Source organism: Aotus nancymaae, unplaced genomic scaffold (assembly GCF_030222135.1).
Source record: "Aotus nancymaae isolate 86718 unplaced genomic scaffold, 86718_ANA_hifiasm-v0.15.2.pri h1tg000062l, whole genome shotgun sequence".
NCBI lineage: Eukaryota > Metazoa > Chordata > Mammalia > Primates > Aotidae > Aotus > Aotus nancymaae.
This window is the reverse complement of record NW_026988476.1, coordinates 35,594,554-35,666,642: the sequence shown is the minus strand read 5'-3', so window position 1 is coordinate 35,666,642 and position 72,089 is coordinate 35,594,554. Positions and strand designations below refer to the sequence as shown.

At 39.0% G+C, this 72,089-nt stretch overlaps 1 long non-coding RNA gene across 1 annotated transcript; it reads left to right on the top strand.

Annotated features, from left to right (window-relative positions):
• Positions 1-25,232: 25,232 nt before the first annotated feature.
• On the top strand, positions 25,233-37,563 carry LOC105710111 (uncharacterized). The gene is made up of 3 exons (XR_001105682.2): positions 25,233-25,316; positions 29,159-29,298; positions 37,488-37,563. It is a non-coding gene; the product is annotated as an uncharacterized LOC105710111 (long non-coding RNA).
• Positions 37,564-72,089: the final 34,526 nt, after the last annotated feature.

The window sequence follows — 72,089 nt, the reverse complement described above, 5'->3', positions numbered from 1 at the left end:
AGCGATCCACCTGCCTCATCCTCTCGGGCTGGTTCTCACTGGAGTCTCCCTGGGTTCAGAGGCCAGGCCCGAGCTGGTGCCAGTTAGGGAAGCCATCCCCACAGTTCTAGAAGGGATACTGAACTGAAGTTGGAGACAGGGGCCTCACTAACTCTCTGCTCATAGCCTGAGCTCTTTCTCCAGCATGATTTGATCAGCCCATCACTCTGTTCTTTTCTCTCTCATCTCATGTTTTCTTTCATTCTTTCTTTAATGTGGTTAAATATGCATAATATAAACTGACTGTTTTTGTTTTCTTTTGTTTGAGACGGGGTCTCACTCGGTTGCCCAGGCTCGGGTGCAATGGTACAATCACAGCTGATCACAGCTCACTCAGCCTCGACCTCCTCAGGCTCACATGATCCTCCTGCCTCAGCCTCCTGAGCAGCTGGGACTACAAGAGTGTGCTACTATGCCTGGCTAATTTTTCTATTTTTTTTTTTTTTTTTGAGACTGAGTCTTGCTCTGTTGCACTCCTCTGTTGCCCAGGCTGGAGTGCAGTGGCACGATCTCGGCGTACTGCAACCTCCACCTCCTGGGTTCAAGCAGTTCTCCTGCCTCAGCCTCCTAGGTAGCTGGGATTACAGGCACACACCACCATGCCTGGCTAATTTTGGTAATTTTAGTAGAGACGGAGTTTCACCATATTGATCAGATTGGTCTTCAACTCCGCCTCGGCCTCCCAAAGTGCTGGGATTACAGGCGTGAGCCACCGTGCCAAGTCAATTTTTCTATATTTTGTAGAGACTGAGTCTCACTGTGTTACCCAGCTGGCCACAACCTCTGGGTTCAAGCAATCCGCCCACCTTGGCCTCCCAAAATGCTGGGATTACAAGACTGAGACATTGTGCCTGGCCAAAATTAACTTTTTTTTTTTTTTTTTTCAACAGAATCTCACTCTGTCACCCAGGCTGGAGTGCAATGGCACCATCTAGGCTCACCGCAGCCTCCGCTTCCCAGGTTCAAGTGATTCTCCTGCTTCAGCCTCCTGAGTAGCTGGGAATACAGGCACCCCAGGCACCCATCACTACGCCCAGCTAATTTTTTGTGTTTTTTAGTAGACACAGGGTTTCACCATGTTGGCCAGGCTGGTCTTGACTGCCTGACCTCAGGATCCGCCCACCTCAGCCTGCCAAAGTGCTGGGATTACAGGCAGGAGCCACTGTGCCCAGCCCCAAATTGGTCAACATTTGGCTATTTTAAACCTAGCTTTCTCTGATACCAAATGCCTAAAGCATTCTACAAAAACGTTTAACATATTTTAAATGCAGTAACCTTACAAATACTTGATAATTTAACCAAACTATAAACTTCAGATGCCCTTCATAACTCCACAGAAACAGCTTTATTCCTCAAACAAATCCTTCACAGCTCTGAATTCCATGTTGTTTCTGGTTTTGTTTTAGATATCATCTGAATTTTTAAAGACACTTTCATGTTTGAAGTAAAATAATTAATGAAATGCACACAAATAATATTCTCTGAGGCATTTCTAACCAGTCATCAAGGATGGCATACAACATGTTTCTTAAAAGTGGTATGACAGCATATTATTCTAAATTTGGTTACTCCCAGAAAGTCTAAAGGAACATTATCAAAGGATATAGCTCAATAATTATGCAGCCTCAAGTAACTGAATAATTTAGTTATGATTTAAACCCAATAAAATCACTGTACTAAATTACCATAAGTTGTGTGGCTTTTCTAAGAATTTCTGAAGGTGCATAGGACAAGTGTGAAGAAGCAGTCTTCTGTACAGCATATTATCCCAGACCTCTAAGCCCAATGCCCCCCAAATTCAGTATTTACTCTGATGAAGTATACTGAAACCAACATATGGACATCCTCATTTTTAAAATCCCCTTAACTTAGTATCAGTAAGCACCTATGATGAGTTATGAGATAGCAATATAGTAATTCCAAGGCCAAATTCTTATAGCAACCTATGCATATTTCTAATACTGATACTCACTCCTGTGTTCTGCATGCTTGACCTCGTGCAGTAACTTTTTTGCACAAGGTCAAGCACCTCACTATGTTGCATCAAAAGAAGATTCCATGAGACAAACTGGGGAAAAATCTGATGGAGGAAACAAATGAAGCAGAGTCTGAGAATACGGTCTGAATGGAGGAGTTATGGTTGGAGTCAGAGAGCAGTGAGAAAACCCAGAGATCATGTAAAGGGCTGTGCCTACCCTGAGCTAAATAAAAAGAGGTTCCTTGACTTTTAAGAACATCTGCATTTTTACCACCATTATTTTATCCATGTAATACATTCTAGATTCTTAAGGGGTAATGAACAATACCTCTTTCCCAATTTTCCTATCTGTATAACTCACCAACCTGACCTTATTACATTATAATCATCAAGGTTTTATTTTTTCAAATAGTAAATTATTGATCCAGTGACCAAAAGAAGTTCCTAAAAGAGTTTAACATTCACCCAAGGAGTAACTTGTTATACTGGAGAATGGTGGAAGAACTTTCTAAATCAGTGTGACTTACAAACATAAATATTTTGCATTTACATTATATGAGCTAAAACTACCATAGTGGCAATTCACAGAAGCTGTCTTTATAAACAAAGTGAAGTATCTCCAATCAATTCCTGCTAATGCACAGTAATGAGAAGCAAATCACTCAGTCACCAGCACAGAAAAACAGAGTACAATGGTCCATATTCAATAGCCCCAAAACCAATTATAAAGAACTAAGTAGGGTGGAGTGAAGCCCAGTATTGGGAGGTTTGTTTTTCATCAACAGATGGTTTCATCATTATTTGGGATACCAACTAAAATCTGTGTGCCAGGAGGCAGAGATCATTTCCTGTCCACCCACTATTCTATTCTGCAATTCCATCCATTTCAGGAACCTCTCCTAGCAATCCATGAACCTTTCTTCTCCTGGCTATGATGCATCCTAGAGTTGATAACAAATTGCAGCTCTTTAGTAACCCATAATGTCTTTTCAATGACCAAAGCAAATCCATACTCATGTTAAGTATGCCTCTTCTTAGGTGGAAGCTGAAGTTATACACAGTTAATTATACTATAGTCTCACCTATACAGTTAGAAACTGTCATTAATTATCTCCACAGACTGCTCCAAACTAAACAACCTTATTAAGTTCTATTTTCCAGTCAACCCTCTAATTGCTTTTGCTGTTGTTGTTTTATCTCATTTCCTCTGGATCCCATCCAAATTCTCTATTTCTTAGATTAATAATAAGGTTAAAATGAATCTCACTACAATAACAGTCAAGACTAACACAAAATGAACTATGCTGGAGGATCACTTCATATTTCCAAAGCCTCCCTTTTAGAGCTTGGATTGAAATGGCAGGCATATGTTATTGACTGTTACCTCATAATCTAGGACATATACAACCATGTTTATATAACTTGACTGAAAGAATCAAATCAGCCTGCATTCAAGTTCCATTTGCCTACCCTAAAATGTTTTTTTAATTCTTTCTGAGATTTGCTGGCAAGACGGCAAAATAGGAACAGCTTCAGTGCACAGCTCCCAGCGAGATCAACGCAGAAGGTGAGTGATCTCTGCACTTCCAATGGAGGTACCTGGTTCATCTCATTGGGACTGGTTAGACAGTGGGTGTAGCCCAAGGAGGGTCAGCTGAAGCAGGGTGGGACATTGCCTCACCTGGGAAGTGAAAGGGGCCAGGGAATTCCCTCTCCTAGCTAAGGGAAACCATTAGGGACTGTCCCCTGCACTCCGGCCCATATAATGTGATTTCCCATGGTCTTCACAAGCTGCAGACCAGAAGATTCTCTCCGATGCCTACAACACTAGGGCCCTAGGTTTCCAGCAAAACTGGGCAGTTGTTTGGAAGACACTGAGCTAGATACAGCAATTTTTTTTTTCATACTCCAGTGGAACCTGGAACACCAGCAAGACAGAACCATTTACTCCCCTGGAAAGGGTGCTGAAGCTAGGGAGCCAAGTGATCTGGCTCAGAGGGTCCCATGAAAACCAGCAAGCTAAGATCCACTGGCTTGAAATTCTTGCAGCCAGCACAGCAGTCTGAGCTCAACCTAGGATGTTTGAGCTAGGCTGGGGGAGGGGCATCTGCCATTGCTGAGACTCAAGTAGGCAGTTTTAACATCACAGTGTAAACAAAGTCGCCAGGAAGTTCAAACTGGGCAGTGCCCACAGCAGCTCTGCAAGGCCTCTGTAGGCAGACTATGTCACTAGACTCCCTCCTTGCTGGGCAGGGCATCTCTGAAAAAATGCAGCAGCCTGTCTGGGACTTATAAATAAAGACCCCACCTTCCTAGGACAGTGCACCCAGGAAAAGGAGCTGTTGTGCATACAGCTTCAGCAAACTTAAATGTTCCTGCCTCACATCTCTGAAGAGAGCAGTAGATCTCCCAGCACAGTGTTCCAGCTCTGATAAGGGACAGACTGCCACCTCAAGTGGCTCCCTGACCACCAAGTATCCTGACTGGGAAACACCTCCCAGTAGGGGCTGGCAGACACTCATACAGATCTGGCAGGTAACCTTCAGGGATGAAGCTACCAGAGGAAGAAAAAGGCAGCAATCTTTGCTGTTCTGCAGCTCCCACTGGTAATTCCCAGGCAAGCAGGTTCTGGAGTGGACCTCCAGCAAACTTTAGCAGCCTTGCTGCAGAGGGGCCTGTTAGAAGGAAAGCTAACAAACAGAAAGAAATAGTTTCAAAATCAACAGAAAGGACATCCACTCAGAGACCGCATCCAAAGGTCCCCAACTTCAAAGACCAAAGGTAGATATATCTACGAAGATAGGAAGAAACCAGTGCAAAAAGGCTGAAAATTCTAAAAAACAGAAACCTCTTCTCCTCCAAGGGATCACAACTCCTTGCCAGCAAGGGAACAAAACTGGACAGAGAATGAGTCTGAGAAATTGTCAGAAACAGGCTCAGAAGGTAAGTAGTAACAAACTTCTCCAAGCTTAAAGGAGCATGTTCTAACCCAATGCAAAAAAGCTAAGAACCTTGAAAAAATGTTAGACAAAATGCTAAAACTACAATAACCAATTTTGAGCAGAACATAAATGATCTGCTGGAGCTGAAAAACAGCATGAGAACATCATGAAGCATACACAAATTTCAATAGCCAAATCAATGAAGTGGAAGAAAGGATATCAGATATTGAAGATCAACTCAATGAAATAAAGTGACAGTACAAAATTAGAGAAAAGAGAGTGAAAAGAAATGAGAAAAGCCTCCAAGAAATATGGGATTATGTGAAAAGACCAAATCCACATTTCATCAGCGTTCCTGAAAGTGACAGGTAGAATGAAACCAAGTTGGAAAACACACTTCAGGATATTATCCAGGAGAACTTCCCCAACCTAGCAAGGAAGGCCAACATTCAAATTCAGGAAATACAGAGAACACCACAAAGATACTCCATGAGAAGAGCAACCACAAGACACAAAATCATCAGATTCACCAAGCATTGAAATGAAGAAAAAATGTTAAAGGCAGCCAGAGAAAAAGGTCAGGTTACTCACAAAGTGAAGCCCCTCAGACTCACAGCAGATCTCTTGGCAGAAATCCTACAAGCCAAAAGAGAGCGGGGGCCAATATTCAACATTCTTAAAGAAAACAATTTTCAACCCAGAATTTCATATCCAGCCAAACTAGGCTTCATAAATGAATGAGAAATAAAATCCTTTACAGACAAGCAACTGCTGACAGATTTTATCACCACCAGGACTGCCTTACAAGAGCTCCTGAAGGAAGCTCTAAAGATGGAAAAGAACAACCAGTACCAGCCACAGCAAAAACATGCCAAATTGTAAAGACCATTGATGCTATGAAGAAACTGCATCAACTAACAAGCAAAACAAGCAGCTAGGATCAAAATGGCAGGATCAATTTCACACATAACAATACTAACCTTAAATGTAAATGGGCTAAATATCCCAATTAAAAGACACAGACTGGCAAATTGTATAAAGAGTCAAGACCCATTGGTGTGCTGTGTTCAGGAGACCATCTCACATGCGAGGACACACATAGGCTCAAAATGAAGGGATGGAGGAAGATTTATGAAGCAAATGGAAACCAAAAAAAGACCAGGGATTCCAATCCCAGTCTGTGATAAAACAGGCTGAAACCTGTTGAGAAATGGTAAGTTGTTGAGAAACAATAAGTGTATGAATACTCAGTAATGCTGAGTGTATGACAGAATATACTTTTTGCTAAGAAGAATGATGGCAAGGAAAACCTAGCCACCCTTACTTGGGGCATTCTAAAGTGGCAGGAAAACATATAAATATCATACACCAGTTAAAACAATTCTTTAAGATATCTGACCATGCCACAGTGGCTCCCTTGTGAAGAATACTTTTTAGTTTGTCTGTAATCAGTGGTAAGTGAACACCAGCTGCCTACTTGGCATATTTTGTGTTACGAGAATAATCACCTGTTCAGAGAAAATAAATGCATGGGTCAGAGTCTGCTCGAGGCCTTCAGCCTGGAATGCTGTCAGCCCCTGAGGCTCTCAGCTCGGAGGGCTGTTGGCCCCTTAGATAGTCCCACTTTATTGTTCTATCTGTGTGTCTGCCTCTCAATTCCTTTAGTGCCACCTGGGTGGGGGTCTCTATGGCTGAGCTGTTCTCAGTACAAACCAACAAAGAACAAAAGAGACAAAGAAGGGCATTACATAATGATAAAAGGATCAATGCAACAAGAAGAGCTAACTATCCTAAATACATTTGCACCCAATACAAGAGCACCAAGATTCATGAAGCAAGTTCTTAGAGACCTACAAAGAGACTTACACTCCCACACAATCATAGTGGGAGACTTTAACACCCCATTATCAATATTAGACATATCAAAGAGACATAAAATTAACAAGGATATCCAGGACTTAGAACTCAGATTTGGACCAAATGGACCTAACAGACATCTATAGAACTCTCCACCCGAAATCAACAGAATATATATTCTTTTCAGCACCACATCACACTTATTCTAAAATTGACCACATAATTGTAAGTAAAACACTTGTTAGCAAAGGCAAAAGAACTGAAACCATAACAAACAGTGTCTCAGACCACAGTGCAATCAAATTAGAACTCAGGATTAAGAAACTCACCCAAAACCTCACAACTACATGGAAACTGACCAACCTGCTCCTGAATGACTACTGGATGAATAATGAAATGAAGGCAGAAAAAAAGATGTTCTTTGAAACCAATGAGAACAAAGACACAATGTACCACAATCTCTGGGACACATTTAAAGCAGTGTCTAAAGCGAAATTTATAGCACTAACTGCCCAGAAGAGAAAGGAGGAAAAGTCTAAAGTTGACACCCTAACATCACAATTAAAAGAACTAGAGAAGCAAGAACAAATAAATTCAAAAGCTAGCAGAATACAAGAAAGAACTAAGATCAGAGCAGAACTGAAGGAGACAGAGATACAAAAAAAAAAAATCAGTGAATCCAGAAGGTGGTTTTTTGGAAAGATCAACAAAACAGATAGACCACTAGTCAGACTAATAAAGAAGAAAAAAGAGAAGAATCAAATAGATGCAATAAAAAAATGATAAAAGGGATAACATCACCAATCCCACAGAAATACAAACTGTCACCAGAGAATACTATAAACATCTCTATGCAAATAAATCAGAAAATCTAGAAGAAATGGATAAATACCTGGACACTTACACCTTCCAAAGACTAAACCAGGAGGAAATTGAAACCCTAAGTAGACCAAGAACAAAGTCTGAAGTTGAGGCAGCAATTAATAGCCTCCCAGCCAGAAATGTCCAGGACCAGATGTGTTCACAGCTGAATTCTACCAGAGGTATAAAGAGGAGCTGGTACCATTCCTTCTGAAACTATTCCAAACAATACAAAAAGAGAGAATCCTCCCTAACTCATTTTATGAGGCCAACATCATCCTGATACCAAAACCCGATAGGGACACAATTAAGAAAGAAAATTTAAGACCAATATCTCTGATGAACATTGATGCAGAAGTCCTCAATAAAATACTGGCAAACTGAATCCAACAGCACATCAAAAACTTATCCATCACAATCAAGTCAGCTTCATCCCTGGGATGCAAGGCTGGCTCAACATAAGCAAATCATCACATATATATTATAATCCATCACATAAACAGAACTGAAGAAAGAATCACATGATTATCTCAATAGATGTAGAGAAGGCCTTTGACAAACTTTAACACCCCTTAATGCTAAAAACTCTCAATAAACTAAGTATTGATGGAACATATCTCAAAACAGTAAGAGCTATGTATGACAAACCCACAGCCAATGTCATACTGAATGGGAAATAACTGGAAGCATTCCCTTTGAAAACTGGCACAGGACAGGATGCCTTCTCTCATCACTCCTATTCAACATAATATTGGAAGTTCTGTCCAGTGTAGTCAAGAAAAAGAAATAAAGCGTATTCAGTTAGGAAAAGAGAAAGTCAAATTGTCTCTATTTGCAGATGACATGATTGTATATTTAGAAGACCCCATCATCTCGGCCCAAAATCTCCTTAAGCTGATAAGCAACATCAGCAAAGTCTCAGGATACAAATTCAATGTGAAAGAGTCACAAGCATTCCTACACACCAATAACAGACAAACAGAGAGTCAAATCATGAGTGAACTCCCATTCATAATTGCTACAAGGAGAATAAAATATCTAGGAATACAACTAACAATGAATGTGAAGGATCTCTTCAAGGAGAACTACAAGCCACTGCTCAAAGAAATAAGAGAGGACACAGACAAATGGAGACACATGCTCATGGTTAGGAAAAACCAATATCATGAATATGGCCATACTGTCCAAAGTAATTACAGATTCAATGCTATTCCCATCAAGCTACAATTTACTTTTTTCCCAAAATTGGAAATATCTACCTTAAATTTCATATGGATCCAAAAAAGAGCCCACAAAGCCAAGACAATCCTAAGCAAAACAAAGCTGGAGGCAACATGCTACCAGATTTCAAACTATACTACAAGACTACAATAATCAAAACAGCATGGTACTGGTACCAAAACAGAGATATAGACCAATGGAACAGAACAGAGACCTCAGAAAAAACACCACACATCTACAACCATCTGATCTTTGACAAACCTGACAAAAACAAGTAATAGGGAAATGATTCCCTATTTAATAAATGGTGGTGGGAAAACTGACTAGCCATATGCAGAAAGCTGAAATGGAATCTCTTCCTTACACCTTATACAAAAATTAACTCAAGATCCATTAAAGATTTAAGCATAAGACCTAAAACCATAAAAACCCTAGAAGAAAACCTAGGCAATACCATTGAGGACATAGGCATGGGCAAGGACCTCATGACAAAAACACCAAAAGCAATGGCAACAAAAGCCAAAATAGACAAATGGGATCCAATTAAACTAAAAAGCTTCTGCACAGCAAAAGAAACCATCATTAGAGTGAACTGGCAACCTACAGAATGGGAGAAAAATTTTGCAATCTTCTCATCTGACAAAGGACTGACATCCAGAATGTACTAAGAATTTAAGCAAATTTACAAGAAAAACAACCCCATCAAAAAGTACACAAAGAATATGAACAGACCCTTCTGAAAAAGGAGACATTTATGCAGTTTACAAATGTATGAAAAAAAGCTCATCATCACTGGTCATTAGAAAAATGCAAATCAAAAACACAATGAAATCAATCTCATGCCAGTTAGAATGGTGATCATTAAAAAATCAGGAGACAGTTGCTGGAGAGAATGTGGAGAAATAGGAATGCTTTTACACTGTTGGTGGGAGTGTAAATTAGTTCATCCATTGTGGAATACAGTGTGGTGATTCCTCAAGGATCTAGAACTAGAAATATCATTTGACCCAGCAATCCCATTACTGGGTATATTCCCAAAGGATTATAAATTATTCTAGTTAAAGAAACATGCACATGTATATTTATTGTGGCACTGTTCACAATAATAAAAACTTGGAACCAATCCAAATGCCCATCAATGATAGACTGGATAAAGAAAATGTGGCACATATACACCATGGAATACTATGCAGCCATAAAAAAGAATGAGTTCTTATCCTTTGCAGGGACAAGGATAAAGTTGAAAACCATCATTCTCAGCAAACTAACACAAGAACAGAAAACTAAACACCACATGTTCTTGCTCATAAGTAGGAGTTGAACAATGAGAACATATGGACAAAGGGAGGGGCCTGTTTGGGGGTGGGGGGCTAGGGGAGGTATAGCATTAAGAGAAATACCTAATGTAGATGATGGGGTGATAGATGCAACAAACCAGCATGGCACATGTATACCTATGTAACAAACCTGCACATTCTGCACATGTACCCCAGAACTTAAAGTATAGTAAATATATATATATATTTCTGAATGAATTATACTGAACATGTCATCAATTGCAATATTGAGCTTAATAATTTATCCAGTTTCTAAGGATATTTAAATTTTAATTAATTTGTATAGGTTCCTAGCCTACATTGGTATTATCAACAATAAGGGATATATATGTCTTACACATATACATATTATAATCCATTTTTTATAAACTAAAAGTAGCCAAAAATCAAAATCGTGGAATCTTAGATGTGGAAGGACAGTACGTAATATTCTATTCTTTCAGAGACTTCAGTCTAGTTGCCTTAGTTTTCAAACAGGGATAACAGGAAGAAAGTAAACTATGATTTTAGAGCATATAATCCAGCCCATCTTGACACATATATTATAAGCTTGACAGATACTACAATAAGAAAATAATTAAAAATGCTGTCAAAGATTACTCAAATTGTGCATTAAATGTATTCAATACATAATTACAAAGGGAAAGATTATAAATCCCCTTACTGAAATTTCCAACTGGAGTCAGCCACTTTTTAAAACTTAACAGAGGGAAATCTTCCAATGTAAATATTCATTGGATTGAATATTGTCTATCACATGGATTACAGTGGAAAAATCTGCAAAGTACGAACTCAGATGATGAAGGTTGACATCAATGGTCAGAGGTCACGTTGATAGCATGTATTCTTGATGTGATGAACATGGCACTTTACCTATTTAGTCTTCTTCCCCAAAACCCTAACTTCAGTCTACTCATGAGAAAAACATTATACAAATCACACTTAGGAGACATCCTTCAAAATATCTGACCACTAATTCTCAAAACTGTCAAGGTCATCAAAAACAAGAAAAGTTTAAGAAACTGTCACAGCCAAGAAGATCCTAAAAAGATATGATCACTAAATGTAATGTGGTGTTTTAGATGAGTCCTAGAACAGAGAAAAAAAAATCAAGAAAAAAAAATTAGAAAATTTGAACATAGTATAGACTTCAGTTAACAAGGGTGTATCAATATTGGGTTCATCAGTTTTAATATGTACCATGATAATGCAATATGTTAATAATAGGGGAAAAGCTGTGTATATTGAAAGTCTCAGTACTATCTCACAACTATTCTATAAATCTATTCTAAAATGAAAAGTTTAAAAATTAAACATGCACACACACACACACACACACACACACAGACCCTGCACACACAGTGCATTTCACCACTGCTACAGATTGACATCAACACCTCTTCTCGACAACAAACTCTTGAAAGAAGAATGCTGTTTTATTCATCTTTGTATCGCCTACTAATATTTAGGCCATGCCTAATGCTTAATAGTTACAGAATAAATGTCCATAGAATTGAAAGAGAAGAGGATCTAATGTCCAGGGTCCAGCTGACTGCACAGTAAGGAAACAAAAGTTTCTACTGAGATGCACTTTTCCCACTCCTAACAATTATTGCAGAATTTATTCTTACCTTGAGAGAAAGACATAATGGTGGATTGAAAATGGGAGGAAAAAAGAAGGAAGAGTGAATGTAGGGTAGCAGCCATGGCATTAACGAATACAACATATAAGAATCTGTATCCTAACTTACAAAATTACCTTCAACTCCATCACTTAGTGCTTCAAAGTCAAAAGAAGGAGAACATATTAAAGAAGATAACACATATACTTACATTTGAAGGTTGTTCTGAGGATTAGGTGAGAAAAATATATGTGAACGCCCTTTGAAAATCACCACACAATGAAATAGCAATTCATAAATTTCCCCAGAGGTGGAGCACCTCAAAGTCATAGTGGTCCTTGGAGACCAAAATGAATACTGATGTATTGAATTGCATTAGAGGAACCATTTTAATGGTAGAAAATGTAACAATGTGATGCAGAATGAGATTACAACCATTAATATAACAACACACACACACACACACACACACACACACACTTACTAAATTCAGTTCAATTGTCTCCTAGTAATTTTTTGCCATTATTATGCATTTGCTATTTTGTTATCCTGTTTTCCTGTATCTTGTTAATTGTGTGTCTTACCCATTAAACTATTACCAAGCACCCATGTCTTATTAATTCTTATATTTTGAGAATAGATTTTGGCACATAATAGACATTCATTTGTTCAACAAATATTTCTGGAGCACTTACTGAAGATGATGAGACACGGTGAACAAAAGATTAAGATTTCTGTTCTTAAAGTACTTACATTCTCATTCTAACAGGCTAAAAGGCAGAAGGTGATAGATGCAATGGAGAAGAGCAGGGCAGGATAAAGGAGGAATGGGAGTTAGAAACAGGTTGTAGAATTAAGCAGAGAGGTTGCACTGTGAAGGTGAGGTTTGAGCAAAAACTCAAAAAAATTAATAATTTCAACCAAGCACATATCTGGGTGCAAAACATTCCAGGCAGAAAAACAGGACATTAGCCCTGGGTGCAACGTTGCTTGTCATGGTCAAAGAGCTGTCAGGAAGCCAAAGTGCCTGGTGCAATGTGAATACAAGGAAGAGGAGGCGGCAAGGCCAAGGATGGCCAGGCAGGTAGGGCTTTGTAAGCCAGATAAAGACTGGTGCTTCCCTCCACAGTGAAATGGGGAGCCACTGCACAGTTTTGAGCAAGAGCCACTTCATCTGAGCTACATTCGTACAGGCTCACTCTGGCTGCCATGTGGCCACAATGTAGTGGCAAACGCAGAAGCAGTAAAGAGACCTGTTTGGGGTGGTTGCCATAATCTGGTGGCTCAGACCAAGGTAGTAGGTGTGGCCATGATGAAAATTAGTAGGATGATAAATATATCAAAGCAGAGCCAAAAGGTTTCATGATGGATTCAACAAATACTTTAAATGGATAAATATTGGCCAATATTCATTAGTAGGCAAGCATTATCAAGTACCAAAGGCTTAATAACAATTTATGGGCAAAGAAAAACTTTAAACAAAAACTATATTTGTTAAATTATCATGATATGTATTACATTTATATTATGTTGACAATGACTAATTATTTTATTTCAGCCTCAGAACATTGACATGCAGCTTACTGACACCCAGGGTTTTGGGGAGAGAGAGTTTGATAACCACTAAGATACCTACATGTGTGAATGTAGGTACCGATACTGAAACTGATTTATGACAGGTTCTGTGAGGGGGTATCTCACCTGTTCAAAGAAACATCATTGTCTGATCTACATCACAGCCAGGCAGGTGGAAAGGCTTGCCATGCTAAGCCCTGGAGCTGGCTCTGCTTAGTAATTTATACCATTTTCTGGCACTAGTTATTTTTATAAAAATATTAGCAAAGTAACAGTAAAAATTAAAGTGCTTCATAATACTCAGCACTCACCCTCAACTTCTGAAATATGGTTGCATGTTAGCTTTTACTGTTTCCGTACAAAAGCACTTACTCAAAGGTAGGGAAGACAAACTCGGTTGACAGTAGTAAAGGGCAGAACTACTGCCTCGACTATGGCATCCCTTTTCCCAAAGCAACGGGAGTGACAGAGATCTCCTGAATCTCCTTTTTACTGAACTTATCAGGAAACTGGTAGGTATCTTCCAGGGCATGTGAGCAAAATAGGTTCCTAGAAAGGTTAACAAATGTGTGAGAGGTGACTCCTGTATTCCTTCCTCATTCTTCTCCTTTTACATCTTTTTTCCCCCTGCTTCCAGTGGCCTCCCAGGGATCCAAGCCTGCTTATAGGAAATTAAATGAGGTTAGTTATTAACATTTCAAGGTGATTTTAAGTCACCACGTGCCCTCTGTCTGGGGAATGCACATTACAAGCTTAATTTGTGGAATATCAGACATTGTATCCCTCTTTGCCATCAGGTAAGGGTGCTATTTTATTTGCTCAAGGGATCTGGGGAGTACAGCATGTTTCCTCAGGGGGGAGGAGGACGATTTTGACAGTTGAGGCATGTCCAAGCTCCCCAAATTAGCTACCCTAGCAGCAGCAGCCTTCCCTGTTTCATTCCAGCTCATCCTGAGAATATGAGGACATCAGTCCCATTACATAGCTAAATCAGAAATCAAGAGACTAGCAGTGCTTGCTGGGCCCCGAGTTTTCTCTTTATAAAATAGTATCACTCTGTAGATAGCCTACCTCACAAGGCCTTTTTGAAGACAAATGAAATAATGTGATCTCTTCAATGCAAGCCTGTCCTCCAACAACTCAATGAAAGGTGCTATGTATAATGACCAAGTTCTCTTTTCAGCTGAATTTAGAAACTGCAGATTACAGTGCTTCCTATGTTTATTCACAGTGGCATCTAATTTCGCATAGGAAAGTAAGGCCTAGGCATTTGCATTTTTCCTCTTGGTTCCACTCTCCTGGCCAAGAAACACATGAAGAAAGGTCTTCACTGGCCCAGAGCCCCTGATAGGATTCCATTCATGCCCGCCACTCACTCACAGAGAAAGCCCCCCACAAGTAGTCTGCGCTCTCATAAAGAGCTCGGCCTGATTCAGGAAGACGTGGCTTTTTGTTTAGTACCATAGGACCTTGTGTGACACTCCACGGCCTGGGCTAGGGGCTGTCACAGCAGTCTTTCACAATTCAAAGAGAAAAAGAGAATAGCCTGCCTTTGAGTGTCAGAGATGTGGGAGAGGCAGGAATCAAATCATGAATAAATAAATATAAACACCAACAGCTGTGATATTTAAAACAGACAATCACTATAACCGCAAATGACAACCCTGCAGCCTACAGAATCTGCTAATAAACTGCTGTGAATGTTATTAAAGATAAACTTATGAGCCATGATTATTCAACCATTAAACCTAAGTGGAAATCAAAGGAAGATGTGTGTCAGATGATGTTTTTGGTGCCACGTAGCCTAGGAAAATTACTCATCAAATCTGAATCCTGATCTCTCTGTCCTCCAAGGACTGGTGCCTTGAATTGTTGGCACTGTTTGTGCAAAAGCATTTTCTTTTTTTCTTTAATTATAATTTTAGTTTTGAATGTGTGGCTTTTTTATTTCCAATAAGTTGTTGTGATAAGCACATCTCATTATCCATGGAATAAAGGGAGTGGCATTCAATTCAGCAGGGTCATGTCTACAAAAATGAAAGAAAATAAGACTTTCCCCACAGTCAACCTGCTGACCAGATAACCTTCAGCCCTGAGGGGCTGATGCTGAACAATCTATCAAAAAGTCTAGTTTATGGGGAGCTTTGCCAATATATTAGCTAATTTAACTGAACCACAATTTGATTTCAATTCAGTAGTCCTCATATTCACACTTCACTTTAATCTCAAGCTCTGTTGTTAATATTACAGTCAGCAATACAGTTAATAGGAAGAGTGGGTCTGATACAGTAGTTCCTGGCTATAATCCTAGCACTTTGGAAAGCCAAAGTGGGAGAATATCTTGAGTCCAGGAGTTCAAGACCAGGCTGGGCAACATAGCAAGACCCTCATCTCTATAAAAAAGTAAAAAATAATAATAATAATTAGTAGCTATAGTCCCAGCTACTCTGGAGGCTGAGGCAGGAAGACTGCTTGAGCCCAGGACTGAATTTAAGGCTGCAGTGAACTATAATTGCAATACTGCAGTCCAGCCTGGGTGACAAGAACCCTGTCTCAAAGAAGAAAAATTAGGAAGAGTGGTGTATTATGGCAGAAACAAAATTATGCAGTAAGATTCTTGTATGAGCATTCTACTTTGAAGACATAAAAGGATAACTTAAATTGAAAATACTTTTCAGTTAATGTCCTGAAGAATGTAATTATTATATGCAGGATGCAGAACACAGTGAAGTCAGAGCTACTCGATCTGGTAGTTTTGAAGGAATGATCTTCAAATTTCTGCTTGATATTAATATTTCCCAGGCATTTTGAATTGGGAATTTGTAATGACCTTCAATAATGAAGGTGACAGTCTTTTTTTAAGAGATAAGAAATAAAACACTAACTGGTGAAGATATACAACTTATACTGGTAAGAGGTTAAGGGGACAAAGAATGTTTGTAAGAGGTTAAGGGGATAAAGAATGAATAAAATACCTTTCTTACATCCTGTATTTATTGTTTCGGCATCTGGTTTTTTAGTTGATTTTTTCCCCTTTCTACCTTGCCCACTTTAACATCTCCATGTATTGTGGGAGAGATTTGCTGAGGTTGGGTGTCTCCTCCTCTGCATTCTCATGTATGTAATAAATGTACCTGCTGGGATACATATTATGTACTTGACACACTTTGAAAGAACAAATTAATAAGTGGACTAAGCACTTGCATGCTGGCCTAAATCTCCAATTATTCCAGGTTAGGGCATAATTTAGAAAAATAAATAAATATGGTATTTATACCACAAATAAAAAGGAAATAAAGAGACCAAGCAACAGCTGTGTACAAGTACCAAGTACCACGGTACTTTGTACAAGTACCATGTCTAGGTAGGAAAGAAGCCCACATAAAGTCCAGACTGGCCATTTGGAACACTGATGTTGGAACTGCAGGGTGACAAAGAAACCACACAGAGTGACACTGACCCTGGATCTAGGAGACCTTCAAGAAACTAAGACAGTAATTCTCAAACGTGGCTTGACAACAGAATGACCTGAAAAGATTTTTTTGATATTGTTTAGTATTAGAGCACAGATTGCTGTAAATAAGGCAGTAATAGCTCCTAGACATAATGTACAAGTTTGTATTGATCAGTTATTTTCAATTAAAAAGTGGAAGTGGATGAGCAGGAAAACTCCTGCTACAACTCTAGTGCTGGCGTGGAGCAGGGCTGAGACTGGGGTTGGGTCTTCTACGGCAGATGGAAGTCAGGGATGGAGGCTGAATTGAGCTGACTTTCCTGCTGCTGTTAAGGCTAATTAATGGCAGGGAGTTGGGGCTTTTTTTCTTTAAATTCAAACTCCCAGATCACCTACCCAAACAGTTAAATAATATGGCAATAAATCTGTTTTTATATTTGAGAATGACTGCTGAACAAGCAACTTAGCCTCCACCTGACTGTCATCTACTCTATGAGCTGATCTGCAAGAGGAATGAAGTCCCTTGAAGTAGCCTTGCTACCATTATTTCTGCAAAAACAAGTTTAGCCTAAACACCCACCTAGTAACATATCTAAAAGCATATGCAGAACGAAAGAACTCGGTGATATGCTCAATCCTCTGAATACCATAAAATGAAAGTGGAGCCAAAATAAGCCTCTTTAGTTTCAATGCATAAATGGTACAATATGGTCGAGAAAATAACCAAGAGCTTTTCTTTTATACACTGGGTATCTTTATAATGAAAGTTGACTTGAAAGAAATAGAGCTATATACTGCATCTAAAGAGACTCTCCTTCTCTGAAGGATCCAGCAAGCAATCTGAAATGTTTTCATTTCGTGACTTGAGAGCAGAGTGCGCCCTGGTCGTGTGACAGATGTGTTTCTTAAAATGTGTGCAAAGTTGGAATCTTTTCAGTAGTTGAAATGATGGGCTTGCTATCTAAAGGAGACATAAAATAGCTTATTTTTTGAATTAAAAAATGTTGAGAGATCCTAAAACCACCTCCAAATGTGTCTGTTTTAATGGGTTTTTACACTGTAGAACTGTATAATGGCTAGCATGTTATTATGTGGGCTTGGGTATTATGCTGTTCTCAAACACAAAATCAAACATAACAAAAGTCTGCTGCAACCTAGCAATTATTTAAAAGTGATCTGCACTGAAATTTTGGAAATAAGAATACATCTGTTTTATGAGACAGCCAAGTTGCTAAAAATGTAATTTAACAATTGCTATTATGTGCTAAAATCAGTAATTTTTAATGTGGACACATTAACATTTTGAAAATGTAAAAGAGTGATTTGTTATATTTTGTAACAAAGTTTCAGAAATATGACGTTTCTCATAAAAGCCTGCATTTATATGAAATTTTTATTTCCAAATTTTATTCGTATGAGCAACTTGTGTCCTCATTAGTGAAAAAATTAAATAATAATAATAATATATAGTAAACTGTGCAATGAAGCAAATATCTACAATATCATTGTCCCCATTTTACAGGTAGAGGAAGTAACTTCAGGACACTTAAGAGTTCTTGCTAAGATTGCACACGAAGTCAGTAATAGAGGTAGAAATTCATTTCATATTTTCTGGCTCCCAAGTCATTTCCATTAGACCGTGGATGCAAAGAAACCTTGCAAATGTTAATGAAGTACTTATTTTTGCTTCATATAAAGCCAAAAATGTCATTTTGTAGGTCCCAGAAGTGAATTCTCAGCTAAAAATAAAATTGCCATCAATTTCCAACCAAAATTTAGAGTATATTTAGTTCAAAAAGTCAGCAATAATGTCCTCTTTGCATACAGTGGTTTAAATAAAAAGTAAGTTTTCTAACAAAGTTCTCCTTTGCTTTAAGCACATCATGACGTGCTTGGTCACTGGGTGAATGGACAGAACAGATTCATCACTGTGGTGACTGTTTACACAAAAAGCATTACAATGACGAAGCAAATATAGCATGTGTATTAATCTATTTTTACACTACAATAAAGAACTGCCTGAGGCTGGATGCAGTGGCTCACACCTGTAATGCCAGCACTTTGGGAGGCTGAGGTGGACAACTCATTAGAAATCTGGAGTTCGAAACCAGCCTGGCCAACATGGTGAAACCCCATCTCTATTTAAAATACCAAAATTAGCTGGGTGTGATGGCACACACCTGTAATCCCAGCTACTCAGGAGGCTGAGGCAAGAGAGTTGCTTGAACCCAGGAGGAGGAGGTTGCAGTGAGCAAAGATCATGCCATTGCACTCCAGCCTGTGTGACAGAGAGATATTCCATCTCAACAAAAATTGCCTGACACTTGGTAATTATTGACCACAGTTCAACCTGTGTTGGGAGGCCTCAGGAAACTTCTAATTATGGCAGAAGGCAAAAGAGAAGCAAGGCACCTTCTTCACGAAGTGGCAGGAAAGAGAATGAATGCCACAGGAACTACCAAACACTTATAAAACCATCACATCTCATAAGAACTCACTTACTATCATGAGACGAGCAAGGGGTAAACCACCGCCATGATTCAATTATCTCCACCTGGTCTCTCCCTTGACACATGGGGATTATGGGGATTATAATTCAAGATGTGATATGAGTGGGGACACAAAGCCTAATTATATCAGCATGTTTGTGAGAATCCCTCATCTAAATATCAGGTAAACAAGATGGGTGTCAAATTCTTCTGACTGAATAACTGGTTGGGTGGAGTGGAGAGGTGGGCAGGGAAAAATTATGACATGCACCAGAGCTGCCACCTTCCCTGAGGTATTTGGTACATAGTTTAGGGAATGTGCTTATTCTCCACCTCTTATATTTCCTTTTATACAAGAGACTATGTGTATCATTACAATCCTGGTCTCCCTCCAATCTTCCATTCACTCTACCCTTGGTGAGTTTGGAAGGAAAAACAGGACAGGCATAGCTGGAGCCTTCCTGTCCTCTTATCTTCTGAGTGTGCCTGCTACAGAGATGATGGGCTCCTAATTATGCTTGATCATGTATAAACCCGTCCACTGAGAGGTCCTGTCCCATCACTGGAGATGTCTCAGGTTGATTCTCTGAGAAGCAAATGCTAAAACCAAGATTAACCTTTGGGATTTTAATAAGGGTCTTCTTTCCTAATTGGAGACAAGGCCAAATTTCTTATGTCAATTTCTAAGGCCACCTAAGTTACATGCAAGAAATTAATCCATCCATGTTTCCCATAAACTTTCACTTGGAAAATAGTATACTTAATGTAAAATTTATGAAAGAATTTGGTAAAGAGTAAGTATCTGCTCAAACAGATATGGTGACCATTAAATATATGATCACATCTGTAGAGCCACAACAATTCATCAATGGTGCTGGAACAACTAGATAAAAATATATAAAAGAGTGAAGTTGGTCCTGATCTCACAAGAAAACTTGAGTGGAAATGGATCATAGACCTAAATGTAAGATTTATAACTTATAAAACTCTCATAAGAAAACGTAAGAGTAAATCTTTGTAGCCTTAGGTTAGGCAATGAGTTCTTAGATATGACACCAAAAGCACAAGTGACGAAGAGGAAAGAGATAAATAAATGTTCTCAGCAGCACCATTTATAATAGACAAAGAGTGAAACCCAAATGTCTATCAACCAATGAATGATAAATAAAATGTGGTATATTGATTCAGTGAAATATTATTTAACCATAAAAGGGAATGTAATATAAAAACATTATGCTGGGCCGGGCGCGGTGGCTCACGCCTGTAATCCCAGCACTTTGGGAGGCCGAGGCGGGTGGATCACGAGGTCAAGAGATCAAGACCATCCTGGTCAACATGGTGCAACCCCGTCTCTACTAAAAATACAAAAAATTAGCTGGGCACAGTGGTGTGTGCCTGTAATCCCAGCTACTCAGGAGGCTGAGGCAGGAGAATTGCCTGAACCCAGGAGGCGGAGGTTGCGGTGAGCCGAGATCGCACCATTGCACTCCAGCCTGGGTAACAAGAGCGAAACTCCGTCTCAAAAAAAAAAAATTATGCTAAGAAAGAAGCCAGACACAAATGGCCATATATCATCTAAATCTACATAATTCTAATCATATAAATATATTCTATATTTAATATAATACCATCATGTATTCTATTACATGAAACTTCCAGAATAGGCAAAGTCATAGAGACAATACAGATTAGTGGTTTCCATATATTGAGAATACTAAGAATGGATATGTGATAGCCAATAGATATGAAATTTCTTTTGGGTGTGATAAAAATGTTCTAAAATCAGATAATGGTGAGGGTAGCAAATCTCTAAATGTACTAAAAACAAGTGAATTATATAACTTAACAGTGTAAATGTTATAGTACTTGAATCATATAATATTTCAATGAACCTTTTATAAAAACTGCATTCCTAAGTATTTGTAAAGGGTGTCACTGAAACAACACGTGCAGATTTGTTGCAGGGATACATTGCATGATGCCAAAATGACAGCATGTATTGAGCCCGTCGTCCAAATAGTAAAGAAGGTACTCAATAGGCAGTTTTTCAGCCCTTCTCCTCTCACTTTCTCCTCCCTTTTAGAGTCCCCACTGTCTATTGTCTCCACCTTTATGTCTGTGTGTACCCAATTTCTAGCACCCATAAGTGAGAACATGTGGTGTTTGGTTTTCTATTTCTGTGTTAATTCACATAGAATAATTGCCTCACGTTGCTGCAAAGGATATGATTACATTCCTTTTTATGGTTGCATAGTATTCCATGATGTATGTGTAGCAAATTTTCTTTATCCAATCCACTGTTGATGGATCTTGCTATTGTGAATAAGAAACATGCTGTGATAAACATGCAAGTGCAGGTGTCTTTTTGATAGAATATTTTTCTTTGGGTATATACCCAGTAATGCAATTGCTGGGTCAAATGGTAATTCTATTTTTATTTCTTTAAGGAATCTCCAAACTGCTTTCCACAGGGGCTGAACTATTATACAATCTAACCAACAGTATATAAGTGTTCCCTTTTCTCTGCAATATCACCAAAAAAGAACAGCTTTAAAAAATTTTTACTAATAACCATTCTGACTGGCATAAGATGGTATCTCACTGTGGTTTTAATTTACATTTCTCTGATGATTAGTGATAGTGATGTTGAGCATTTTTAAATATGTCTCTCAGCTTTGTGTATGTCTTCTTTTGAGAAGTGTTTGTCTTTTTTTTTTTTTAATAGAGAGTCTTGCTGTGTTGCCCAGGCTGGTCTTAAATTTCTCAGCTCAAGTGATCCTCCTGCCTTGGCCTCCCAAAGTTAATGGTGTTATTTGTATTTTGTTTGTTCAATTGTTTAAGGTCCTTATAGATTCTGGATATTAGACCTTTGTCATATACATAGTTTGTAAATATTTTCCCCCATTCTGTAAGTGGTCTGTTTACTCTGTTGATAATTTATTTTGCTGTGCAGAAGCTCTTTAGTTTAATTAGGTTCTAATTGTCAATTTTTGGTTGTGTTGCATTTGTTTTTGAGGACTTAATCAGAATTATTTGCCTAGGCCAATGTCCAGAGATCATTCCCTAGGTTTTCTTCCAGGATTCTTAGTGTTAGATCTTATGTTTAAGTCTTTAATTCATCTTGAGTTAATTTTTTTACGTGGTGACAGGTAGGGGTTGAATTTCATTCTTCTGCATATGGCTAGCCAGCTTTCCTAGCACCATTTGTTGAACAGAGTGTTCTTTCCTCATTGTTTATTTTTGTAGACTTTGTCAAATACCAGTTGGTTGTAGGTGTGAAGCTTTATTTTGGGGTTCTCTGTTCTGTTCCAAAATCAGCATATAAAAAGCAGTAGTAATTCAATATACAAGTAAAATTCAACCTGAGAACCAAATCAAGAATGTAATTTCCTTTTTTTTAAGTTCTGGAGTACATGTGCAGATCTTGCAAGATTGTTACATAGGTATACACATGCCATGGTGGCTTGCTGCCTCCATCCCCCCCATCACCTACATTAGGTATTTCTCCTAATGTTATCCCTCCCCAATGTCCCCACCCCCTGCTAGCCTTCCCCTAGCCCCTCTCCCCGCAACAGACCCCAGTGTGTGATGCTCCCCTCCCTGTGTCCATGTGTTCTCATTGTTCAGTACCCACTTATGAGTCAGAACATGTGGTATTTGGTTATCTGTTCTTGTGTCAGTTTGCTGAGAATGATAGTTTCCAGATTCATCCATGTCCCTGCAAAGGATGAACTCATCCTTTTTTATGGCTGCATAGTATTCCATGGTATATATGTGTCACATTTTCTTTATCCAGTCTATCTTTGATGGGCATTTTGGTTGGTTCCAAGTCTTTGCTATTGTAAACAATGCCACAATGAACACAGGTGTGCATGTGTCTTTATAAAAGATTGATTTATAATCCTTTGAGTATATACCCAGTAATCAGATTGCTGGGTCAAATGATATTTCTATTTCTAGATTCTTGAGGAATTGCCACACTGTCTTCCACAATGGTTCAACTAATTTACACTCCCACCAACAGTGTAACTCCAGATGGATTAAAGATTTAAACATCAGACCTAACACCATAAAAACCCAAGAAGAAAACCTAGGCAATACCATTCAGGACAAAGGCATAGGCAAGAACTTCATGACTAAAGCACCAAAAGCAATGGCAACAAAAGCCAAAATAGACAATTGGGATCTAATTAAACTTACGAGCTTCTGCACGGCAAAAGAAACGATCACTAGAATGAACTGGCGACCAACAGAATTGGAAAAAATTTTTGCAATCTACCATCTGTCAAAGGGCTAATATCCAGAATCTGCAAAGAACTAAAACAAATTTACAAGAAGAAATCCCATCAAAAAATGGGTGAAAGATATGAACAGACACTTTTCAAAAGAAGACATTTATGTGGCCAACAAACATATGAAAAAATGCTCATCATCACTGGTCATTAGAGAAATGCAAATCAAAACGACATTGAGATACCATCTCATGCCAGTAAGAATGGCAATCATCAAAAAGTCTGGAGACAATAGATGCTGGAGAGGATGTGGAGAAAAATTTCATTTATAATAGCTGACTTAGCAATACATCTAACCAAGGAGGTAAAAGGTCTCTATAAGGGGAACTACAAAACACTGCTGAAAGAAATCATAGATGACACAAACAAATGGGAACACATTCCATGATCATGAATTGGAAGAATAGACATTGTTAAAATGTCCATATTGCCCAAAGCAATCTACAGATTCAATGTAATTTATATCAAATTACCAATGTCATTTTTCACAGAATTAGAAAAAAACTATTACAAAATTCATGTGGAACAAAAATGGAGCACAAATAGCCAAAATATTCCTAAACAAAAAGAACAAAGCCAAAGACATCACGTTCCCAACTTCAAACTATACTGTAAGACTACAGTAATCAAAATAGCATGGTACTGGTACAAAAATAGACATAGGCCAGGGAAAGAAATAATTCACCTGAATGCATTTAAGAAGACTAATAACTCATGGAAACCTGGTTATACATTATCTCCTAGCTTTTTAGTAAAATCTCTGACACCTGAACCATTTTTACTCAAAAGTGACTTTGAGAGTCTATGGTTTAGGCCAAATTGCATGACAAAAGAAGTATGTTTTACATGATAGGCATACAAAAGCCTTAGTCTGTCATTCAGTGTCTTACCCTGCTAAGCCAATCTACCCAAGCTTATCTACCCATTTCCCTATTTAATATTTTTTGTTTAGAACTGTATGCCTCAGTATTTCCTATCCATCTCATTGTTTACCATCTTTTTTATTTTCTTGTGCTGTTACAGTTTTTCAAACACCCCATCTTATGGGTAATTTCTACTTATCTTTCAAAGCCCTTCTTTTTTTTTTTTTTTTTTTTTTTTTTTTTTTTTTTTTTTTTTTTTTTTAAGACAGAATCTTGCTCTGTTGCCAGGCTGGAGTGCAGTGGCTTGATCTCTGCTCAATGCAACCTCCGCCTCCCGGGTTCAAGCAATTCTCCTGCCTCAGCCTCAGAAGTAGCTGGGACTACTTCTGAGGTGAGGCGTGCGCCACCACGTCCAGCTAATTTTTGTATTTTTTAATAGAGACAGGGTTTCACCATGTTGGCCAGGATGGTTTCGATCTCTTGACCTCATGATCCGCCTGCCTTGGCCTCCCAAAGTGCTGGGATTATAGGTGTGAGCCACCACTCCTGGCCTCAAAGCCCTTCTTAAATGCCATCATCTCTATGGAGCCATTGCTCATTTCCTTCAATTAAATGTGTTTCTCCTCTACTTTGCTTCATAGTTTACTGTTTCATAATAATTATTTGTAAGTTTATAATATTTTCTTTTTTTTCTAGAAATAGATCAGTGGTTGTCCAATGAGTGAGGCAGTGAGGATGAAGATTGCCCTTCACTGTATGGCATTTGGAGCATTCAAACTTGCTAAGGTAGGCATATAAATGTTCACTGATTACATTGGACTATCTGCAGATTTACACAGTTTTTCATCTTCATTTACATGTACAAAGATGAAACATTATGTTTAATTGTTTGACATTTTAAAAAATCAGTACTTTAACCTATTAAATTGTCCCTTAATAATGAATGTACTACCTGGTCAACATGGTGAAACCCCGTCTCTACTAAAAATACAAAAAATTAGCTGGGCATGGTAGCACATGTCTGTAATCCCGGCTACTCAGGAGGCTGAGGCAGGAGAATTGCCTGAACCCAGGAGGCGGAGGTTGCGGTGAGCTGAGATCGCACCATTGCACTCCAGCCTGGGTAACAAGAGCGAAACTCTGTCTCAAAAAATAATAATAATAATAATAATGAATGTACTAAATAGGAACATCATGTATATTTATAGTATACATGTTATTTATCTATAAATATATTAAATTTATATTTATGAAAAGCAAGGTGAAAGATAAAACATGTTTCCTACTATAGCAACATTCGATTTATTCAGCATTGTGCTGAAAGAGAATCTTTCAGAGAATCTTCCAGGTAAGCTTACTTCTTTGAATTCCAGAATTTAAAATTATTTTTATACATTTAGAAATGAAAATTTTATGAAATTGCACTGCATATATTAGTATATGGCAAGATAACTATTTAACTGAAACAGTTTAACCTTAAGCTACCCATTTATTGAGGAGTTATCCTCAAAACTCATCGTACCATATTAAGCATAGAACCTCAATGATCACTTATCATCTAAGTTGACTGGCAAACCTTTGAATTCAAAGGTAAGTCCACTGAGCTGCCTGCTCATGACTTACATGTCTTTCTATCCCATTTGCCACATATTTCTTCATAGGATGTCAGGTCTCTGAGATCACTGTGCCACTTTTATTATGCCTCCATGTGTGCAGAACACCAGTTTTTGCTGACTTTTATTTTATAAAAAGAAACAAATTACCCATTAAAAGGAAAATCCTGTTTTTAAAAGATTGAATAATAGATTTTTTTAATTTTTAAATAAAAATCCAGCTGGTTAAACTACAGCCATTGAAAAGAAGCTTAATTGAGGAGTATTTTTTTGGCTGTGAGCCCATCATCTTTTCATTTGATTGTAAATTGGATATAATTTTATTCACTTCAAGCTCTTGTCTTTCAGTATTTTATTCCACTGAGACCAGTAAATAAGTGTTAATAGTCATGTTGAGCTCAGTTAGACTACTTCCTTCACTTAAATTACCCATTTTGGTTGTATTACTACCAGCCAGCATTTTGCTTGTTGACATTTTTATTAAATGATTATGAAAGAAATGTTGATACCTTCATATATTGTTTTGACCCTTCGCTAATTCTTTTTATCTGTCATTTTTTTCACCTAAAATATTCTCTTCTTACCCCATGCTTTTATCATCCATCCATGAAATTATGCCCTTTTATTCTTCTATAAAATTATGTCAACTTATGTCCTTTAAGAATATTTCTAGATGTAACCTCTTATCTTCAAGGTAATATAAGCCAAGCAGATGCTGTGATTCCTTGACGGAAGAGAGTTTTATCTTCTTTCTTTGTCATAACACAGTTTTGGTCTTCAAAGGGAGTGGAAGACAAAATTGTTGAAGTGTGGAAATGTTCAAAAGCAAGAAGTAATTGCTTGTAGAAAAACCTGCATTTTCAAACTTTATGCTTTGTTAATTTAAAGCATTTGCTAAGGAAAGCAGCTCTTAAGTAATATCAACAACTGAGACTGTTTTTCATGCCACTACTTCTTTTCCCTCAAATTTCCAACTGCCTTTCTACCTAAGTTTAGGACCTTGGAGTCATGCTCAAAATTCAACTCCTTTATCGCCCTCAAAGAGTCTCTATTCATATGAAATGTTCAGATATTCATATATTTTGTCATATGCTATATGTACACAAACCATGTGGAGAAACAATGAGGGACATATTGGAGATACTTTCAGTAGGCTGAATAAATAGGGAATACGGCACAAGAGTGGGTCTGGGTAAAGAGAGGATGAGTCTATCTAGTTGAACTCGGGGTTTCTCTTGGGTATCAAAATGAAGAGAGCTGAAATGCAGATAGACGTACAAATTTTTCTCTTAAAAAAAACAGATCTTGGTAGACATATAATAACAACAAACATGTATTGATTATTTAGCATATACCAGGTACTGTTATCAATATTTTATGTCTGTTAATTCACTTAATCTGTACAATATCATTGGTAGTTTAGAAGATATAATTATCTTTGTTTTTAAATTACGAAACTAATCTGAAACTCAGAAAAGTTTTACAATTTGCTTAATGTCACAGATAGCTAGTGCTCTAGTGCATTCCAAGTTAGGCAGTCTCCAGGTGCACACTAGGTTGTGCACTTTCTGTTTCACGTAAGAATTATTATATAAGCATACAGAGGATAGTTGATGTTATTGCCATGAACGTGATCATTGGAATGGTGAAAAGAGTGTATGTCAGACAGAAACTAAGGCACGCCCAATCTATTGATTGTTCCCTATCGTCTTTAGGATTTACATTCCTTTCTGGCAGCTCCTGGCCATCGATGTCTGTTCTCCAGCACCATTCATCTTGGCAGCTTTTCCTTGTACAACGTACCTTACAAACGAATCCAGGAACCATCTCCAAGCCTGCTTTTGAGAACCTGAATGGACTTGAATTTGCACTCTAAACCACATAAAATAACCCTTGTGATAAACTTTGACTATTAATGGAACTTTATTCCCCTTCCTACTTTCCCATCATATAGCCCTTTCCAGACATGCAAAAACAATGAATGTGATCAAGGTCACACATCTGTTTCTAAACCATCTCATTTCTTTTCTTGAGATGCTTTACCCCACATTCATCTTCCCATACACCAAAACACCTCTCACCTCTCCTGCAAAACATACTCTTCAGATAGCCTTTTTACATAAACCCCTACTTAATCTACTTCCATTTTACTCTCATTTTAAATCACTATGATTGCTCAATACACATAAGCAATTCTGTGCAGATGTTGCTGGAAGCAAATGTTTATCTGTTTCTCTAATTTTGTTTACAAATGATCAGAAAATGGTGTACTCTAGTTCATCATTGGTTCAAGTTACTAGAAATAAGAAGTATATCCCATGCATGAATGGCCAATTGCCTAGTATTAAAATTCAATAATATTCTCAAACCTAACCTAGACTGAAAATAATTTAATTTCCTTTAATGATTCTGAAAACACTTTAGGGTTTTACAGAGTTCCGAGGTTATCATTATCATTGTCTTATATATATATATGTAAGTTATAAAGATTTCCAGTCCGTAAGTTATCAGATTAATCAGCTTTTACTGCATTACTTTAGGTTTGCCTCACCTCCTTCATTATAAGATCTTTAAGGTCAGAAGTATGCCTATTTACACTGCACTGCACATAGAACTTTTCCCAAATAGGTGAACAGTTCATACTTTTATTGTATGGATTGGAGCTTAAACTGCACAGCAAGATTCTCATATTAATTTTTATCTTCCTCTTTACTATATATGTCAGGACTTAACCTACTTTTCCAATCCATAACTATTAAGAAAAAAACAAGCAGCGGCCATTGTTACTGACTAGTGAGTAATACTTCTTTGAGCATACCTCTATTATACAGCATTCAGTAGAAACTAGCACTTTTCACTAACATGAATTTCTCTATTTATAGTCACATAGGGTGGTTGTATAGTCCTGAGGCAAAATTAAGCATGGCTATACAACTTGCTTGGGCAATGAAATATGGCTAGAACTGACAAATGTCACTTCCTGATGGAATATTTAATTGATGCCCTATTCTTCAGCATTCTATTCCCTAGCCATGAAGATCCTGAAACCACCTGTTGATGTGGGATTGTTACAAAATGGAAGCAGCTGGAACAAGAAACTAACATATGGAGAATACCCGCCTTGTAGAGACACTCAGACAGAAAGCAGGCAATAAGTAAGTAAATACAAATAAGCAAAATACAAATGTGTTATGTAAAGCCACTTGGATTTTGGGGTTACTGTTTTACCACTGCATAACTTAGCATAACCTGATATAGTACTTGATAAATGTCTTATTATGTATCTTTTCCATGAACAGTACCTTCCTTCAGATTAGGGACCATGTCTAAAGCATTTCTTTATTCTCAATACTATGCAAAGATAGTTTTTACTAGGCTGTCAAATAGTATTTGTGGAATGAATAAATGAAAGGTAAATATTCTCTATTTCCATAGAAAATAAGATAATATTATCAATTTGACCATTTGTTTCATTTTATCCTGCAGAATTAGAGTTTAGCCTTAAGAATTGGCAGGCCTACTACAGTTTCATCAGTGTGGTTTTTCTTAAAGCTGCTTATTAAATTTATTCCCAAGTATTTCTTATTTTTTATGTTTTATATATTTGTATGTTTTTTAAATGCCATTTAAAAATTTTAATTATTAGACTAAATATTGTAATCAAAATGCATATATTGTTAGACTAGCTCAAAAAGCAAGACCAGCTATATTCTGTCTAGAAGAAATATACTTTAAAAAGAAAGATACAAAAGTTGAAAATAAAAGGAAGAAAATAAGTGTGTACAATCAAAATAAGAATACTGGATTGGTTATATTAATATTGGACAAAATAAGAAAAGAAAAATGTGTTTGTTCCATAAATGGTGCTAGAGAAAACTAAATATCTTTATGGAAAAAAATGAACTTTAATAGTTATCTTATACCATAAACAAAAATTTTCTAAAAATACAGCTAATGTGAAACTAAAATTCTAATACTACTAGAAGAAAATATAGGAGAAAATCTTTGTGAGATTACAATAGTCAGATTATTCAGACAAAAGTTAAAAAATCATGAAGCCCAAAGTGAACTTGAAAACTTCTTTTTAATTCCCTGGTTAAGTAACTGAAAAGTCAAGCAAAATGATGAAAAAATAAATAATCTCTCTATATAAAAATAAGCTGGCATCCAAAATATATAAATTATTCTTTCAACTCAGTAATAAGAAAGTAGCAAATTAAAAAATGAGTAAAATATTTGACCATACACATCACAAAAGAAGACACTCAAATGATCAATAAACACAGAAAATACATTCAACATCATTAGGGATGGGGAAATGAAAATTAAAATCACAGTGAATGAACACTGACAAACTGATAATGATGAAACTAAAAAGACTGAAAATAGCAAGTGTCAGTGAAGATAGATATGGAAAAACTGAAACTCTCATAAAATTTTGGTAGGAATGTAAAATAATAAGCTGCTTTTGAAGAAAGTTTGGTAGCTTCTTATAAAGTTAAATGTATGCCTTATATGTGATCTAGAAATTCTATTCCTAGGTATTTACTGAAACATATGAGCAGAAATGAACCCTATATCTATACAAGACTTGTACAAAAATGTTCATAGCAACATTTTGTAATAGCCAAAAACTGGAAACTACATAAATGTTAATAAACTGAGAAATGAATAAATTATGACATATTTGTAAAATAGAATACTCGAAAGTATTCTATTTCTGAATAAATCTTTTTAAAAAATCTTCCTGAGTGAAAAAGGTCAGATACCAATGAGTAAATGGTTTACGATTCATTTTTATGAAATTACAGAAAATACAAAGATAATCTATATTGACATAAAATAGATCAATGGCTGCCTGGGGTCAGGGTTTAAGGGAATTAGCAGAAAGGGGACATAGGAGAACTTTTGAGGAAAGAAAACGTGATGAAAAGGGTTCTATATTTTGATGTTAGGAGTTGTTACACAGTGTTTAAATTTGTAAAAACATGAAAATATGTATTTATAATCTATATACATCCATATAGTTAAATAAATAAAAATACCTCTCAGAATTAAAATATTTAGGAACATATACTGTTAATATTTCTGGAAATTGAGGATAAAATGGAGTTTCTCCTCTCATTCCTAGTGATGAGCTAGGAACATATTTTCACCCCAAACCCACAAGTTTGGGTCTGCTAGTCCAAAGAACTTATTTCCCAAGGGAAGAATCCCACAGCAATGGTTTCATTCAAACTGAAAGTTGATATTGCCACCAGGCGACTTTGAGATTCTTATGCCAATGAATCAATAAGCAAAGAAGGGGGTTACTTTGCCAGCTAGATTGATGGATCCTGACTTTCAAAAGAGAAGTTAAATTGCCCCTACAGGTGATACACTGAGGAACATCTTAATAATTCCATGTCTTATGGTGAAAATTAATGTAGAACCACGCAATGCAATAAATGTTAGACTGTCAAAGGTCTATACTTTTCTGGAATGAAGTCTTCGGTTACCACAACAGGCAATAAACCATTAACATCTGAGGCCCTTGCTGAGAACAAAGGGAACATGAAATGGATAGTGAAAGAAGATAGTTTTAAATACCAGCTATGACCACGTGACCCGTAATAGAAATGAGAACTGCAATAGTTGTTGTCTTCTATTTTTGATATAAACAAATTGTGAATATATTAATCATTTGTCTTCTCCTTTTCCATTTTCCATAAGATATGTTAATAGTAGTTAACCTTATATCTCAGTAATTAAATGCAAATATGTTCATATAGAAGATTAATGACTGATAAAATTAATGACTGTTAAAAGGACTTTTTTTGTATCTTATTTTAGAAGAGGGTTAGTGAAGAGATTAATAATAAACAACATAGTTGTTTTTAGATGCTACGTTAAGAAAGAATGGAATATGATGGCTTTCCCTGTGTTAATTTACCTAAACTGCAACCAAGTGTCCCAAACTTTTCTTACCTGTGTAACATTGGTTTAGAATTGGCCATTTACCTTGTCTACAGGATTTGGAAAGCAGAAGTGAAGAAACAATGAATTTTATTCTCTGAAGGCTAGTGCAGGACAGTAGGCACTGTGGCTGCTTACGTAGACTTTTACTGATCTACTAGCTCACTTTATTGACGTGACAGAACCCAAACCCACAACTACTGTAGCTACCTCCAAATTATTTTCCCTCAGCTTCTCCAAGTTCTGATCCAGAAACACATGGAAAACTGTGTAAAAAGACATTAGCTAATTCCACAGGTCACCAGCATTATTGAGGCTGAAGGTGATAAGAGTCAGATGTGGACTCCAGATTGTCTTTCTATGTTCCTGCTTGTTTTGCTCCCCTACTTCACAACCAGCTTTCCTTCTGAGCTACTAACCCAGTTTACCTAATGCCTCTCTCTACCATGAATGTATTTCTGATTTTCTAGAAATCTACTATTCATAGTGTAAAAGCTATATGAATTTAATAATAGTGTATAGCAAAAGCAACGATTTGTAGCCAGGAAGAGATTTCACAACTCTCTGATGTCATTTTATCATTCAAAAATTTAGCATGTATTTCATGTGTTGCAATATAACCATTGGATAAAGACCCCGTTTTTCAGGAAGGGCTAGAAAAGGAGAGAGGGCATATGCAAACGACCTCGATACCTTGCTCTGAAGATGGTAAACAGAGGACAAATGAAAGTGTCACTAAGGAAGAGTGATCACAGGGCTAGGACTATGGCACTGCATTTGCCACGTTTACATACTTAATGGTATTTACCAATACATTACTCAATAACCATTGGAGAAGATACACTCAAGAACTATAATTCATACCAGTGTCCAAAGGAAAAATGTTTCTCCTAAAAAACTGATCAAACTTTTTTTTCTTATTAAGAATAAAAGTTATATAATCAATTTTATCTCCTTCTCTTTTACTCTGGCCACTTGGAAGCTCTATGTCACTTTTTAAAAATTAATTATGTAAACTATATTTTTTCTGTTCTATATTTTCTTTGTCTTTTGGTAATTAAAATTTTGAAGTAAGACATATAGTTTTATAAGTTACCTAAAATATTTGTTAAAATAATTAAAAATAAGAAAATTAATTCATGAATAAATGAGTGAATAAAAAACAAATTTAATAGACATTTTTCAAATATACCAATATAAATAATTCAATTCACATTGTTAATACTAAGTATATATATGCTTAATTCATTTTTTATTAGTAAAGTGTCTTAGTCATTTGAGACTATTTTAGCTAATCTCTTTCAATTAGAGTAATGCATTCTAAAAGACATATTAAAAATTACATTTAATGTTAGGTACATTTCACACTCAGTCTTTTCCCCTGTCTAGAGTTTCTTTCTTGTAGGCGTATAATAGAATTATTTCAAACCAAAAGATTACTTTCAGGGAGGTCAGTCCTAGGCACTGACAACTTATGGTACTGTAGACCTTTTTTCATTTACAGAAAATTTAACATATTTTAATTTTTAGATGTTATTCAGTGTTTGGGTTATTTATTGAATATATGGTCTAAGACAATATCTGAAATTGAGGAAAATATTAAGATATAGACTGTAGTCTTATAGACAGTTCTTCAATCCACACATCATGGCAGTTGTCTGTTCCACTGTAAAATTATTCTTATGTTTTCCACATCAGTGTTCCTTTAATACGTGAGCTCTAAAAGGAGGGATATCATAGTCATTCCTGATTCCACATGTCCTAGTGCCATTAGCATTCATACTAAATGAATGCCATTTAACTTAATGAGAAATTCATTTCCTCTGTCCATTTACTACCCTTTTAAGTGTCTATCTTCCTTCCTGAGTCTGCTGCAAGGCAGGTAGGCAGCTAGTAAATTGAGGATTTAAAAAGATTTTCATTTTATATGCCTTGAACTGAATGGCTGTCTACTGGCATTCTAAAAGTAGAGGATCTACGGTCATGTCATCTTTTCAGTCTTCTTTTCTCATATCTTAGTAACTTCCGTAATATTCCTACCAAAGTGGTTTATTCACTAATGTAATAACTTCATTGTCAACTTTCCAGCCCCATTTATCTATTGATGAATTATTTGAGATTTTTAAAGGAATGACTGTTTGGATACCATTGTTATGGCTAAAAGAAAACCATGGTACCTTGTTACATCTCAGGTAGTTGTTGTATTGCAAGTGTTTGAACATTTTTTAATATTTAGATGATTGAAGTTCACAATAAGAAAGCACAAATTCTAAGAAATTATATAGCTGTTGAGATGAAGCTGCCATTTTCCAAAGCATAACACCCATTTCTTGTCATGAAATTTTATTCAAGATGCTGAACTGCACAGCACAGAGAATGAGATATCGGCAAAAGAGATGCTATAAAAAAATAACAAAAAAAAATCCTGATGGATTCCTTAATCATATAAGCCACTGGTGAACAAAAAAAGCACTGTTAAGATTGCTTCAGAAATTAGGTCTTGACCTGACTTTTTGAAAAATAGCACAAAGTAAATTGAAAACATAAATGGATACATGTTTCTGAGAGAGGTTGGGAGAACTGCCTTTCAGTGTAAGGAAGATGAAGGATGTTTGTTCTATCAAAGACAAGCATTAAAATTAATGACACCCATCCTAAAAAGGATGAATTATTTTAGAGTATATATTATATATTCATCTCATCAGTATGTACATAAAGGGTGTGTCTCTACTCACAAAATAATTTGACTGAAATGAATGGGGAAAATCAAACCAGGAGGGCATACGGTTTATTCCGAGGTACCTGCCTGCCCTGGCAGTTTGAGGACCTGAAGGAGATGTGGTATGTCCATGACAGCTTGCACACATAGCAGTGTTATCCTATTGTGCCCTACCAGATGACTTTTTCTCTCTAGGGTCTTTGCTGTATTCTAGCTTCATCTCTCAGTTTTCTTTTGCTGATGCTGGCCCTCCCCTTTTTGGCCTTTTTTACTACCTGCCTGGCTCCAGATTTATGGATATTTTCCCCAGCTCCAGCCAGAGACTGCTGAATTATCACAATGCATAGCCCAAGTAAAGGAACTCTCTGGCCTTCAGTCTCAGTCATTAGGATTCAGCACTGCTACAACAGGAGCCAACTACTGTATCATTTATTATTGTTTTGATAATTTTGTGTTTATCGTTATCTAAGGTTTCAGAAGCCTAACTGAAAACAACGCCTGCTCTCTTGAATGTTGCTGTCACCCAGGTGCTTCAGTAGCAGTAACAGAGCAGCCTGGTGACTCTGGTGTTTGCATGAACTAGAGTCATTAGGAAAACAGGAATTAAAGATAATAGTTTCAGTTAACATCCAAAGATTAGACAATTTACAAACCAATAATATTCTAGTCCACATGATAATCATTAAACCTAAAATATTGACTAAAAAGAATCACAAAATTTCCTGATACAGAGGATGTTTATAAAGTTTGCACTATTTAAATTCTGGATGATTCAGTGTTGTGCAAAGTGTTTTTGTTTTGTTTTGTTTCATTTTGTTTTTAATCAGACCGACCTCAGAACTATGACTCTGCCACTTGGAGCTGGCTTCATTAAGGGACTTAAGCTTCCTGAGCTGTAGCTTCTACATCTCTGAAGTTGAAATCATATCTACTTTGTAGAGTTGTTTTCAGTATTTAAAATACTATTGATAAACTAGCACACACTAGACAATAACACATTTAGTTTTAAGAAACTAAAATTACTATAGCACACTATATATATATATGAGTATGCATATAGGTAACGTTTTTATGGCTCTGACATACGTAGCATATAAATACTTAATACTTTTTAAATGCCTCAAATATAATGATGAACTGTCCCCACACAGCCACAGTCTCTGATGTTTTGTCACTTTGCGTCTTTCTCCCTTCTCCTCTCAGCTGGTGAGAAGTCTCTCTAGGTTCCCTAGGATAAGGAAGCTGAAAGTCTCTCTGACACCTCAATTTTTATGAAGAAAGAGAAGGAAAATAGGAAAATCTCCACATTCTTAATACATCCTATGAAGAATAAATCATTTTTTCAAAATGTGGTATTGTCTTTTCCAATCTGATTTATTCAACCTGAAGTGACATAAACATAGAAAGATCAGAGAGCAGTATGATTTAATGTAAAACTCAGCTCTCACCCCAGACTAGTCTTCACTTGAAATACTAGTATCTTTCTAGCTGTTTCAGACTTCCCTCTGCCTTTATAGCTTTAGACACATGGTGCTGCCCTGGGGATGACTGTGTTCATGTAAATTGTGCCACCTTGGCTGAATTCCTTTTATGGCATAGCCCCACTGTAAAATTGAAATAACCAGGTAAAAGTCATCCTCATTTTCCTTCTGCTGACAAATGCTTTGATTTCACAAACCTGTTGTTAACTGCTAGCCTCTTACATTTTCCTTAAGAAGCCTCTTGTCCCCTCAATTTCCATGTACATGCTGGAATTGCTTACTTAACATCATTTTCAAGGCTTTTTTAGTTTAATATTTTATTGTTTTAAATTTTAGGTATGTAATATACTGATTATCAGTATACTTTCATTGTTTGAATTTACTCCAGATACAAATAGACCTTAATTATTAAAAGGTGGTTGTGCAAAGTGACTTGTTTTCAAGATCTTCTGTCTAGGATGACTTTGGTATTTCCCAGACAAAAAAGAAGTGTATCTTTATATGTAAAAAGTCCCTTAAATCCAGATAGGATCAGACAAGCTAGAAAACCTGACTGTAGCAAATGAGAATTTCAGCTTTAGGACTTGAAGCTTCTCGTGTGTGTGTGCACGTGCGTGTGCATATGCACGTGTGTGTGTGCGCATGCGCATTCACACACACACACGTGCACCTCTCTCTGCAACCTTTAACATAACAGACGTTCCCTTCCCAGCTCCTCTTTCTCCTCAAATACTCAATGAGATCCTCAGGCTTCTTCAATCCAAGAAGATCTCATTACTTCAGACTTCATGTCATTCATTCTTTACAATAACTGTGTGAGATAGGTTATATTATCCTCATTTTAGAGATCTGAAAACAAGGCTCAAAAACTTAAATCACTTACTTAGGTGAAATAATTATTCTGTAGCAAAGCCAGGATTTTAACTGAGATTAATCCAGAATCAAAGCTCACATTAATTTCATAAAATGATATTTATCCAGGGAAGATCATACAAATGTTGGTTATTTTCATCTAGGGAAGCCAAAAGATGGGAAACTAACTTCAACGAGAATAGAATATGGACATTTGCCAATGGAGAAAAACGTATCTTAAAAAAACAAAGCATATAAGCGCAGAAACTACTGTGGAAATGTTTGAGTCATAAATTGAAGAATAGCAACCCTTCACTTTGGTTATTTTTTCTAACAGAAAGAAGAAAATTAGAGACATTTTTGGAAAAGAATGCTTGGGACAACCCAGAAACCTTGAATGACAGGCTGAGGAGTTTGAACTTTATTCCACGGGCCACTGGGAACCCGTGGAGGCATCTGAGAAGACAGGTGCATTTCAAGAAAAGCAATGTGAAAGAGTTTCACAAGGAAGAAATACAGAAAAAGAGACTCGAGCTGGGGAGGTCATTTTTCCAGTTATCAGAGTGGTTCGAGAATAATAATGGGATGGAGATCATGGAAGAGGAACACCTACAATGCTAGAGGAAGGTTAAACACGGAGTAGAAGGTTACTCGGAACAACCTTCCCCCTGTGTTTTCCTCAATTGGCCATGATTTGTGTGCAAGTCCTAGACAATATTTAGCAGTCGTAAAAAGTAAAAACTAAATTTTGATCAGGAAGCACTTAGAAAGTTTGGGCAAATACTGTAAGGAGATAGCACCATTCTAGCTCAAAGTGACTTCCATTAAAAATACATATTATCCTCTTGGAGATATGGGGTAAAAGTAAGAAAAAACGAAGTTGACAGGTGAATCTATACAATCAGCTTGGTATATTTTAAGCTGACATTTCATCATCGGAAAGAAAGAAATGTTCAGTGGAAAACTAAGAGGGCTATTACTGAGTGAGCTATTAAGAAGGACACAGAGTCCGATACTCTCAGTTAGGCTAGAGACTTCCCTATAGCTGGTCACTTCATGCCTGCACTTTACTGGCAAAAGAAAGATAAAGTGTGAAGAAAATTGAAACCACACATGTAAAGCAAACACATACAATTTAGATAAACAGCAATAATGTCGTATAAAATAAAAAAGATAAACCAGCAAACTAAAAATTCAGAATAGACAAAAATAGTGAAAAACGCAACAGTAAAACAAAAAAGATTAAAGAAGATTAAAGTAAACAAGTAAATATTGACTAAAAGAGTATATAAGAAGAAGAGAGGCTATTTAAGGCTGACACATTTAGCTAAAAGAATATCCTTTTTTAAAGGATAGAAAATACTTACTTTTTATGAATTTCACTAATAAATTCCATATAGTCACTGAGTTCAGAGTTAACCCTTGGGACAAAGTGACCTATCCATTTCCAGCATGACTGCACACATATCCTCCTTCTGAGCCTGGGTTTTGCTCTAAAGGGTCCACCGCCAAGAGACCAAGGCCCCTGAGAGATTGTCCTTTAGAAAGAAGTCTTTCATTTCCAACACCTGTGCTTCTTTACGAATTTTACAAACAGTTGTAATAAGCACAATTCCGGCCAACTTTGTTCTACCCAGGTTTTGCAAGTTAGCAAAGTCTCTGTTACACATAACACAAAGATAAGATAGAAGGATTGAGAATAGCCACTGGCTACTTCTTTAATGTGGGAAACAAAGGAATGGAAGCATCAGTGAGAGGCTGAATATTCCAAGCGTTCATCCATGGCTACTGCAGGTATCAGGGGGGATTTAAAAATGTGAGATGTGAGATATGTTCCCTTCTTATGTGTGAAGCCATTAATACTGAAAGAGCAGCTTACAGATAAATCACATGAAGATAAATCAGCAAGAACCACTATTAGAAACAACATTTGTGTCTCTAGTTAATTTGACTGTTGGAGAAAACAATATCTACTTTTTATGAATTTCATTAATAAATTCCATATAGTCATTGATGAGCCATGACCTAAAAATTCTGGTTGGTTACCAACCATACAATAAGGCTTGAACTCTTAGTCAAAGAAAAACTAAAAGCAAACGAGTTAGTGGTTAGTTGTAGTTACAGCAGAGAGTGAGGTGTGCCTCTGGAGCCAGCCTGCAGATCTAGCCTGTGACTCTGCCATTTCCCGGCTCAACAATCTCTGGCAAGATCCCTCAACCTTCATATACCTCAAGTTCTTCATCTGTCACATAGGGATAATGCTACAGGGTTTTTATGAGGAACAGATGCATTAATCCTTGCAAAGTAGTAACGTACATAAAGCCTGGCATATAAAACGCGCTCAGTACACATTTGCAATTATTGTTATTATTCTCATAGCAAGGGCTTGCTTGATGTTTGGAAACGATGATAGCCAAAATATATGGAATTCCTCGAAGAAATCTCAAAATGCAGGGCAGCATTTAAATAGAAGCTAGAAGCCTAAGACAAATGCTAAAATTAATGAAAAAAAAATTTCAAACTGTAAACAAAGCTTCTCCAACAGCTGTTTTTTATTTTATTTTATTTTCTTTTCTTTTTGAGACAGAGTCTTGCTATGTCTCCCAGGCTGGAGTACAGTGGCATGATCTTGGCTCACTGCAACCTCCACTTCCTGGGTTCAAGCAATTCTCCTGCCTCAGTCTCACAAGTAGCTGGGATTACAGGTACCCACCACTACTCCTGGCTAATTTTTTGTATTTTTAGTACAGATGGTGTTTCACTATGTTAGACAGACTGGTCTTGAACTCCTGACCTCAGGTAATTCGCTCGCCTAGGCCTCCCAAAGTGCTGGGATTACAGCTGTGAAACACCACCCCTGGCCAACACCTGACCTTTCTTAAGAAAGTTTTGACAAAATGTCTGCAAAAGATAAAAGACACACAAACAATAAGAACTAGTACTTAAGGCACACTTATTTGATCCAGATACTGTTTAAGCATTTTACATTCAGTTTATTGATCCAAACAATAATATCATAATGTAGATGTTACTATAACATCTGATGAAGAGCACAGGGTGGTTAAGTAACTTGCCCAAGGCCAAACAACCGGTTTGCGGAAGAGCCAGGATCAAATACAGGCATGAGGCTGCAGTGTCTGCTTCATTAAAGCTTCGGAGAGACTTCTATTATTCCAATGAAGTAAAATTAAATTTTCTCCTCTTCTCAGAAGCCCATATCTATTGCTTGGATAACCATACTTTTCTATAGCTTAATTTCCTTTAGGATTCTTTAGTTGAAACTTATATTTCTATGAGTTTTAATGGTGTGACCCTTGGTTTCTTTCTTGTCTCTCATTCTCCCTTCCTGGGCTATGTGTGAGTCAGAGCTAAAGCTAGAAGCCAACAAGAGAAAAAAAAAGACTAAATCTGGATTAAGATCTGTATACCAAAAACAGATCATCATTATTTCAAAGCCTGTGAGATTACAGCTTTTGTTAACTTTAAAAATGTATTTGGATTAAATATATATAATACTTACACATTATTGAACAAGATTATTCAGCAATCAACACCATTCTGTTTATAATATATATTATGTTTTCAATATTGTTTAAAAGTGATTTCTGACTAGTCAGCTCCAGACTTCACCTCACATTTTGTCTGTCTCGATTTAATTGACATTCGTAATAATGAAGTCCATTTGCTTTTCAGCAATCCCCACCCTCTCCTGACATCCATTCTGTAGACATAAAATTACAAAACACAACCCTCTAGAACAAAACATGAGGGAAATAATGGCTTCAGGTATGAGCAATCAGCTATGAGCAAGATACCTTTGAGAAGTATAAAGAAAAACCAGATAGGGAGATAATATACCAATCTGGAATGGGATAAGATGGTGACATCACATAGAGGGGCTACGGCACAGAAGTAGCAACAGATATTAATCAACATTCTTTCCCAATGATGTATGGGCCAGGGTTCCAGGGCCTCAAAGAACTAGAATCCCAAAAGCACAATGCAGCACTCCCTAATCAATTCACAGGGTGACCTCACAGCATCAGTCAATGGAGGTTAGCGGTCATTTTCAATTCACTGTGAAAGAAGAGCTTTTAAGGAAGCCCTTAATCAAATGTAATTAGTCTAGAGGGTGATAGATGATCCATTTAGCCAAGCCTATGTGAAGTAATATAAAGTAACCTTAAGTAGGGTTGGCCTTGGGGCATCTTATTTACCAAATCAAATTCAGTTTGATTTTATGCTTTGCTCAAAATGATGTTGGAGCAGTTTCTCTCCTTTACTTACCTAACGTGATCCTGACCCATTGCAGTGACCAAAGATATCCCTTGGTTTTTCTCTCTACACTTAACTTACAGTTACAAAGTGAAGTAAAGCACAATTACCTACTCTCGCTAACAACACATATCATTTTCTTTCTGATGCACTGTTTCTGATAAAAAGTAAATCTGGAAAATACAAAGAATCCCATAGAAAGAAAATACCACCACCACCACCTCCCAAAAATAACTCCTGTTAATATTTTGATATATGGCCTTTCAGTCTTTTGTCTTTGCCTTTTTACAGGTTAATAATATAATGAGCTTTTCTTTCCTGTGCTGTCTTATTTTGAGTCTTCTCCAACTTAGACAAATCCACAGGCCTCCAGGAGAACTGGGAGTTCTTGGAGCAGAAAGGCAAAGACACAGTAAACTAGCAAACTTCAGTCTGCTTGATCTACTAAAAAGGCAGTTAAGATGAAAGCAGAAGACTCGCAGGGAGCTAAGCATAAGATTTATGACAAGATAATGAATTGGAAAGAGAATAGGAGATGTGAGTTGTCCTCCCCTTGGGAGATTGAGGGTCACTGGGGAGTTGGGACATGCAGATGACCAGACTAAAGGCACCGTGGCAGGACAGTCATGTCAGGATCAAGGGACTACTGAGCCACTCTTCCCCCTCCTTCTCCCCATGTCCCAGCATCTGGTAGAAGCTGAGCCCATGTCTGCTGACCTCCTGTGCCCGCAAGCCATGACTTTGCCATGTGTGCTGAGGAGAGCTTTTGGCCAGCCTTCTTACTCTTGAGAAAAGGTCTTCCAATCACAGTAGAAATCAGTTTTGCTAGCCAACAGTGTCCCCAGAAAGAAACACAGAAAGCCTACATTTTCAATTCCCAGACAAGGGTGAATAACTGACATTTTAATATCTGGTTGTGATTTTTATGAGGCTAACTGGATGTCATTTTTGTTACTGTAAGAGGACTTTAATTTCCTTTGAGTTCCTCAGAAAAGCAAATCCTAAAGCATCCTTTTATATCTGAATTATTTTGAGAAATATATATTTTTTTCATTTAAACCTAAGATCATTGCATTATGACTTTAATCAAAAAGAGACAGATGACTCATTCCGAACTTCACAGCGTTTTTGCCATCACTATCACATTGTGCCTAAGCATATTATTCTCAGAGCTGAAAAAAAAAGATTTTGAACGTGTTTGACATATAGTAACAAACATCAGGTTGACAAACACATGGTAAAAGGTATGTACAGTTGTACATGGAGAGAGTTAACAGCATCATTTGCTAAGCCCCAAACCTCTTAGGGAACAGTCAGTTCAGTCCTCCTTACAGCTCAGGCAAATTGGTGCTCCATGTGAGCGAAGAGCTCCCTTCACCGTGACCCCTGTTGCTGCGGTAATCAAGGTAATCACATCCATCAGCTCCCGTGCATTTCCCTGTAGGGTGCCCATGGGAGTGGAGGGTGCTGGCTTATTGCCTCTCTGCTGCTTCCCCAAGGGCCAGCCTGGCAGTAGTGGCTGCCTAGCCAGATGGGAGCTTGCTCCTGGGAAGTAAACAAACTTATTCTCTACTTTGAAAAAGAGAGGGTCAGGCTTTGTTTTTCTTATCTATACTAGGAAACAAATGCTACTATTTCTACTTTATCAGTGATGATGTAACACCACCGAATTTATAAGACTATAAGACTTGTCCATAGCCTATACAGCATTAGAGTCTGAATACAGAGATTCCTAAAGCCTGATTTCTGGTGGGCATCTTGGATCCTCCTGCCAGTTAGATCCACGGTCACCATTCCTCATTTCCTTCATTCACATTTTATTCCTCTGTGTAACTATGCACAGGGCAGCTGCCTTATGAATTTTCATTGACTAAATAATAAATCAAAGTGTGGCCCTGGACACGCCACTGTCTCTCTGGGACTTATTTCCCATCAGTAAATAAGGGGTTGCACTAGGTAATTTCTAAGTTTCCTTGAAGCTTCAAATTTTCTTCTTAGGTTATGCCGCTATCAGCTTACCTGTACCACTTGGTTTTCTGCCTAAACTGCTCTCTTCCCTGAACCGGTACAGGTGGGCACTTATAAATAGTGTGGCCCCAGGACCTGGGCTTCATCTATAATATTGTACATCCAAAGACAAAATTTTCCAGCTGAGGGAGGAAAACAGGGCAGGACATGGAATTCTGAGGGCAAATCAGGACAGGATAAGCACGACCAGAGCAGAGGAGAGAAGCCGTCACTCACGGGAGCCATCTTATCCCGAGGGATTGCTGTGGTCAGAGGTGCTTCATCAGGGCTCCATCTGGCTCACACAAAATAGCCACCTCCCTGTGCATTCCTTCTCTAGTTTCCAAATCACTTTCTGATACTAATTTGACTTTCCAATACCAAGAAAGCGATTAGGCTGTGTAATCGATGGAAAAACTTATTTTATTTCATCAGTTAATTAATTTAAATTATGGTTTAAACTTTGTGGTAGGCTGAATAGCCCCCAAAGATATTCAGGCCCTAATCCCTGGAACCTGTGAACATTACCTTTTGTAGAAAAGGTGGCTTTGTGGATGTGACTAAGGATATTGAGATAGATAGGGAGATTATCCTTCCTTAACAGGGTGGGAGCTGGAGAGAGGGCTATCTGACACGGAAGATGAAAGCAATGTGGTAACGCAAGTAAGATGCTACACCAGTGGCTTCAAAAATGGAGGAAAGTCTGGGCACGGTGGCTCTCACCTATAATCTTAGCACTTTGGGAGGCCGAGGCAGGCAGATTGCCTGAGGTCAGGAGTTTGAGACCAGCCTGGCCAACATGGTGAAACCCCATCTCCACTAAAAATACAAAAATTAGCCAGGTGTGGTAGTGTGTGCCTGTAATCCCAGCTACCTGGGAGGCTGAGGCAGGAAAATTGCTTGAACTCGAGAAGCAGAGGCTACAGTGAGCCAAGATCGCAACACTGCACTCCAGCCTGGGCAACAGAGCAAGATTCCATCTCAAAGAAAAAAAAAAAAAAAGAAAGCAAAGAAAAAGAAAATGGAGGAAAGGGCCAGGAGTCAGAGAAGGAAATTAATATCAGGAGCAGCCTCTAGAAGTGGAAAGAGACAAGGAATAAATTCTTTTCTGGATCCTCCAGAAAGAACCAGCGCTGCTAGCACCTTGACTGTAGGCCAGTGACACTGATTGTGGACTTCCGGCCCTCAGTATTTAAATGCATAAATTTATGTTGTTTTAAGCCTCTAAGTTTGTGGTAGTTTATTACAGCAATAATAACAAACTAGTATTAAACTCCCTTGTGATATCAGTACTAACGGTCTTTTGTGTAAGAGTCTAATTGCTTTGAGTTAGCCTAAAAATATTTTAAAAATCTAGCTTCTGGACATGCAGACCCTGGACCATGCATAGCAAAAACCTTCTAAGAAACCCACTGCTCACCCAGGCAACACCTTTAATTTGGACTCACACTTTCTTTCAAACAGCAGTAGGATTCAGTTTCCCCTAGTGTGGTGCCTCTGAAAAAGACATCAGTTAGTTGATTTTGCATGTAACTATGAGGCATCTAGTAGGGTCTGAGAAAAATAAGCCAAAATAAAGTATCAAGTTTACATATTATTAATGGGTGCACCTACTGTCATTCAAATGCAGCTGTTCTCCCTCACTTTCTTATTACAGGATGCCCTTATTAATCTTCTACAGGCATCAATGCCAGCCAGCCCTGTCTGGACTGGATGCCAGTCTGCTAGTTCTCAAACTTTAATATGCATTACAGGCATTGAAATCACCTGGAGATCTTGTTAAAATGCAAATTCTGATTCTGTAGGTCTGAGGCAGGACCTGAGATTCTAAATTGTAATAAGCTCCCAAGCGATGCCAGGGCTGCTGGTCTACAGACTACACTTTTAAGCAGCAAGGTGCTAGATCATATTCTGGAAGTTTTAGACTAAGGTGGATTTAAATTGGCACTACCAACAACAAAGCCTTGTGATATTCTCAAACTCTTACAGAACTTACCTTGAAATACCTTTGCTAGATGCGGCGCTCTACCTGGCGCACCGTCTCTGGTCCTGGTTTGCACATTAAGTGCTTCCTTTGCATGCCTCTAGCAACATAACATCCTTGAATTTCCTCCTGGTCTTCTGCGAATTTTTTCCTTATCAAGTAGGCACTGACCTTGTAAGAATCTCTTACGCTTTTTCTAAATGCCAGTTCTTCTTCAGTTCCCTGAAATCTTACTTTAAAATGTTTCCTTTCATCCTGTTCAGCTGCACCCCTAAGTTGCAAAGGCTTGCTGTCCTTAAATAAAGGCTTTTTCTCCTGGTTTGGGTCTGTGTCTAGGCGTAGATTCGCCAGCGCCTGGGTCTCAGGAGCTATCAGGGGCCCAGCCTCCTCCCATAGCTGGCTTGCCTTTGTAGGCTCCCAGCAATATCTTCGAATCTATTTCCATCCCTTCCTGTTTTAAAACTACTACTCCCTATGGCATTCCCTATTGATTTCAGTTTCTGATCTGAGTAATGACTCTAGTCTTTGGTTAATCTGTGGAGCACAGACAATTGGCACACCCTGCACCCCAGAAAGGATCAAATATTTTCTCCTTCTCACTTGTTACAGGTTCTCCTATTTAGCTCACTTCCTGCTGTCTCTATCAAAGGGCTTCCCAGCTCTCTGCTGCCCTCTCCTGGTATTCTTTAGGACTATGCTCACATCAGCCCTTGGAGCATCAAAACCAATCAGATCACAGACCCCTGATCCACAAGACCTAGGAAGGTGATCTAAATACAAAGTTGAACTGGGCATCTGCTACCTTTATCAGCATTTTCAAAGTAAGAATTTCAACAGAAATATAGAAGGATCACATCCTTAACAGAGTTTCATTTCTAACAAAATGAGTATCACAAGAATAAGAATAGAGGAGAAAGGCCGGGCGCAGTGACTCACGCCTGTAATCCCAGCTCTTTGGGAGGCTGAGGTGGGTGGACCACAAGGTCAGGAGTTCAAGAGCAGCCTGGCCAAGATGATGAAACCCCGTCTTCACTAAAAATACAAAAATTAGCCGGGCATGGTGGCACATGCCTGTAATCCCAGCTACTAGGGAGGCTGAGGCAGGAGAATCTCTTGAACCTGGGAGGCAGAGGTTGCAGTGAGCAGAGATCATGCCACTGCACTCCAGCCTGGGTGACAGAGCAAGACTCCATCTCAAAAAAAAAAAAAGAAGAGAGAAACTTTAGAGCACATTCAAAGAAGAAAGAGGAGTCCAGTTTGCCAAACTAGTTGTTTCCAGGTCTAGCTGGAAAGATTTCAAGAAATATTGTCCTCTGGGTCCCACTCTAGTTCATTCCTGATTACTTATATTCTTAATAACCTTCCTCGTGGTTCTAATACTGTTAAGAGCTCCTTGTTTAGACTATAAAATATGATAGATATGAATGAAAATCTGGTCATATTATAGCAAATATCAAATGACACAATCATATTTTATAGACAATTTTTGAATATTTGTAAGGAGCAGCAGACCCCACATAAAAGGGTACTTTGCTTTATGTTTTCAAAGTACAGGTCCTCCTGACCAGACTTTGTTCTCTGGCCTACGGCCATTTTTCTGTGCTTGTCCAGCCTCCTGCCTCATTAAGTGTTTTGCGCTATATGTTTAATGCTGACCCAGACAGGGAATCCATAGCTCCTGCTGACTAGGCGCTACCCCTTCACCCTAGTACCACAGTCTCAGCCCACTCAGGGAAGCCCCTACCACTTCATGCCTTCCAAGCAACACACCCCTCCCTCTCGGACTATGCTGCCCCCTGCTCTGTGGGCAGACCCAGATGGTGAAGGCCTGGGGTACGGGAGACAAGTGGAGCTATACTAACAAATGATATGATGAGGCTTCCTGATACTGTTTTCGCTCCTAATGTTGCTTCTATTTAATATGTTCTGATTCTATAAAAGCGATTGTCTCTCCCCTTGGCTCTAGGCTTTCCCATCCTATCCTACACATCATAAGTGCCACCCTTTCCCAAAAGACTTTCCTGACCACTCCACCTCTCCCTAGTCACACTTGGCAGATGGAGGAAGCATCTGAGATTAAGACCATGGCTGTTACAGGGATCGTGTAAACTTGTTCTTGTTTTTTTTCTGCCAGGTGTTGTATGTATGGCGACTTGTGGATTTATGTTTCAGTGTACTGGAAGCTTTCCATTTTATTCAAGAAATCTGTTCATGTTATAAACCTGGATTAAAGAGGAAGTTTTTATAATCTAAAAAAAAAAATACTTCTCTTATGTACCATTATTTTGCATTTAACATGCTTTAATTTTCTTTCAAGATGTGGAAGTTCTCTATCTTACTTAACATGCTGTATTTTGAGTTGTTACACTGCAAGACTATCTCATCTTTATACTTCTTTATTACCCTGGAAGGGCAGAGCACAATGCCTCGCACACAGTGGGTGTTCAGTTAATATCTGCTGATTGCATTTCTTCCAAGCATCACTGGCTCAACCCTTAAAAATAAAACCCCAATCCTGGTAAATATGTCTTTCTTGTTCACTTGGCTTTTTCCCTTTCAATTCACCAGGGGTTACCCAATATTCTCTTATTCCTCAGAGGCTAGCCTCTACATTGCTTACCTCCTTACCTCCTTTAGCACCCATTTCTTACCTCCTTTGGATGATCATTTTGATCCTCTAGACAACCTCAAAACTCCTTTCCAGTGTTTACTCTGCTTAGCTGGAAAATCACTGGCAACTTAGAATTTGCATTTTTAATCAGGCATTGCATCGGATTTTTACTGTATTATTCTTAGTTCCTCTTGCATTTAAGCTACTGCGGGGTATATGGATGACAGCATAAATATAAATAAGAAAGTATTTTGCCTTCATCATTTTTTAAAAAAACACTAAGCATTAATTTTAAATAAAGCAATATCATTTTATCTTCCTTGTATGGAAACGTTGCCTGTTATTTTTAAGGTGAAAATAAAGGCTCTCTTAGGGCAAAACCCACCTATTCCAAAGCCCCTTCTGGAAACAAATGTTGTTTAAATGCAGTTAGACCTTTTGCCCAAGGTACACCTTCCGGAGGAGGTGAAAGCAGTACACTTCATTCCACTCTGCTCCACCATGTTCCTATCCTATCATTCTTGTCCATTATAGCTTATTTCTGATTCTGGGATGGGGTGTGTGATTTGTCCATAGATAAATCTGATCCTCATTAAGCTGTCTAACTCCAGGCAAAACCCAGCTCTGTGATTATGGCACGGAACTGCTAGAGCCTGCCAGGTTTGTCTGCTGCAGTTTTACTTCCTGTGCAGTGGAGTCTCCCTCTCCCAGGTGTCTGGCTTCCTCTGTCATCAAAGAGAACCACACCCAAACCAACACCCTTAAGTTCCCTGCATTTAGGCTCTTTGCTGCCCTCTCCTGATGTCCTTTGACACTGACACACCAACCCAGGAACATCAGAAGGGAGCCTCCGTCTCTTTTCTCACTGCTGTCTCACTCCCATGCCTGACAGCCACTGAATGATCTCCAAACGAACCTGAAAATTTGATTGTCTGAAATGGAATTCAAATTATCTCTGCTCTTCAGATTAGCTGAGATATGAAATGACTTCCCAAATCCTTAACAGAAAGGCCATGGGATGCCCAACAATGTGGTTAGTTGTTAGGGGTTTGCAGGGAGCTGAGAGAGGAAGTGACTATTAAGGCCCAGGTTCCTCCAGCTCTCCCAGCTACTAGTAGGATTTCCTTATGCCAAGTTGTTTTGGCCACTTATGCTTCATTTCCCACATCCACAAAATGAATACAACATTACCTCTGGGCCATCTGAATAAGCAAAATCTCAAAATAGCACTCAGATAGTGCTTATTACTGTGCCAGGCACTGCGCTGAGAGTTTGGTGTATTCCATCTTTTAATCTTCGTAACATCTACAGGAGACAGAGACTACCCCAATCCCATTTTACAAATGTTGACTTAAGATAACAGAAGCCGAAGCTGACAAAAATAGCCACGTGGTGAATATGCAGTCACAAGGAAGTGACTGGTAGGGCGGAAGGAGAATGAGGAAGAGTCGGAGTCACATAGAGAAGGGCTTGGATGGGGCATTGAAGAGCACAGCTGTGGACGCAGCCTCCCTAGATTTGAATCTTATTTTGGCCAATTATTAGCTAACCTCAGGCACTTAACCTTTCTGGCCTTTGTAAAATGGAGATAATAACAAAACCTACCTCACTGGAAATATTACAGGTAAAACACTTAGCAGAATGCCTGGTAGACAGTACGTGCTCAATTAAAGGCTAGCTAGTGGCTTAATCATTTGTGAACCTGCACAGTTCTTCTCTCAGTAAGGAAGATCAAAAGTTGCAATCCCAGCAAGTCATTTAATATGTGAATTAAACTGGCCTGTGGGGTAGGTTATTTTTAAGGATCCAAGAGAACTAGCAGTGGGCCAAAAGCATAGTTTAGGGTTCCTAGAATGTAGAATGACAGAGTCCTGGACTGTGACAGGTGGCTTCCGGAAGACCAGGGACCAGGAGATGAGTCCAAGGGAAGAAAAACAGAAAACTGTAGTTCTTTTTTTCTTTTATGTCCCTTTACTTACTGTCTACACACACACACACACACACACACACACGTCTCCTTCTGTGGCTGAACAGATTACCTATTAGCCTTATCCCTCACTCCTGCTGCATGCCCTAGACAGCACTCTAACCTTCAGCGCTACCTTAGCCCATGCCTGGGTCTTGGCTTGCCAGCCCAGCAAAGCAAAAGGTGCCAAACAGCTAATAAACAGCACGTCTGGCCACTTCACCGGTGGACATGAGAGTCAATAATCAGTAGTTGCAACAGTGCATGAGCCTGGATGAGGACCATCTGTCTGGCAGGTATGGTTTAATTGCACTAATTCTCAAATCAAAAATCAGCACATATCAGACGGCCGAAGGCCAGCTAGCCAGCTCCCTCCGGGTCTCACTTCAGAACGGGGACGGACAAGAAGGACTTGAAGCCTTCCTGAACCATTACCTTTACCAGTGTAGCTATGTTTCTTACTCCCTAGCTGTTTTTCTATAGTGTTTCACAATAAAATCCTTAAAAAGATGAGGAACAGCGTGCTTATCTCACACGTATAAAGGAAGAGAGAGCGGTGAATTTTATCTACTTCACAGACTGTCCGCTACTAAAAGGAATTCCTCAGAAAACACCTAGCTCCGCTATCCAGAATGGAGGGTAACCCCGTTGGGTGTCTTAACTTTCCTGAGGAAGGATGTGAACATGGGAATAAAGGGCTCAGGAGAATAATGTCTCTGCACTTCAAATGGAAATACACAGTTGAGTGACCTTCCTCTGGCCATAATTCAAAGTAGCCATCAAATTGGGCTCTCTTGATTTTCCTACTTTTTTTTTTTTTAACTTCCAGATGGACAGGCACTGAAGTCTCGAGGAAACAGTTCTTCATTCTAGATCTCTGCTGAGTTGGAGCTGAACCAGCAGTTTGAAATTTGCATCTCTATCAGTCTTCTCTGACACCTTCTTCAAAAACTCTTGGAATCATTGCCTCTAGCTGACTTCGTACGTTTTGGCTGGAACTTCATTTTAGAAAAGACCATCGTTTCTCATCAGCCTCAGACTTTGTTCTTCCTGTGTGTGCCTTTTCTACTTGCCCTGGATGAACTTCATCTTCCCTCTAGCTAAGTTAAATCATTAGACCAACTTCAAATTTAGAAGCCTCCATTTCTTACATTTTTTTAAAGATTTATTTGTCTGAACTGTTCTGGGTAAAATATTATTTTTCTCATTCAAGTTTTATTAATTCAAAAGTGTTTCTCTGATTCTAGATTTCTTAAACTACCTTGGACTAAACACAGACCTCCAGGATTTGGTACATCTTAAATATTAAGGGTGAGTTCCCACTTCACAGTAAAGGGAGAGCTCTGAGTCAGATCCTTGCCTTTCTCACTTTCTAGAGCCCAGAGATTGTCTTTATTCCCAGCAGTTACTGTGACTGAGTCTCATCTGTAAGCCAAACTAGGCATGCATGCATTTATTTATTTATTTAGACTAAGTCTTGCACTATCATCCAGCCTGGAGTGCAGTGGTGTGATCTCAGCTCACTGCAACCTCTACCTCCCAGGTTCAAGCGATTCTCATGCCTTAGCCATCTGAGCAGCTGGGATTACAGATGCCCGACACCACACACGGCTAATTTTTATATTTTTAACAGAGGCAGGGTTTCACCATGTTGTTCAAGCTAGTCTTAAACTCCTGACCTCAAGTCATCCACCCACCGCAGCCTTCCAAAGTGCTGGGATTACAGGTGTGAGCCAGGGCACCCAGCCCAAACTAGGTATTTTAATCCTTTCAGTCTGCTATAGCACAATTCCATAACTGGATAGCCTATAAACAACAGCAACTTATTTCTTAAATTTCTGGAGACTAGGAAGTCCAAGGTAATGGCACAATCAGATTAAGTGTATGGCGAGGACCCACTTCCTAATTCGTAAGTGGTGTCTTCTTGCTTCGTTCTCACATGTGGAAGGAGTTAGCTAACTCTCTGGGTTCTCTTTTATAAAGACACTACTAAGCACATACATAAGGGCGGAGCCGTCATGACTTCATCACCTCTGCATCTCCTAGTACCTTCTAATACCATCACCTTGAGGGTTAGGATTTCAACATATGAATTCGGCGGGGGTGGGGGTGGGTGCGGGGGGGGTGGGGGCGAGTACAAACAATCAGAATATAGTATTCCACTACGGACTTTCTCAAAAAATCTCATGTCCCTCTCATATAAAAAAATATGTTCATTCTATCTTAATAGCCCCTGAAGTCTTAACTTGTTCCAGCATCAATTCAAACCACTTAAATCCAGAGTCTCACGTAAATATCATCTAAATCAGAAATGGGTGAGACTCAAGGTATGATTCATCCTGAAGCAAACTGCTCTCCAATTGTAATACTGTGAAATCAAACAAATTACATGTTTCCAAAATAAAATTATAGGACAGACACAAGACAGACATTCTGATTCCAAAAAGGAAAAACAAGAAAGAAGGAAATTGTGATAAGTTCCAGGCAAGTCCCAAACCCAATCGTGCAACCAACATTAAATCTTAAGACTTGAGAATAATCTTCTTTGATTTCATGTGTTGTCTTCTGGACATTCTTGGACAGAAGTTGGTCTCCCATGGCTTAGCTGGGCAGAGCCCATGCTACTCCTCCTATGGCTTGCAGTTGGTTGCCTGTATCTCTCCCAGGCTGGAATCCCAAGCAAGTGGTTCTTCCAGTCGAGGGTCTAATTATAGACCCTCACGGCTGCACCAGCATCGTCCTAGTTGAAGACTCTCCACAGCCACCCTGCCCCCTCAGCAGCCCTCTTAGTTTAGTGCTTGAGGCTCTCAGAGTTCCATCTTTTGAAATCTAGGTGGAGGTAGCCATGTCTTGCCAGCTCATGTATTGTGTGAAATGACATCACATGGGTACTACCAGGGTCTTCTGTCTGTGCCCTCCTGAGGAGCAGCCACCACTGCATCTAGGCCTGCTGGAGCTGAATCTGAGGTAGTGAAAATGTACTTGGTGGCAGTCAGGCAGCAGAGCTTTACAGAAGCACTGGATAGTGAGGTCAAGTTTCCATGGGCCTCTCCTTTGAAAGTGTTCTGACCCCAAGGCTCTTGCACATTGGGCCTTTGGTGGGAGTCGAGGCCTCACAGCTTTCTGAAATGCCTTTGGGGGTCATTCTTCCACTGTCTTGATGACTAGCACTTGGACAATCTGTCCTAATTCCTTATCAAACAGCTGTTTGCCCACACCTATGCATTACTAGCTGGGTTATTCATCTACTGACTCTTGTTTGTTTTACTTTAGCCAAGGGCTGCTCTGAGGAGCTTAATTACTGACACTTCTGAACTGTTCCGTGCGTGAACTACGTGCACTCTTGTAGTCCAATAAAGCTCTTGAGCTGAGAGTTGCAGGTGCTTTCATAAGAAGCCACAGTCATGTAGGAGAGGAGAATGGCAGTGGGAGATGGGCAGGATGACACCAGCACCTGCGTGACACTCCCCTGCCTAAGATCCTTCCACTGATTTTCCACCAATTTAAGATTTAGCTAAGCTGTTTCTCTTTGCTTACAAATTCTGTCTCCTGTCTAACCTTGTAAGAGCATCTTCTACCACTGAATCCCAGACAGCGACACCCACTGTGACTGTCATACTCTGTCACACATTCATTCATTCATCTGTCCAGGCGGTTGCTTCCACCTGTGTTACCCTTGTTAGGCCTAATGAACATATTTTCTCCTTCAAGACTCCATTCATGAGCTCTCTCTTCCCTGATTCATTTCCAGCAGTTAGTCTCCTCTATTCCCTGTGCCTGCACATTACATGTGCTACATTATAACAATGGTCTTTTGTATTTTTCAAATACACATATACTTGTATACTATATATAATATATATAATTATGTGTATATACTATATATAGTAGATATATAGTATATATACATATTCTATATATAGTATACAAGTATATATGTATTTGAAAAATACAAAAGACCATTGTTATAATATGTATATACTATATATCTACTATATATATGATTATAAAACAAATACTTCTTACATTTAAACAGAACAAATGAACCAAAAATTCACTGAAACTACCTCAGAGAGAGAAATATCTTTAATAATTTGGCAACCATGCTACCAGACAATTATGTATTTCTTCACAAACACATGCTCACATACACAATCACATACATTTATTCAGGTATCATTATCTTCTATTATTTTTTATTCAACAGTATGTGGCACTCATCTTTCAAAGCCAGTAAATGAAGATCCACACCTTCATGTGTAATGGTTGGGTATGTTTGATTGTAAATATAGGTTCTCATTTGTTTATCTAGATCTCTGTGTGTGTCATGTAAGCTATTGCGTGTTTGCTGTCAAAAGCCCCATAATGGCTGGACCTAGCAGGGCAATTGCTTAGTTATCTGTCTGTCTCCACCTTTTGGCAGCTGGAGGATGGTGCCTTTGACTGCTCACACCTGCTTTCTTCTAAGGAAAGAGAAGCTCTTTCTTCTAGCTTAGTAGTTTCTGTGTCTTTTAAAAATACTTTTTTATAAGGCAAAAGTGGGTGATCACAATCCATTAAATCATACACTTCATCACTTATTACCTAATTAAATCAAGGAAAGCCTCACAACACCTTAGAGCAATGGATTTTAAACACATTTGATCATGACTCGCTTTAAGAAACACATATTTTTATCATGAATCAGTATGCTTTCATATAAACAAACATTTATAAAATAATTCTCTTACAGCATGCAATGTATTCTGATATTTTCCATTCTATCTCATTTTAAATATATATTTTTAGTGAATATGATATTGTATTTATTTATTTAAATGTGGATGTAACTCTCTAAATTGATGTCTAGAGTCACAATTGGGTTACAATTACAGTGTGTAAAACATGCGTGTAGGATACCAGGAGGCCTGTTAGTCCTGCTGCCTTTTTTGGGGGCTTTCCAGATTCACTATAAGCATACAACTCTGAAAGAATATTTTCTTCTCTTTGCTGCTGAAGGTTTTATATTTTAAATACCCATCTCACTATCACCACTACCACTGGGTAACCACATACACATCTATTCTCACTGACAGAAGTGGCTTCCAGCAATGAACTTTTGAGGTATTATACTCATGTGCCAAATAAAGACATTGTATGTGTGAGTATGTACACACACCCACACACACAGAGAGAGAGAGAGAGAGAGAGAGAGAGAGAGAGAGAGAGAAGTGGTCCAGGCTAGGCAGAAACTGAAACATAGGAAATAGAGTCCCTATTCATAAAGCAAGGGCAGTCTAATGAAAAGAAAAGGATAAGACAGTTTCACACAGATTGAAACCCTTAACAAGGTTCTGGGTCTGTGATTTGTGGTGATGTCAGAGGCTTCAAGTGAGGCCCCAACTGCTCTAAGAAGCAATGTCACCCTCTTCCCAGCACAAAGGACAAACTGTCCAGGTCCAGTTTTCTTCATTATTGGGAATTCGCCTCACCTCCCATCCTTACTTCCAGCATAAGAAAGTAAATCTTCTATTAAATCCCCTTCATGAGGACCAAGGGGTCCCCGATACCTCCTTCCCCCTACTAAGTGAACCTCTGGCAGGACTCTCCCCACCTCCATGATTAGCGACTCCCCTGCTCTCCTTTCTCACCTGAACCTACCCATCAGAAATTACTTTCCAGCAAAGACACTGGAAAGAATTATAAGAGTGACATTTTCTTTTTGGCTCTTTCCTTTAGCTTTCTTTTTGAATGACAGCCCTGAGAAGTAGGGGTTACAGATGAATTTGTCATTTTTTTGTTGATGTTACTCTATTAGATAACAGCACCAACCAAGCATCTGATATCTCACATATCCCTTTTTTATCCTAGCCACCTATAACTCCACAAAAAAACAGCACTAGGATTCAGATCTTGGGTTCTATGCCAGCAGAAGCACTGAAATTTTGGGAGAAAAAATACTGTTCCAGAATAGGCGCTTTTTAAATGTATTTATTGCTGACTTATGCAGCTTCTTGGTTTTGCCTATTTTAATCAGGTACATAGCTGATGTGTATGTATAAATTTATCATGTAATGTAATCAATTGATAATTGAGTGTGCTGTGCTTCTCAGATTGCAGGACACAATTCAAGGTTCTGTGAGGAATATAAAAAAGTAAGGAATGTATTCCTGGCTTTCAAGAAAAAATCGTTCTGCAGGAAGAACAGGGTGCATGTATATGAGTATGTATAGCAATCAGTGCTAACTATAAATTAAGTCATTTAGAAAATTAGTTCTCTAGGAGTCCAAAGCAGGTTTTATGAAAGTGGGCTCTAGACAAAGAGGTAAAACTTGACGTGGATCTGCAAGATAGGTAGCATTGAAACCATCTGTTGCCCGAAGAATAGATCCTGGACTGCTAAATAAAACAAAGAAAAGGTCATCTGGTGAGGTCTGGGAAGTGAGTGAATCCTTCAGGGTTCCAGAGCTACCTTGGAGGTCAAGTTTAGGACTGGACCAAATCAATCTGTTCAAAACCCATTATTTCTGCATGCTTAGATCATAAACACATAAACAAATCCTTCAATTTTCAGTGTGTCATCTAGTCCCCCATTTTTGATGAATTTTTTGAAAGCCGCCTCTAAGCATGCATTTCCAAAAGCTCTCCAGACAGCAATCTATGTTGGGTTGGCTCAGTGCAGAGCATTCTGTGGAATCCACAGCTGATGAATGATTGGAGAACAAATGTGAACAGTGATTGAATGGCAGTCACGTACAAGCTCACTTGATACTGCTTCTGGGACCTGCAGTGTTGTTTTTAAATCCCTCAGCCTTTCCTTGATAAATTAGTTACAGTATTTATAATATGCAGCCAATAGTCTAATTATAAGAATGTTTATCTCTTGCATGCGGAAGGCAGGATAATGGGAAGGAAAGCACGTTGGTTTAGAAATTGGAACAGACCTGGATTTTGCAGTTAACTCCCTATGCAACCTTGGGCAAGTCACTTATTCTCCCTGAGCCAAATTATCTCATCTACAAAATGGAGGTAATACTTATCAATTCGCAGTGAGTGTGAGGATCAATTAGAGGACAATATATACAGAAGGATTTTATAAACTCTAAATCACTGTATAAGCTTAGGGTATGATTGTTTTTCCTCATCACTACCAGACTATTTAACTGCTAATTGGTGATGTTACAGAAATTCATCATTAACATTTTGTTTCATCAAGTTCTAGAGCAGTGAATCTGAACTTTGATTATAGACGTAAATGAAGATAACAAAAAAGAAGAACAATGACGATGACAGCTATTACTTATTTGCACTAACTATACGGCAGACACTATCATAGAAGTTTCACACATACTGTATCATTAATTCTCATAACTTCATGAGGTCGTTTCTGCTATTATTTCCACTTAGCAGAAAGGTATGGTAAGACACAGAGAAGTCATCCAGTAAATAAAGAAGCTAGATGAATTCCAACCCAGACACTAAAATTCATGTTTTAAGACACCCTCTTTCCTGAGTAAATAGAGACACTCAAATTTCATAGTTTCCCTAAAGATCTGTGGATCACAAATTTAAAGCTCCCACCTTGCAGGAAAATAATAGTTCACAGTTAATTTTCTTCAGAATGTATGATTCAGTTACACGTATTTTTTTCCCCAACAGTGCAGCTATATTTCAGGAGAAACACACACATAGAGACCTAATATGGAATTTCCTATTCCTCACTTCTACCATCCCTCCTTTTTTTTTTTTTTTTTTTTTTGAGGCGGAGTTTCACTCTTGTTACCCAGGCTGGAGTGCAATGGCGCGATTTCGGCTCACCGCAACCTCCGCCTCCTGGGTTCAGGCAATTCTCCTGCCTCAGCCTCCCAAGTAGCTGGGATTACAGGCACGCGCCACCATGCCCAGCTAATTTTTTGTATTTTTAGTAGAGACAGGGTTTCACCATGTTGACCAGGATGGTCTCGATCTCTTGATCTCGTGATCCACCCGCCTCGGCCTCCCAAAGTGCTGGGATTACACCATCCCTCCTTTTTATCCTGATTATATGTGAATGTCTGTGTTTGAAAACGTGAACGCTAGAGATCAATGTGCTCCACTCTTTCCAGCCAGTCCATGAGTTCTCTTCTATCACCCTGGCCAGGTAACTTCTTGCTGAGAACAGCATGAATGTTGAGAATGCACTGCTGCTCAGTCCTTAAAAGAGAATATTGTTTGGATGAATGTCGTCCTACTTCAGAAATCAAAGAGCCTCCTCCAGAGTTGGCAGCCCGTGGCTCTTAGAAAGGAAATTTAAACAGCTTCCCTAACTCACAGGGAAACCTGCTACCAAAAGAAGTACATATGGAGCAAATGTAAAGTGTTGCTCAAAACGGCCATCCTGGAGAGCAATTTTCAGTTGGCAAACTCCTTCCCAAAATGTTCACTCCAGGAAGGAGATGTCTGAGAAGGCAGATATGCAATACCACAACTGCATGCCGAGGTGCCCTGGAAGACGTGTGAGGCCTCTGGTGCTGCGAGGTTCCAGCTGGAACAGAGATTCTGAGGTCACAACTTTCATTCCAGAAGTTTATGGATTGCATGTAGCTCATTCTTATATATATTTTGTGGAGTGAGAAAAGAGAAGATTTCAGCAGCATACAGCTCAACACTCCCAAGAAGTCATTACAAAAGAATTACCACACTCCAGAGTGTCGGCTTTTTACCTTGACAACATTTCCCTAGGTAACATTAAAAATATGTCATCTATAAAATTAAATGACATTTGTTTTAAATGTTCTTTCTTGTTCTCACTCTTTTTTCTCATGAAAAATAGAGTGCATTTAATTGTTTGTGGGGTGCTGGGAAAGAGATGGCAGACACACCCAGCAAGAATGAGGATTAGGAAAGCTAACATCATCACTGTGTTAACATTTGCACTCATTATGTCATTTTATCCTCCTTACAACCTTATTGGGTGGACACTATTATTTTCTTGTCCTGAGAAAACTGAATCACAGAGAATCTCAATATCTTGCCCAAGGTCACATAGCTGGTTATTAAGACTATTTGAACCTAAGCATTCTGGCTCCACAGCTACTACATTCTACTCTCAAAACCAACATACTGTTTCTTTTGTTTGTTTATTTGAGATGGAGCCTTGCTCTGTCTCCGAGGCTGGAGTACAGTGGCGCCATCTCAACTCACTGCAACCTCCGCTTCCCAGGTTCAAGCAATTCTCCTGCCTCAGTCTCCTGAGTAGCTGGGATTACAAGTGCACGCCACCAAGCCTGACTGATTTTTTTGTATTTTTAGTAGAAACAGGGCTTCACTATGTTGGTCAGGCTGGGCTTGAACTCCTGACCTCGTGATCGGCCTGCCTCGGCCTCCCAAAGTATTGTGATTACAGGCATGAGCCACAGCACTTTGTCAACATACTGTTTCTTAACAAATATTTATAACTTACTTACTCTGAGCATGTGAATTGAAGGAAGAAACAAAACTTTACTGCATATCGACCTAAATTTAACACTAAGTTGAATGACAGTATTATCCCTATTTTAATTCCAGTTTCATTGTTTTCTTTGCAGAAATGAAACGGCAGAGGTTAAGGAATGTGTTCAAGGTCACTCTGTAAGAAAGCAATGGACCCAGAATCCATGGACCATCTGGGACGCTGATACCATCAGGAACACAAAAATGGATACTCATCAAAGAAGCCTCTTGATCTACTGATCTTCCCGCTGCCTTTTTTTTCTTTAATAGGAGGTGGACATCCACCTCAGAGAGGACTGAGATAGAGGAAGCTGTGGCAGAGCTGTCTGGCGAGATTCTGCATGGCCTTCTCTTTCATGCCCTTATTCTTTTTTTTTCTTTTTTTTGAGACAGAGTCTCACTCTGTCAGCCAGGCTGGAGTGCAGTGGCACAATCTCAGCTCAGTACAACCTCTGTCTCCCGGGTTTAAGCAATTCTCCTGTCTCAGCCTCCCGAGTATCTGGGATTAGAGGCATGTGCCACCATGCCCAGCTAATTTTTATATTTTTTTAGTGAGACAAGGTTTCACCATGTTGGCCAGACTGGTCTCGAACTCCTGACCTCAAGTAATCCACCCACCTTGGCCTCAAAAAGTGCTGGGATTACAGTCATGAGCCACTGCGCCCAGTCTTCATGCCCTTATTCTTACTCCAACTTTAAAGTGGCCTCTGAATTTGGACTTGCTTGGACCTCCTAGCTCCTCCTCACCTTCCCGGCCAACCCACCCCTCAGAACTGCTTCTTCCATACCCCTTTGGACTCCACTCATTTCCTAGTTTCCAGATATCTCATCTCATGCTGCCCACTCGTGGCTCCAGTCTAGCACTAGGCCACTCCCTCATATTCTCTTCCCTCTTACAAGGCAGGGTAAAGAACGAGGTCCAAAAGCTGATCTCCTCCACTGGAAGCTCACAGCATAACCAGAAATTCAAAAAACGCACATTTGTGAAACAACAGATCACAACACCAAGACAGCTTGTAAACACTGAGTATGTGTGAAGATTTAAGAAAGAAGCAGAGAGTTCAAAGGAATTCAGCATAAATCTAGGCTATTTTCTAGGAGCCTGGTGACAGCTGAGATTTCTGCTTACTGACAAGTCCAGAGCAAAGCAACCTCCCCAGTGGCCACAGTTTTGACTTTCAATGGAGATTAGCTAACTATCTACCAATGAACAAGCCTGTATGCTTTCAGCATGCAGTATGCAAAAGCAGCCCAGAGGGCTTCTTTATACGGCTAGACAATGCATCTCCCTAGGATCTGCACAGGGAGCATAGCTACTTCTGAGGATGCAATGGCATGGCTTTTAGCTCAAACTTTGACATGCCACCCCTCCCTCCTTCCTTTTCTTACCCCACAATCATTATCCTAAAAAGAATTTTCACTTTAGAAAGTAACCTTGCTGGGCTGAAGCTTGAAGTTTTAAAAGCCCCCTAAGGTTTCATTTTGAAAACTCATCGTGGACTTTAGATTGACTTTCTCTTGAAGGCAGCTTAAACCTTGTTCATTTGGGAGCAAAAAAGAGAGAAGGTTTAAGAATCCCAAGGCTTCAATTGCCAGCTGTCTTATTTCTCTGTTCACATTTTTTCTTCTTTCCAGCAAGATTAAGATGAGTGAAATAATTTCTTTCTTTTTAGTTATCATTGTAACATTCAGGTTTTCCATTACTGTCAATTTCTTGAAACTTGTCTCATTAGCATTTTTAGAAGAGTTTAAAAAAACCTTTCATTAAGCAAAAAATATGCATGATCTCTAAATGCAAGTAAGTTGTCATGGGATTTCATTGACATAAATTTGTCCTCTCTTGTCTTCATTTCTGCTTTCTCAGTTCTTCTTTTGATATCTTAGAGCAAGCCTGTCCAACCTGTAGCCTGCAGGCCACACACAGCCCAGGACAGCTTTGAATGAGGCCCAACACAAAATCACAAACTTTCTTAAAACATTATGAGATTTTTTTTTTTTGATTATTTATTTTTAGCTCTTCAGCTGTCATTATGAGGGAATGTGTTCTCTTTCTGGGTCCACCAGGGGGGGTAGTTTTAAGGGCAAGAACTTCCCAGCGCCATGCGCCCTCCCAGCTCTCTCCATCCCGGAGATTTAATGGTCTCTGTTTTAATTTTCACAGGCATGGGAAGAAACTAAGAGTCAATGACTCTAGCAGAAGTTCTAAGGAACTCCTTTCATTGGCCAGGGGTCTTGGAGAAGGTGGGGGTTCCTCCCAGGTTAAAAGTCTCCTTCTTCCACACCCCTTCAGACTCCATGTTTGGGTCACCTTCCACAAACACTCTCATGGAAGCCATCTTTCTCTCTCCTGGATTTCCCCTCTGGGGTTCCCTTCTGGGGAAGCCTGTCTTCCCCTCCTAAACTCCATCTCTCTCTATTCCCTTCCACTCAGTATGGAAGCTGCTTTTCTCTCCTGGATTCCACCTTTCTGGATTCTTTCTCTCAGTGTGAGAGAAGCTTTCCTTCTCTGGTTTTCCTTCTCTGGTTTTCCCCCTCTGGGAACCCTACTCATTCAGTGTGAGAGCAGCTTTTCTTTCCCTCACTCAGTGTGAGAGCTAGCTGTTTCTTCCTCTCTCCTTCTCCTTTTTCTCTTTCTTTACTAAATAAATCACTTTTTACAAACACTTTTAACGAGCGCACTGCACCATGGTCTCCTCCCCCATTCTTGGGGAGTGATAGATCAAGAACCTGGAGAAACGTCCCCTTAGGGGAACTGAGGGCTCCCCTGAACCTCTACAGTTAATGTTAATGCATTTTAGGTGTGGCCCAAGACAATTCTTCTTCCAATGTGGCTCAGGGAAGCCAAAAGATTGGATACCTCTGTTTAGAGCCTAGGAACTATACCCATGACTCTTTAGAGACTTGGAAATAAGTGGCCTAGATTAACAAATAAAGCATCTTGGAAGCAAGGGATAAAGAATGATTGTAGGGCTGTTATACCACACTCCCTAACACTTCTAAGAACAAAAAAAGAAATTGCAAAAAGCTTAAAAGTAGCAATAATAACAAAATAACATTCTAGAGGAAATCAACCCATGATTACAGGGTTTTCTGCAAACTTCACATATTTTTTGTGTTTTTAAAAGTAAGAAGGAGAGCTGGGTTACTGAGCAAACCTAAGGAGTCTTGGGTCTCCTTATTGCCAATACAACTAGCAGGTAAGAGCTCCCTGGTGTTACATCTCAGTGATGGAGATCTAATCAACTCTTTATTTCTCCTAACCTGAAAGTACTTTTGTAAATGTACATGGATTAGCACTAAGGGGCTAATTATTTTGTAAGCTGAGATCACTCTTCTAAAGGGACAAACGCTCCCAAGATCTAGAGCAACAGCATCTTTTACAGCATTTCCTGGGAATGGAGACATTGAATTGGAAGTTGTATCAGCAAATTAAGCATGCATTCTCCTGTGGGAACTGGGACATTGTGAGTTAGGAAATGTGGGTCTCGTATGTAATAGCAGACAGGGAAGACATACAGACTCAATGGCCTTCAAGCCAAAAATGCAGAGTTGGCAAAAATCTAGAGTTGCTCACTCCTTAACTCCTAGGTGATATTGTCTTCCAGCTCCATTTGTTAGAAAATGTGTAGTACCCACAGGACATAGAGAGTACTGTTGCTCATTTAAGAGAACCAGCATTTTTGAAATGGGAAAGGTTCCCTTGTGCCCCCTTGCAGAGCATGCAATAGGGATGTGACTCACTTCTTCAGTGTCCTGCTGTTCAAACCTCTAGGGGAGCATACAGATGGGCAGGTTGTGGGGCTCTGACCCAAAGGCAGTGTCTAGGTGTGAATGTTTACAGCTGAAGCCCCAGTGGGCGTGTGTTGCAGGGTGCTCTCTTAGTTTGCCATCCATAAGTGGCTTGTGTTAACCAGCTCAATTAGACCCACTACCTTGTCTCAAGGACAGAGGGTTTCCTGTATCCTAAGTGCTTGCTTTGGTGTACCAGAAGAATCGGATCACATGTGGGCTTGGAGAATGAGTGCAAGGTTTTATTGAGTTCAAGTAGCTCCCAGCCAATGGGGGAGCCAGAAGGGAGATGGTTTTCTCCTGGAGTTGGGCCACTCTGCCGCCCAAGGGATTGCCCTGGCCAAACTCCTCCTGACTCCACGGATTGGTGGCCTGCTGGAGGGCCGGCCTCTGTCAGTATGCTTCTGCCACCTAGCTGCTCTCGATGACCAGTCGCTTGTGTCTTCTTCCACCGATGTGCTCCTCTGGATGTCTGGCCTCCTGTGTGTCTGCTTGGCTAGGATCTCAGGTTTTTCTAGGCCCAGGATGGGGTCATGGGCAGCCAGGGTGGTCTTGGGAAATGCAATATTTGCACAGGAAAGTCCTGTCCTCACCTAGGTCTGTAGGAGTGGAACCCTAGCCGGGGACCCACATTTCTCTACCCAACACTTCCCTTCCCCACTTGCGTATTATTTAAAGGAACCACACTTTTCCCTTCCCAGTACTCATGTATCATTTTGACTGGCAATTTCTGCTCTTCCACTCTACTGCAAGGGAGAGGGCAAAACCCAGTGTACGTGTTGCTCACAATCTGAGATGAGCAACTTCCTAGGCAGGGCTTTCTAAAGGTGGTGAAAACAGACATGGAAGAGGCACCTGGCCTTAATTAAGCCTCTGTCATTTCATGTACCCTTTATTTACAAAGCCCACTTTTTGTATGCCCATTGAAGTTTTACCTCGTTCTGTGAAAGAAATTATTTTGTCTAATCAGGCCAAAAAAATCCATCTTCTGCAATCCATCATAGGCTTCTAAATTTTTCCCCTAATTCAAAAAATATTCATCGACTACTTGCTATGCTCCAGGCTTAGTTCTAGAAGCTGAGGATCATTCATGAACAAAATTAACCAAATCTCTGACTTCAGGGCATTTCCAGGCAAGGACAAATTATAAAACAAATAAATTATTAAATTATTTGATGTATTTGAGATGATAAACATTATGGGAATAAATGAATCCTAAAAGGAGGTTAGAGAGTTGAGGAAGGGGAAGGGTTTCATTTCAAATGGGGTGAACAAGACAGCTTTACTATAATGGTGACAGTTGAAGGAGAGGGAATGAGACATGGCTACCTGGGGAAGGTGCAGGGGGAGGGAGGGCAGGGCAGGAATTGATTTAACCAGAGGGAAAAGTACAAGCAAACACCCTGAGAAAAGTTCATGCCTGCAGAACAGTGCATAAGGGGGAAATGCATAAGAGGTCACATTGAGGCCGGGTGCGGTGGCTCACGCTTGTCATCCCAGCACTTTGGGAGGTCAAGGAGAGTGGATCACAAGGTCAGGAGATCGAGATCAGTCTGGCCAACATAGTGAAACCCCGTCTCCACTAAAAATACAAAAAATTAGCTACATGTTATGGTGTGAGCCTGCAATCCCAGCCACTCGGGAGGCTGAGGCAAGAGAATCATGTGAACCTAGGAGCCAGAGGTTGCAGTGAACCAAGATCACACCACTGCACTCCAGCCAGGGTGACAATGCGAGACTCTCTCAAAAAAAAAAAAAATCACATTGAACTTGAACTTGGTAGCTCATTGTGAATGTTTTCCTTTTTATTTGAAGTAGGATGGCAATCCTTGGAGAGTTTTGCTCAGAGCAGTAACATGATCTGACAATATTTTTAAAAAAGCTTCTTGCTCTAACGTTGAGGCTAGACTCTAAGACAATAGAGGTGAAAACAGGATTTTGTATTTTTCTGGCAATTAAGGTAAAATACATTAAGTAAAATAAATCGGGTCAGTGGGGATGCAGGGCTATATCTACATAATCTGTCTTCAAATGCTTGCCTTGACTTCCCAGATACAAATCTTTTTATAAAGTCACTCTTCCCTCTTAAATTTCCCAGAGTTTCAACCTGGATCATTTTTCATCTGAATACTCTAGTTGGACTTTTTATTGCTCTTGAAAAATGAAAAGAACCTATAACCTTCAGGCCTTTTTCTTAATTCAGAAAAGTAGAAGTTTTAACTAGTTTCTCTAAATGCCTAAGAAGATAAGAAGCATTTTGAGACAGCTAATGACCTTTATAAGACAAGATATCTTAAGTGTTCTCGGCATAGATATTCCTCAGAACAGAATTTGCTAACAAATACAGCAGTGGCCATAATTCTTTAGATGGGAATAGTGGTAGGGAACCTAGTGGTCACCATCCCACTTTACAGATGGGGAAACAGTACAAGCTCACACAACTAAAAAGTGGCAGAGTTGAACTTCAACTCTGCTCTGTCTAGCTAAAAGCCTTTCATCAATGGTTTCCAGCTAGAGTATTCTGTGGCTTCTTTTATAGGAAGCTTATTTTAAAGCATGTCAAGAATCTGAATTATCTTCCTATTCCACATTCTACACTTTTTTAGGGAACAAATTTTTATTTCCTTCTTTAAATAAAAAAAAGCAAAACAAAAAGATAAGGGGTATCACTGGCCATCATTATAGGGAGAGAAGTTGGAGATAGAAAGGCTAAAATGAACCAAAACGAGAGGCCCAAAGACTAATGCCTGTGCCATGGTCCCCTCTCAAATTGTCTAGTCACAGCATAGGCACAGGACCCACACGCCAAGTAACATCACCCAAGATGAACCGAACCTGAGAAAGCAGCTGGCTTTGCCTTCCCCAGTGCTAAAAATTGTTAAAGGAATTTACTAAGTCTCAGAGGGCATGAACTGAAATAATCTCTTTCATCCTAAACTGAAAGAAGTGCTAAAAACCAAGAGACAGCCAGTGGTCTGGGTAGGGAGCAGTTGGCTGTCAGAAAATAAATCGAACACGTACAGACAACTCAAACTACAAACAATTCCCCTCTGAAGATGCAGGTGTCCTTCTGGGTAAAATCCATCAAACCTGACCTTTAAAAAACAGAATGATTGGCTCATTATCATCAATTATTTTTAAAATCAATCTGTCAGAATTGGAATAGAACAACCTTGAGGGTATTCTGAAGATTGAATTTAAATAGAAAATACCAATTATTTCAGTGATGCTAGGAGTCATGGTGGCCCTTGCAGTACCTGTTGCAACCTTGTTGGGGAGCGACTGGTACTGAGCCTGACCATCCTGGCTGGGGACACAGAGAATGCAAGACCAGGCAGGCAGCTGCTGATCTGATACCAGTCACTTCAGGAAATCAAAGAAAGCTGGGAAATTGTCAGAAGCCAGTTTTGCTGGAGAGCTCTCAGAGAGACGCACCCATCAGGACTGCCCCGTGGTTTGCTCTAGAGGTAACCAGTCACCCGGGGCTGGGGGAGGAGAGGCGCCTGACCTGAAAACAAAGTTCCAGATGGTGTAGAAGGGAGCAGCAGGCCCTAGGGTACCAAAGGCAGAGAGGCAACCTCCTCTTCCTGCTACTGCCACAAAGACTCACCTTCAAGGGAATGTTTTGCGCTGTCTGAACATAAAAATTACTCTAAGTAGGAAAAAGTGTATTTATTCTCTGAAAAAAGAAAACTCAGAATATTGATTGCTCAGTTTTCTCTATCTCAGGCTGTCATTTATATGCATGAAGTGTTTTGACTTTACAGTTAAAAGAAAATCCCAAGGGTAAAATAGTTTTTACTTTTAAAGATACGTGTTTTCTATTTTTTCTCTTTTCTTGTGTAGAAGTTGGAAATGAGTTACCAAAAAAAACCCTGTACCTGTTTATTTCCAGATGGAGTGGATTAAAGGGAAAAAAGAGGAGCTCGTCGGGATTGATACGGGGATGCTGGGTATCCTCCAGACACCCCCAGAAGAAGGGATTATCAACAAAGAGTATATTACATGTTTAAAAACATTTTCTTAAACACCACAGGGGAAGGGGATGAGGCTGGGGAGTAAGTTTTTACTTCCAAACAACCATGTATTCCAGAGTTGTCAAATAAACATTTATTTTGATCACTCAACTCTGGTGATTCTTTCTGTATTCATGTCTAGTCATATAATGTTGTGTATACATAGGCAAATTTAGAAAATGGAATCTTTCAAGCTTAACATTTTTTTTTAGCACAAATAACTTTTGAGACAACAAAAACACATTTTTGTTTTGAAAGACAATTTCTTATCAAATTAGCAAATATAAAATATTAACAATAACACCAATTACTGATGAGTCTATAGAGCACTGTCATTTTTATTGATGATCACGTAAATTGGCAGAACCCTTTAGAAAGCACTTTTTTGAAGTGTATCAACAGACTTAAAAATGTGCATCTCTTTTTTCTTGGCAATGTTACACAAGCAATTTATCCTATGAAAATAACTTTAAACATATAAAGAGCATTATTTAAAAATATGTTTATAGCAGGACTTTTAAAAATAGTAAATAAATGCAAATAAATGTCCAACTGAGGGAACTGTTAAGTACTTCTACTTGTTACTATAATGCTCATGAATATTATGTGAAATACTTTTTATATGATGTTGAGTAATGTGTCTTTTAAAGCTGACTTCTGATTTGAATTTTGATTCTGGCAGTATGGTGCATCAGACTTCCTCAATAATCATTCAATAATCACTGAAAACAATAAAAAGTCTAAATATTCTTTTTTAATTTTAATGATTCTTCAGATACCAAAAACAAGTCAAATCAGCATTTACTCTAACTGCATCTGCCAAATCCTGGTGACCTTGAGCTTGTAATTTAAAAGCTGTCCAGGGTCACACAGTATGGGAGACGGGAGATACAGCCTATGACCCACCTAAGGAGGAGAATCTAATGGGAGATTCCAACATTAAGCTGTAATCCCAAAGGTCTACACTCTTATCTCAGTGTAAGGATAAATGAGAAACAAACTCATTCTGCAGAAAAGTAAACAGCAAGATGAGGATAAATAAATCTCCCTTGAGAATCTATAACCACAAGCTAGTTTTCACACAGGTTTATGGTCAGAAGTTACTTGAGTCATGAATTGGCAGTACACCGGTCAACATCAGAAGCAAAGACAAACTCTTCTCTGAAGAGACCCAATCTCAAACTAAATCTTAGACAATTTCTACAAATAAAGATCCAAGAAATATGCACTCACAGCAAAATATCACAACACATCATGAGGAACTTCCAACCAGAAACAGCTAACTGCAGACTCAATCTTGCAAGGAATTAAGATCTTATCAAACAAAAGTATACAAAAAGAATGCTTAACATATCCCAAAAAAGCCTAAAAATATAAGAAAGAAAAAAGTCATACAAGTCATCTAAATAGATGTGAATATAACCAAATTGAAATTTCCAGAAATAAAAATATAATCATTTAAATAAAAACTCCAATGGATGGGATAACTGATCAGATGTGACTAAGGGAAAAAATTCAGTGAAATAGAAAACAGATTTGAATGAATTATGCAGAATGCAACAGAGTAATATAAGTAGAAAGTATGGAAAGGAATTAGGAATTAAGAGACACTGTAGACAGAGTGAAAAATTCTAACATATGTCTAATTAAAGTTTCAGAAGGATGTAGTAAAGAGAATTTGGAATAAGAAATAGTTTTAGAAATGATGATCAAAAGTTCTCATAACTTTTAAATAAACAGTGATCCTCACCTTTGGGAAGTTCAAAAAATCCCAAGCAAGATAAACAAAAGAAATCCTTGTCTAGATATAAATCAAAGTGAAACTGCAAAACTTCAAAGCAAAGAGAGGATTTGTAAAGCCGTTAGAAATTAAAGACATTTCTACAAAGCATTGTAAATAGCCTTATTGTGTGATTTTTCTCTATCAATTATAAACAACAGAAGACAAATAGTATCTTTAAAGCCCTGAGTGAAAATAATTCTCAACCAACAATAAAATATGTGCTTAAATTTTCGTCAAGAATGGGAAGTAAAAATATACCCAGGTTAACAGAACTGACTGCCAACAGGTTTTTCTTAAACATAATCCTCAAAGGTGAGATTTATGTCAAAGTTATATCAAATGAAAAGTCTCCAATGAAGAAAGAAATGGCAGGTAAAGATTTCTGTAAGTATGTAGGTAAATCAGAACAAATATTGATTGTATAAAATAACATCTACTTTGTTAAATTAAAGAAAAATTAAACCAACTACCGACAACAATAGCATATAATTTGAGAGAAGACTGATTAGATCTGAAACATTCTAATGTTTTCTTATTAGGGAAAAGGTTAAAAATACTCATTAGCCTTAGATTTTTCTTTTAAGTATCCATGTTAAAATATTGGGGGTGGATTGTGGAAAAAGACAGCCAACTATATGCGACCAGGAGAAACATTTGCCACCAAGGGAGTGGGACATCAGGAAGACTGGTACACAGAGCAGATCTTTGGAAGGAAGGAGGGAGGACACAGATATTGGGCTGAAGGGAAAGAAATCTGGGAGCCTTGCACAGGGTACTGTGCATTAGGACTCATTCCTGGATGCTAATGACTCCTGGGGAAGGAGTGACTTGAACAAGCAAGGAGTGACATGCCCTCACGTGAACCTCTGTAATCCCAGCAGCAAGAGACCCCCACAACCCCCATGGACAATTGAGCTGGCAGAAAGAGCTGTTCAGAGAGGTAGTAGGGGCAGGACTCCAGCCTGTGCAGAGCCCAGAGGGTTTGATGCAGGAATGTCTGCAGAGGAGCATAGCCAGTGACGCACGTCCCCCAAAGCTTGACATGTTCTCCTAGGAGACTAGCCTTGGGGGAACTGTTGCACCTGAACAGAGCAGGGTGGTCTTACCTGTGAGATGGGACCAGACTGATCTGAGTGCCCTCCTGTTTGCTGGACTCTTCCAGGGGCTCAGCCTGTCCAAGCCTGGTTGCAGCGCAGCCTTGGATGCTCAACCAGGATGCCTCCTGAGGTCAGGCTCCTTTGCCAATGTACTGTGGAGGACTATCAGGAAGCTCCAGCAGAGTGGCCCCTACTGATGCATACCAGCCCACCAACACTCTCTTCTCAATGCAATCTCCCCCATACTGCTTTGCTGGCATGCATTTGCCCATGGATACTCCCCCACTGCTGTGCTGGTGTGCACACAGGAAGGAGGTCCTTGCCTCCTCTCCCATGCCAGCATGCAGGTGCATGTGAACCCTCCCATGGCACTACTGCAGGCATGAGCTCAGCTTTCCCCTACTGAGTCCCCATTACTGGCACAAACATGTAAATGGACACCAATGGCCTCATCACCTGACCTGCACTGCCACCACAAATATGAGCATGAAGGGTGGTAGCCCCACACCTGCCAGCACCCCACCATTACACTAACAATGCCACTGGTGCAAACATGCACACAGAGGCCAGTGGCCTCACCACTCACCCAACCTTGGGCCCTCCAGCACCAGGTTCCTAACCTTGAGCCAACAAAGATAGACATTCAATACTAGCCACTCAGAGTTAGAGAATGCAGCCCAAGAGGACTGAGTCTTACCCCCCATAAAATCTTCTATAAATGAGGCCACTCAACTTAATCCATCTTATACCACAATCAAACCTTGAGGATATCAAAGAAGATAAAAGCAAATACAAAAATCCATCCAAAGGGCAGCAATTTCAAAGACTGCAGGAACATCATCCCACAAAGATGAAAAATAAGTAGTGCAAGAACTCTGGAAACTCTGGAAGTCATAGTGGCTACTTACCTCCAAATGTCCACACTAGTTCCACAGCAATGGTCCTTAACCAGGCTGAAGTGGCTGAAAAGACAGAAATAGAATTTAAAACATGGACAGGAATGAAAACCATAAAGATTCAAGGGAAAGTCAAACCAATCCAAGGATTCTAATGAATACAATAAGACTATACAGGAGATGAAAGATGAAATGGCCATTTTAAGAAAGAACCAACTGATCTGATAGACCTGAAAAACTCACTTCAAGAATTTCAGAATCACTTGCAAGTATTAACAGCAGAATCAACCAATCTGAGGAAAAAAATCTCAGAGCTTGATAACTGGTTGTCTGAAATAACGCAGTCAGGCAAAAATAAAAAAAGTTAAAAGAAGAATGAGCAAACCTCCAAGAAATACAGAATTACATACAGGGATGACATATATGACTCATAAGCATCCTTGAAAGAGAGGAAGAGAAAGCAAGCAACTTGGAAAACATTACTTCAGGACATAATCTATGAAAATGTCCTCCACCTCTCTAGAGAAGGCAACATTTAAATCCAGAAAATGCAGAGAAGCCCTCTGAGATACTACACAAGATAAGCACCCCCAAGAAACACAGTCATCAGATCCTGCAAGGTCAAAATGAAAGAAAAAAATGTTAAAGGGAGCTAGAGAAAAGGAGCAGGTAACCTACAAAGGAAACTTCATCAGGCTTCCAATAGAACTTGCAACAGAAATCCTCAGTCCCTAGCTGGGACTCCAGGGACTCAGCCTGCCCAAGCCTGGTTGCAGCACAGCCTTGGATGCCCAACCAGGATGCCTCCTGAGGTCAGGCATCATAGCTCCTTTGCCAGTATACTGTGTCAGACCATCAGAAAGCTCCAGCACAGCAGCCCCCACTGATGCACACCAGCCCACCCACACCCTCTTCCCATTGCAATCTCCCCCATACTGCTTTGCTGGCATGCATTTGCCCATGGACATACTCCCCCACTGCTGTGCTGGTGTGCGCACAGGAAGGAGGGCCTTACCTCCCCTCCCATGACAGCATGCACGTGCATGTGCACCCTACCATCCCACT